General features: G+C 38.3%; 2 protein-coding genes and 2 long non-coding RNA genes across 7 annotated transcripts in view; 2 read left to right on the top strand and 2 right to left on the bottom strand.

Moving 5' to 3' along the window:
- Window positions 1-12,084, top strand: part of PPFIBP2 (PPFIA binding protein 2) — a 173,754-nt gene extending 161,670 nt beyond the window's left edge. Inside the window, 9 exon segments of the mRNA XM_074275431.1 lie at window positions 1,543-1,684; window positions 3,972-4,100; window positions 4,615-4,765; window positions 6,020-6,131; window positions 6,547-6,635; window positions 7,878-8,000; window positions 8,973-9,098; window positions 10,579-10,767; window positions 11,499-12,084. Coding sequence (XP_074131532.1) covers window positions 1,543-1,684; window positions 3,972-4,100; window positions 4,615-4,765; window positions 6,020-6,131; window positions 6,547-6,635; window positions 7,878-8,000; window positions 8,973-9,098; window positions 10,579-10,767; window positions 11,499-11,699 — 1,262 coding nt within the window. The 3' untranslated portion in view covers window positions 11,700-12,084.
- A 13,493-nt stretch (window positions 12,085-25,577) lies between these two features.
- CYB5R2 (cytochrome b5 reductase 2) lies at window positions 25,578-39,794 on the bottom strand. Of its 2 annotated transcripts, XM_074273276.1 has the most exons (9): window positions 39,446-39,794; window positions 38,187-38,333; window positions 36,840-36,912; window positions 33,481-33,587; window positions 31,877-32,006; window positions 31,364-31,447; window positions 30,844-30,929; window positions 27,011-27,110; window positions 25,578-26,125 (listed from the first exon to the last, which is right to left on the bottom strand). In XM_074273276.1, the coding sequence occupies exons 1-9, from the start codon at window positions 39,464-39,466 to the stop codon at window positions 25,953-25,955; spliced, it is 921 nt and encodes a 306-aa protein (XP_074129377.1). In that variant the 5' UTR covers window positions 39,467-39,794; the 3' UTR covers window positions 25,578-25,952. The 2 variants fall into 2 exon arrangements, with proteins under 2 accessions (XP_074129377.1, XP_074129376.1); XM_074273275.1 differs by lacking the exon at window positions 31,364-31,447 and having other exon boundaries at window positions 30,844-30,954; window positions 31,797-32,006; window positions 39,446-39,779.
- A 252-nt stretch (window positions 39,795-40,046) lies between these two features.
- Window positions 40,047-46,463, top strand: LOC141545905 (uncharacterized). The gene is made up of 3 exons (XR_012483173.1): window positions 40,047-40,644; window positions 41,568-41,819; window positions 46,024-46,463. It is a non-coding gene; the product is annotated as an uncharacterized LOC141545905 (long non-coding RNA).
- Window positions 46,464-52,167: 5,704 nt separating this feature from the next.
- On the bottom strand, window positions 52,168-71,529 carry LOC141545475 (uncharacterized). Of its 3 annotated transcripts, XR_012483025.1 has the most exons (5): window positions 71,459-71,529; window positions 68,650-68,998; window positions 67,330-67,398; window positions 61,093-61,219; window positions 52,168-54,134 (listed from the first exon to the last, which is right to left on the bottom strand). It is a non-coding gene; the product is annotated as an uncharacterized LOC141545475 (long non-coding RNA). The 3 variants fall into 3 exon arrangements; XR_012483024.1 differs by lacking the exon at window positions 71,459-71,529 and having other exon boundaries at window positions 68,650-71,251; XR_012483026.1 differs by lacking the exons at window positions 67,330-67,398; window positions 68,650-68,998 and having other exon boundaries at window positions 61,093-61,235; window positions 71,459-71,520.
- Window positions 71,530-72,089: the final 560 nt, after the last annotated feature.

Raw genomic sequence — 72,089 nt, 5'->3', positions numbered from 1 at the left:
ACTCAGAAAGAGGGACTTAAGAATGAAAAGATCCAAGTAAATGTTTCTTGCTCTGACTACTACTATTTCTATATATTTCTACTAGTAGTAATGATGATGATGCTGTAGTGATTAACTTTAATATTAGTTTGCAACATCTTTTATATGTATTCACATTTGTTCTTTTGAGACTCCCAGTAGAATTTGTTGCACTTCTCACCCTCCAACTTTTCAGCTTTTTTCTGTAATCTTTTTTCCAGTCCCATATTGGGCTGCTCATAATACTCGTGGTATAGATGTGAGATATATTCCTTTTTTCCTTTCCCCCCATACAACGCATCTACTTTCAATCCATCACTTCTTTCCTTTTACTGACCCTACTGATGGAACAGGCCAGCCAGGCAGGTATGTTAAAATCTCCTTAGGAAAAACAGCATCAGAAACATGGAAAACTGCCCAGAAAAATGAGTAATATTACCCACAGTGCTTTTTCTTTGCCTTCCAATACAAGTAATGACTGGTATGGTGCCGTAGCACCACATGAGCCACCGGCCCAAATCCTCCACCACAGTTTTGTTTCTCTCCCTCTCTCTGTTTTGTTTTTCTCTCTTGCTCTGTGACACTGTTGTTCATTTCTTTGCTTCCTCAAAACTCTGTTGGGCTGGCCTGGGGTCTCTCTTGCTCCTTCATGTGGCTTTTCTGCTTCTTGGATGGTTGGAGCTCGTGGCCGGAGTGTCAGTGCACCGATATTAGGTACTGTGATCCTTCCCCTGGCAACTTGCACTTTCTCCATTCCCAGTCACTCTATTTCAGCTTTTCTTGCAATAAAGACCTTGTCCTCCTGAGAGGGGTGGGGGTCCCATCCTCACAGGGCTGTTCCTAAACCCTTAAGAGAAGAATGGACACTAGAGGTGAGCTCTCCACAAAGTTAAAACCCAGACTAAGCCTTGGGACTTTTCACATCCATTTGCAAAATTCGATGTGCAAAGCCATGGTTCTGTGAGATACTTCCTCCCAGGGCTGAGCAAGGCGGTTTGCCTGTGATCCCTGCTAATGGGGATGCTGAGATTAGTTCCCTTGGAGTTCTGAGCTTTAGTGGACTAAGCTGATTGGGTTCTCCACTATGTCTAATACTGATATGGTGAGCCTCCAAGAGCCACCAAGGGGGCTAGAAAGTCGGGGTTGGAAATAGTAAGTCAAAGCTCACATGCCAATCAATAGCGAGGTAAAATCCGTAAGTAGTCACTGAATTTCTTTTCAGCTTCAGTGAAATAAATGCCTTTTTTTTTTTCTCCTCCTGAGGCATTTGGGATAAGTGACTTGCCCAGGGTCACCCAGCCAGGAATTGTTAAGTGTCTGAGACCGGATTTTAATTCAGGCCTGGCATTCTAACCACTGCCCCATCTGGCTGCCCCATGCCTAATTTTTAAATATAGATACATATATGTATGTCTGTGTATAAATAGACCTATACATATGTATGTATATGTCATTGAGCCATGACATGAATGAGCAGCTTCCAAAATAGCATTTAAGAAAATATTTTCCCTTTTCTTTCCTCAGGAGAGACTGAGAGCAGTTTGGATAATACTGTCACATCAAATGACCTTTCACCTACTTCTTCTGGAACTGATTCTGGACCCCAGTCCCCACTGACTCCAGAAATGAAGCGGAGTCCTAAAGGAATCAGGAAATTCTGGGGAAAGTAAGTTTGTTGGAGCAGAGGGAATTTTTAATACAGACCAAATAGGCTCATGTTTAAATGCCATTTAGTTTTTTATATCCTATTCAATTCTTATTAATTATATATACACATACTTGCATGCATGCAGGAGTGCAAATTTGTGATACAGCAACAAAAACCAAGTTTGTAAAACTAAGTGATAGAAGCACTATAACTGACAGTAATTGTCATTGATGTTGCATATCTTTAGATGGCTCTCAGACCAAGTAGACTAATTTTAAATGACTTAGTTTTTTATATCCTATCCAAGTCTTATTAATTATACGCATACTTGTATGCACGCAAGAGTGCAAGCTTGCGATACGGCAAAAAAAACCAAATTTGTAAAACTAAATGATAGAAGCACCATAATTGACAGTAATTGTCATTGATGTTCCATATCTGTAGATGGTTTTCAGCAGAATGGACCTAGATTCCTATCTGAGTTCTTTAGTGATGTCTTCATTTACATTTTAGTTATCACTATTAATATTGTTTTCCTGGTTCTGTATCAATTCATACTTGAAAATTCTTCAGCCAGTGATTAGATACTGCCTCATCTTAGAGACTTCCAAGTTCCCAGCTTGGGGATAGTTGTAGTTGTTGGAAAGTTTTATTTTTTTTTCAGATATCAAAAAGTACTGCTGTATACCAGGTATGATGATCGGCCCTAGGAGAGATCCAGGGATGAATTAGACATGTCTTCTATCATAATATCCCAGGCCTCCCCAAAGCCTTGGGTCCCTTCCAGGTTTCCTCTTAAACTAGATCAGGAGAGACTCAAAACCCAGACTGCACATATGCTATACAAAACAGAATCTGGTCTCCCAGTCTTTTCAACCTATATGTGTTGTTACCCTCATTCAAATGTGAGCACTTTGGAAGTAGAGACTATCTTACTTTTCTTATTGTGTCTGTCACATTTATATCTAAGTAGTGCTTGGTAAATGACTTTTCATTCATTTACCATCACTTGCATAGCTTGGGGACAAGGACAACCAAGTTGCAGATTGACTTCTACTTCCTTTCTCAAACCTAACTGTAAAAGTTCACTTAGACTCCCAACTCTGGACTTGCCATCACCCATGTACTCTGGTACCAATCCAACATATACCCACTGAAACTACTCCAACTCCAAACTCTCGGAGGATAGTCTCACTCATAAACAGCCCCAGAGTGTTTCTACATAACCCCACAAAATTGCAGATTCTCATTACACTCCCTTGTTTATCTCTCTTTTCTCCTCTATCTCCATTTCATCCCAAAGAAGCTTATCCTCAAATCCAGGGCTTCTTAAACTTTTTCCACTCATAATCCTTTTTAAATTTTTAAGTGATTTCAAGAATATAGATATACAAAATAAATATGCAAATAAATATTTATTGATAGTAAGTTATAATTTTGTAATGCCCACATCCAGTTATGAGACCCCACAATTTAAGAAACTTTGCTATAATGCAGGAGTTCTCAACCCTTTTTTAGACCTTCTAGTGAAACTGAATTCTATTTTTAAATTCATTGAATAAAATGCCAAGTATTGCAAAGGAAACAATTTCTACGGAAATACATCTGTCCACTTTTCTTTTTTTTTTAAAGTAAGCTCACAGATTCTCAAGTTAGAAACTCACATTCTGTGATTATACGTATATAAACTTTATTGGATTGTTTACTGTCTTGCAGAAGGAGGGAGAAAATTTTGGAGCTCAAAATCTTACGGAAATGATTGTTGAAAACTATCTTTACATGAATTAGAAAAATAAAACAAAATACTATTAAGTACTCAAAAATAAATCTCATTTTCTGAGGGACTATCTATGCATATACAATGGGAAAATTGAGACCTTTATCACTCAACTGTTTCTTTGTTCTGGTCTCACTCTCCAGTTTCAAGATGGAGCACAAAAAAAGAACATGTGACTTGGGCATGGGATGCTTCCCCTTGCCCTGCAGGTTTAGCAACCCCAACTCCAGCAGGATTGTTAGCAAACCTTGTCATCAATCAACCAGCCATGGCTTCCTTCCAAACCTGTTAGAATCTGCACCTGCTTCAGAGCAGGCCACAGGAAGCAAAATTATGTTGGGGGGAATCCTGAGGCATGTGCCTCATGGGAGAAGTGATTTACAGGGCTTGGGCCTTTTTGTGTATCCTATTTGTCAAAAAAGACAGATACAGAGAGAGAGGAGAATGTGTGTTTTGAATGGGAAGGGGCTTAAATCCATTCACACAGAAATGTCTTCTCATGGTCTCTGTATTTTTCTATTTACACAGAATAAGAAGGACTCAATCAGGAAATTTCAACACAGATGCAATAGGAATAGCAGAATTCCGCCGAGGTGGGCTCCGGGCAACTGCAGGACCGAGGCTATCCAGAACCAGAGACCCCAAAGCTCAGAAAAGGTAACATCCTTCTCAGAATTTAATTAGTGTCCACACTTATGGAAAGGGGAAGACTTATGTGCCCCAGAGTCTTAGAAGTAATCATGATAGGAACCAGAAAAATGAGCCCATGGGACATTTTAAAGAAGAAAATAGAATTTAGGATGTCTCCTTCATTTAATCCATTAAATGATAAAAGTAAAGTACAAAGTGATTCTTCTAGTCTTAAAAAAAAATTCCTTAAGATATTTGGGTATTTTAAAATAGTGAATTAAGAAGACAGTAGTTGTGTTTCAGAATTTTAAGGGCCATTAGAGGGAATAAGGGTTAGATTTTTTTTTCCTGTTTGGTCCCAATGCAGGCAAAAGGCAAGTTGCAAAGGGACATAATTTTACAATTCCAGTAGCGCTTATTTTTTGTCTGTGACATCTGTCAGGAGCTTGCGGATCTTTGTTAGGCTTTGACAAGAATCTGTTCCAGGCTCCCTTTGCAATCCAGCACCAGCTCTGACCGTCATGTGCTTGCTGTCTTTCAGTGATTCCAACGCTCCTTTTGCTCAGTGGAACACAGAGCAAGTGTGTTCGTGGCTGGAGGACTTTGGTCTGGGTCAGTATGTGATCTTTGCCAGGCAGTGGGTGAGCTCCGGACACACGCTCCTGACTGCTACCCCTCAGGACATGGAAAAGGTAAGGGCAGACCTGGAGCTTGGCCAGCCTTCGTCTGCATGACAGTAGCTGACCTTTTTCTTCATGCTATGATCTCAGCTGTCTTCCACATCCCTGGGGCCCTGGCAGGGAGGGAAACCAGGCATCTGGGTGGCAGTATCTGTTGGAAAAAGAGAAATGGAGCCCAGGCTTGCATTTTCATGCCTGGGGCAAACTTCAAAAATGTCCAAAAGGAAGGTCACAAAGTACCCTCATCAACTTTTATTTTTAAATAGATTTTCATTTATTGTCTTACTTCCTCATGACATATACATTCATTTTTCAAAATTTTGAATTCCAAATTATCTCCCTTCCCCTCCTTGAAAACACAAACAATAGGATGTTGATTATTCATGGGAAGTCATACAAAATATTTCCATATTAGCCATCTTGCAATCAAAAACACAGCTGCTGCATGTTACTATAAATAGAGCACCAGTCCTGGAGTCAAGAACTTCTGAGTTCAAATCCAGCCTTCAACACTTACTAGTTGTGTGACCCTGGGCAATGCATTTAACCCCTATTTACCTCGGTTCCTTATCTGTAAAATAGTGACACTCTAGAGAAGGAATGCAAACCATTCTAGTTATCTTTAAAAAAAACCATGAACAAAGTCCATGAGATCACATTAGAGTCAGACTCAACTGAGCTTTAGCTGCAAAAAAAATTTATATATATATGTATGTATGTATGTATGTATGTAAAAAAGTCTGATTTAATCTGCACTTAGGATTCACCAGTTTTTTCTCTGGAGAAAAATAGCTTTTTCCATCATCAGTCCTTTGGGATTGTACTTGGATCACTGTCCTGGTCAGAATAGCTATGTCTTTCATGGATGTTCTAGTCCTGCTTAATTCATCTTGCAGCATGTTCATAACAGCTATCCAGACCAAATCAACCTTTAAAGCCAGTCTCACAACTGAGACTCACTGCACTTTCTCTATACCATTTGCTATTCTCATTTAAGCCAGTTATTTTTATGTTAAATAAAGGAATGGTTCTTGGTGCTTTCTAAATTTCATTCCTCTGGACAAAATCCAGGTTACAGCCTTGATTGGACAAAAAAAAAAAAAACATCAGCAGCAAATGACTTATCCCTCCAGGTCCTACTTAGCAGTGGCTTGAGTCAAATTTGTACACAATGAGCCATCCTATCATGAAATAACCACTAAGAATGACTTAAGGTGAACCACCTACCCAGAACGCAGCAGCTGATTTCCCACTTGTCTGTTTCAGGAAATGGGAATTAAGCATCCCCTGCACAGAAAAAAATTAGTTTTAGCCGTGAAATCAATTAACACAAAGCAGGAAGAGAAGTCTGCACAACTAGACCACATTTGGGTAACCCGTAAGTATAGACCAACACAACTTCTCCCTTTTTGAGTTAGCTGAGAAGGAAACAGCATGCTTTTTCTGTCTTTTTAAGACCCGCCTTCTTAAACTGATTTATTATCAGTAAATATTTGATTTGTATGTCTATTTTCTATATCTATAAATTTCTCGGGTTTAAAAGGGGTCGCAAATGAAGAAATTTAAGAATTTAAGAATTAAGATTTAGGAGAAAAACTTTTTGCGCTATCTCTACAGGAGAAGTAGGGGAAAAAAATACTTGTTCTAGAATCTTTGATTAAGTATTCTGATTATTCAAGCTGTAATTCTCAAAATTTGGTCTTATTTTTTACTTTTCCTTTCTACCATTCCTCCAATTATTTTTAACGGCTATAACATAGTTTTGAAATGTCCCCTTTTTTTCCACTTTCTAGGGTGGCTTGATGATATTGGCTTGCCTCAATACAAAGACCAGTTTCACGAATCCAGGGTTGATGGCCGGATGCTTCAGTACCTAACTGTGGTAAGAGATTTGTGTCTGATCGGTTCAACTAAACCAACATAATAAGTAATATCCATGTCTAAAGCCCTGGGGATACAAAGATTAAAACAAAATATTCCCTGCCTTCGAGGCGCTTGCATGTAATGATGGACTGAGGGGATGAGAAGGCTTGGTTGCTATATGAACCCAGAAAGTAAATCCAGAATAAAGAAGGAGGAAACCCTACCAGATCAGGCAGTGGGACATACCTCTCTCTCATTGGAGGCATCTCCTGAGCCATGCTTTGAAGGATTCTGAGGATACTTAGAGGCTGAGGTGTGGAGGGAAGATTTTCAGAAATATAAGGCTTTAGAACAGAAACTACCAACTGCTAGGGGCAAAAGGGAGGAGGAATCACTTAGCAACTTCTGTGCCAAAGGTACTTCTGGCTTACTGGGTTTGTCTACATCATTGAATTTTATCATTTTGTCTACTCTAATTCCTTTAATTTACAGATAAGGAAACTAAGGTTAAATGATTTTCTCCAAATAATAATCCGTATTGATAAAGTACATTAAGGTTTGCAGATAAATGTTGCCTAGTGAGTAGAGACAGTTAGCCTCAGAATTAAGAAAATCTGGGTTGTCTGTCTTGGGGCACTGCTGGCTCTGTGACCTTGAGCAGATTATGTGACCTTAAGGAGAGCTCTGAGTTTTCTGAAAATCCTTAAAAGACCAAGGATTGACTTGAGCTCTCTAAGCTTGATTGGGGAAAAAAATTAAATCTTTTTTTCCCTGCTCTCTAGCTCAATTCTGGCAAACTTGACCCACATGCCTTAACCCAGCTCAGAATGTAAGAACCCTTCTTTTTTGCACCCAGCCTGTACAGAAGCAGGAGATATGTGAGCCATAGTTGCCAGTCCCTACTCTATCTAAAGTTAGCATTCTCTTCAATTATTTATAAACATGATTCTGAGAAAGGGTCTAAAGACCACATTAGGGAATATATAGATGGTACAGTGGATAGATCCCCAGCCCTGGAGTTGGGAAGACTAATGAAATCACAAAGTTAACAATATTAATTATAATTATAATATATAGTTATATATAATTAATCATAACAGTAATCTCAAAGCAGAATTGTCTAGACTGTATGTGAGCATACAGCATCTGAACTGGGAGGCCCAGTGTGGAAGAGGGAAGAGCATCAAGGGAACAGTATGTCTGTTTGCAGAAGTCCTTCTGATGCTGGATGATCCCTTAATCAATGACCTTCCTCTTCCAGAATGACCTTCTCTTCCTAAAAGTCACCAGCCAGCTGCATCATCTCAGCATCAAATGTGCCATCCATGTGCTACATGTCAACAAATTCAATCCTCACTGCCTACACAGGAGACCTGCGGATGAGGTAAGGACAGGAAGAGCCTTCTTTCCACCTCACAGGTGCTGGGGAGGTACAATGACTATAAGATCAAAGCCCCCTCCTTCTTGCTTAAGCAAGAAAGTACTTTTCTTTCCCTTTTTTGGGAAGGAAAGCGGGGTGGTCCTGCTAACCACTTGACACTCACCACTGCTTCTGGACTCCACGGACTTCCCCCACCCTTGGCCAGGTTTCTCTGACCTGGTTTCTCTTTCCTTATTCCACTTTTCATTCCCTCCTTTTACTTTTCATTACCTTATTTCAATACTGTATTTATTTCTCTGAGTCCCCGACTATAACACAATTTAGATTTGCTCACCATACTCTCCTCAGTTCAGAATTATGTTGTGAATCCAGAGAGGCTGGGGTAGAGTACTGGTGTTGCTAGGTCAAATATACAGTCTAGTTACTTGAGCATCATAGTTCTAAAGTAATTAATCAGACTTTAATCTTAAAATGCTTTCCTGGCCTTCCTTAAGCACAAACTTGTACTTTTGTGTAGTTGTTTTTTTTAATTGAAGTTTTTAATAATTTTTCAACATTGACCCTTGCAAAACCTTGTGTCTAATTTCCCCCCCTTCCTCCCACCTTCTCGCCTAGATGGCAACTAATCCAATATATTAAGCATGGAAAAAATATATTAAACTTGCCCTTTTGAGGTCTTAAAATGTGCTGTTGTTCATAAGGCTGGGAAGAGATACCCAAAAGAGTGACTGTGAGACTTGGGGATTGATTGTGGCCAAAAAACACTTAAACTTCACCCTCCAGCACACAAACCTATGAAAAGTGGTACTCTCCATCCAGCAAGAATCAGTATTTCCCATCTTCTCCCAGAAGAGTCATGGTTTGGGAGCACTGTTTTAGAGGCAGCTGGTGTACAGATCCCTGAGTCTGGAACCAATGAGACATGCTTCTGACTTTGGCAGTGATGAGATCTCTGCTCTTCTCTTGTCTTCACAGAGTAACGTTTCTCCTTCTGAAGTGGTACAATGGTCCAACCACCGAGTGATGGAATGGCTGAGGTCAGTGGACCTGGCTGAATACGCTCCAAATCTCCGAGGAAGCGGCGTTCACGGTGGTCTCATTGTGAGTAGCTGCTCATGGATCTGACCTACTGTTCGGTCATATATCTAACATACATATAATGCTTCCAATTAGAGAATCGGCATTTAGCATTGGAAATCATCTAATCTGACTCCCTTTGTTTTATAAGTGGGGAAAATAAGTCCCTGAAAGTGCACAGGACTTGCTCCAATCACAAATGATGGTCTGGGATTCTATGTCCTTTGCCTATGGTTGCACAGCTAGTAAATGTCAGAGACCAGATTCAAAAGCAGTCCACTGTGCTCATTCTGTCTCTGGCCCAGAAAGAAAGGTCAGTGTCTGTTCCCACTGATGTGTACCTTAGGGATGCAGCCCTGTAAGAAAGGAAGGGGAAGGATAGGGCTATCACAGCTCGAAACACTGGATGCGTCGACAGCCTCCGTAAGAAGGGACTGCTCTTGATGAGATGCTGCTTTTGTGTTCCCAGCCTACCATTTCTGCACTAGACTTAGGAACCTCCCCTCCTGAAGGATGGGAGAAGGGGGCTGGGTTTCCAAGGAATGAATTATTCATTTAGCACCATGGAACTGAGTTTGAGTCCCTGAGTGGACTCACCAATCAGGGCTATCTGTGAAACACTTGATTAGATCAATGAAACTGATACCCAATCACGTAAGGATGACAACACAAAATGTTGTTAAAACACCAGTTACACAGTATAGAGACATGCAGGTCCAATCCAGTAAGTATTATACTTATATAGTATAATATTAGTACATTATTAAGCATGTAGTATATACAGGACACTAGGGGATACATAAATAATAACCTTGTCTTCAAGGACATTGCATTCTACAGGACACAATCTTCCCGCTACCTCCCTATCATTTGGCACACTAGGGGATGTACCCCTCAGGCAGGGAAATTTCTCCTAAACAGTTCAGCTACTTCACACCCAAGGCCTTCTCACTCCCAGGAGCTGGGTGATTTCTTAGCATCCTCTTTTAAAAATCCCTTTCAGGAATACAGGTAGGTTCACTTTGCTATGAATAATGAATCTTCTGGAATTATGCAAATTTACATTGTATATTTTCATTGAGTTGGAACCAATTACCATATTTTACATAATCATAACTTTGAATAGTGTGGATTGAAATTCAAGGGATTCATTCTTCACACTTACCTGGACCTTGCTATAGATTTATAGAAAAGGATTATAAAAGAAGTGATGGTATAGTTCCAAATCCCATCTCCGTCATTTACTAGCTGTGTGGCTCTGAACCTTTAATGTCTCAAGATCTCAAAGACCCCTCCCCCTTTTTTTGTATAAATTGTCTATAAATTATAGGAGACATGCTTAGTCAAAGTTCTGTCCGACTGCAAAATTGTAGGAGAAATCAGAAAATGTCTGCTAAGTCAAAGTTCTGCTGTCCAGCTGCAAAATCTTCCTACAACAAACTCCGAGACTTGCTTGTGGGAACTGCTGAGCCCAGTGACCCAACACTTATGGTCTTTCCCACAGATCCTGGAGCCCCGGTTCAGCGGGGACACACTAGCCATGCTTCTGAACATTCCTCCTCAGAAGACGCTCCTCCGACGCCATTTAACCACAAACTTCAATGTCCTCGTCGGCCCAGTGGCCCAGCAAGAAAAGAGAGACATAATGACATCCACAGCCTACACACCCCTGACCACTACTGCTAAAGTCCGGGTAGGTCCCCCGGCCTGGGTGGGGGCCCCAAGCATGGGGTACAGCTTCATTCGTTCTTACTCTAGAGATGTCATAGCCCATCAACCCAGAGACAAGTCTTCTGTTCATAAAATGATTACTTGTCTGTGTCTAGCTTCTGGGGACCAACATTAGAATTGTTTGGGCTCCTTCATGCCCAGCCCATTTGTACAGAAAGATACAAAGGCCCAAGGTGTTATAGAAACAAGAAATATTATAGGCCTCCAAGGAACTCTTCTGGTTGGGAAACTGCCAAAATACTCATAAATCAATAGTGAGTTTCCAATAAAACTGGAAGCATTAAGTTATTTGGCCCTGTTACCTATAGATTATATGTTATATTATGAAATTCTAGTGCTATGAGAGTTCAAAGGAGAGTTTTCAGTCCTCAGTGAGGACCTCGGGAGATATAGACCAGAAAAGCATTTTCTGTATAGATTAGTTATATATCATTCATTCAAATTTTATCAAAAGTTTTCTTGACCCTTCCATAGCATGAGACCAACTAAAAGCCAGCTCTGTGATGGTATTGGGTATTATGGGATCTGAGTTTTGTTTTTCCCCCAAGTATACTACACATTGTAGATGCTGAATCAATTTTTATTGAATGAATGGATGGATGGATGGATAAATAAATACTAGTATTCTTAAATATGACTTTCTTAGATCTACAAATAAAATTGCTTTTCTCTTTCATTGGTCTTGTTTTTTAGCCAAAGAAACTAGGATTTTCACACTTTGGAAATATAAGAAAAAAGAAGTTTGATGAATCTACAGACTACATATGTCCCACAGAGCCAAGTGAAAGTGTGAATGGCAATCACAAGGCTTATGGTGGCCACAGCCACCGAGGCCTCAGCCCCAGTCCCGGGGAGGAACTGGACAAACTGGATCAGGTGGGATACGTCAACTGATGTCATTATCATCTCAGCATCTCCATTCCAATCCCAGAGCTTGCAAATAACACCGTGTTACCTACCGCATAACCTCCCGGCCTCGTATGCATGAACTCACCAAGAAAAATCAGGCTTTAGAAACCCAGAAGCATTTTATCTTGGCACAAATATGTTAAGTCAATACTTCTCCTGTCTCAGCCTCTCTGTGCATCAGTGCCTTTCCCGAGAACAGGCTGTTCAGACTGTTACTAGAGGCTAAGGATGGAAGGAAAATGGTTTTTTAAATGATTCTTAATGCCCATACCCTGCAGAGTCTGCACAAATATAAACACTATTTTCATTTTAAGATGTATTTAAGTACTATGAACATAAATATAAATAAATGTATACGATTTTGTTCTAATTAATTTGTACAGAGGATTGGGGATAAATACACACACACAAACACATGCATTTTTTAACAGAATGATTTTTGTCTTTATTCTAAGAAATAGCTATAACACAGTGATCTTCCCCACTACTTTTAGACTTGTTTTGTGATACAAAACCAACAGAAGTCTCCTATAGTAGACTTTTCGGCTTACTTGTTGTTCAGTCATGTCTAACTCTTTGTAACTGTACAAACAATACTGTCCGTGGGGTTTCTTGGCAAAAATACTGATGTAGTTTCAGTGGATTAAGGCAAAAGTTAAGTGATTTGCCCAGGTTCACGTAGCTAATAGATGTCTGGGGCCAGATTTGAATTTAGGACGTCCTGAATCCAGGCCCAGCATTGTATCACTCATCTTTTATGTACATATACATTCATGTTTTCTGCTGTGCACAGCAGGATTATAAACACATTTAACGTTCTAAAATTCTGATTGCTAAGGTAATTCAGAGAGAGTCTGTGTGTACTGCTAGCAGAAAACATAATGAGAAGGAAGGTTTCTACCCTTCTAGTGGTTTGTTTATTTTAATGTGGAGGGCAGTAAAATAAATAATTAATGTTCCACTGAAAAGCAAAGCACTTGACATAGAACTTATCCCTGTAATGAGGCTGGAGAAGTGACACAGATGGTGTTCTAACCACTATGCAAATGGAAAAATGGAACCTCCAGAGTGCTGGCCTTGTGCACAGTAAGCTGAGCATTTGGGGATCGGATGAGCGAAGAACAGAGTCAAGATTTTAGTGGCCAGGTGCAGAATGCTCATTCCTCCATGTTCCTCAGCCATTTTGCTTTGCCATGGAGTCCTGGGGCCCTGCCTCTCTGCCCCCTGAGACCCCACATCCACATCCTGGCTCCTGGTGGCACTTGGATGTCCTGGAGCTTTGGTGAGCTTCAGCAGCAAGGAGTGGGACAAGTTGTCCCGAGTTTTCCACAGTTTCCATTTTCAGAAGAGAAAAGTGAGCAGTCAATGCTTTTGTTCACATGCCTTGCTGCAGCTTACACCCCTCCTGGTAGCATTTCCTTCCTTGTAAATGGTGTGTCTGTGTTTGGAGCTTCATAAAACCCCTAGATGTCTGTCCATATGTTTGGGGGTTATGGGGAAGGCTTGATGTGCTCTGCTAACTTGGGCTCCTGAACAAAACCGTTTGTATTCATGTTCCTCCCAAGAGATGGGACTTTGAGCTGATCTTTTAAGCGCTTAGTTTTCTCATTTCTAGAACGGGGAAAACAAGTATCCCATAAGTACACACCTAAATACCTCTCAAGGTAGCTTCCATCTCCCTGTTCCTAAGTTACCCAGGAACTCCAGAGGAGTCCAAGTATCAAACACTGAGTTTCTCTCTTGTGCTGTGTATGCTTAGAAGCAGCCAAGTCTTTGTAAGGAAACCTTTCTTTTTTTTTTTTTTTTTTTTTTTTTTTTTTTATTCATTTTTCCAAATTATCCCCTCCCTCCCTCCACTCCCTCCCCCCATGACAGATAATCCCATACATTTTGCATGTGTTACAATATAACCTAGATACAATATATGTGTAAATACCATTTTCTTGTTGCACATTAATTATTAGCTTCCGAAGGTATAAGTAACCTGGGTAGATAGACAGTAGTGCTAACAATTTACATTCACTTCCCAGTGAGGAAACCTTTCTTTTTAAGCCACATGGACTCTGTCCTAGTCAGTTCTCTCTGGAGCTGTTTTGGGAATGCTTTACAGCTGAATAGAATTCGCCTGCATTTGGAAACTTGCAGCAATGGGCAACTTGTTTCCTCCTGGAGCAGCCCCTTCTTCTTGAGAAGAGCTCTAATTGCAAAATTAGATTGCCAAAATTTTCCTTTATGCAACTTCTCCCCATCATCGGATTCTCTAAGCCAAGCAAGCCCAATCTTATAGCCAGGCTGTCTTGGAATGTCCTGTATGTACAGCCTCTGTTCTTCCTTAAGTATAAAATAAATTGTAAAAATTACTCTAGGCTTGAAGTCAGGTTTGAAGCGTTGGCTTGAATCCTGGCTCTGACACTAGCTGCAAAACCACCGACAAGTTATTTGACCTCTATGATTTAGTTGTCTTCCTCCTCAGTAAATCAGAAATAATCCTGGCAAATTATGACCTCAAGGGTAGCTGTGAGAAAAGTACCTTAAAAATAAGAGAAATGACTGTTTTTCAACTGGTCAGTTTCAAAGTCCTCCGCGTGCTGGCTGCCCTCAATTTGCCAGGTTGCCCTCATGTGGCACTCACAACTGAACACAATTCTCCAGCTATGGTCCGGCACAGTAGCCTGGACATCATGTTTCTCTTAATGTTGCGTTAACATACTTGGGTCACATGTCACCTTTTTTGTGTATGAGTTTGTCATTCATGTGAACTGTCCATTGGACTAACCCAGCTCCCCTTCCATCTCCCGTGATCCCATTGCAAAGTCCTATTTTTCTTATATCAATTACTCTTGACTTTTTGAGCTCACGCTGTGTCCAAGTGTGGGCCAATGCTTCCCTCTAGAGGAGAAACCAGAGAAGGACACAGTTCCCAGGAATACGGCTGGCTTGGATCTTCTCCTTTGGAATATTCAGTCTGCAGACTTTTCTATAATCTGAGCAGCTTCCTTTACTTTAGTAGCAATACTCCCTCTCCAATGCTACCTGGAGGACAAACACGTTTCCCTTTTCCTATGGTCAGTATAGAGGGAGGAAGTATCTCAGGACGGGCAACACATGGAGAGTGATCATCGTTGGGGTTTGCATGTTGCCCTTCCTTTGGGAAGGACACTGTGTGATTCTGACGCTGCTGTGTGGTATTCAAAAGCTGGCATGTCTACACGGGGCACGAGACACGGCTGGCTCCATTGCATGCTGCTTCTTGAGTTCCCCTCCATACTCTGGGCTGGGAGTGCCCGTGGTCCAGACTCATAGATTGCCATTCAGCCTCTCTAATGGCAGAAGTCTAGCCAGGTCCGTACAGCAAGCTAGCCAGCATGCCAGACCAATGCAATCTTCCATCTTTAAGAAACACAAAGCTTTAAAATTATAGAATAAAGCAACAGTTCTGGCAATGCTGCCCCTACCTACCTGACCACTGCCAGTGGCAGGGAGAACTTCCTCTGAGTCTTTCCTCTGCCTTTGGGTCTGTCTGGTGGACCACAGGCCAGCACGGCTCAGTATCGACATGACACATTACCAGAGGCAATCTCTGTACTTGGGTCTTGCAAACTGGCTTAAAAAAAAAAAAGCTATCCTTTGAGAATAATCATCTACTGGAGTTCTCCCAGAAGACTCTACCCTGCAGAGGGCTGGAATCAGGGAACTGGACCCTGTCCGTGAGACCCAGAAGCATGCCTTGTGCAGCCTGAGGTGAAGGGCCCCTTTGCCTCTCTGATGACGCTGCTGAATCATTTTACAGATGGAGCCCTCGGAAGGTACAGTCCTGCAGATAGGGGTCATCTCCCAAGGCATTCATAACCTCACGGTAGGTATTAGCCTGGTCCCTCCCCTTCCTCCTCTAAACCAAAGTACAGACTCGATGGGCCTGGCCACAGTCTGCTCTTGGGGCACCCGACCAGAGGCCACACCCTGAGATGGCACCTAGCCCTGGGGACTGCCACTTTGCCCTTTGACTCTGTTCAGTTTAGCAAGCGTTAATTTAGAAGCCTACTATGTGCAAGCAGTGAGCTGGACAATAGAGAGATAAAAATTAATTCCTGCCTTCATCTTTGTGCATGACGGCTTTCTAAGACTGGACATGGTGCAATGGGACGGGCACTGAGTTTGAAATCAAGTGATTTAGAGGATTTGAGTTCAAATGTAACTATAAAATGAAAAAATTTGATCAGATTTCTCCTATCTTCAAATTTATGATCCTACCATAGGATCATTACTTGGGAAGACCCTTGAACTCCAGAGGGGTAGAGCAGGAGAAGATGAAAAACACCCATCTGTGCTTTGTAGCCAGGGCTGGTTTTTTTTTTGTTTGTTTGTTCATGGGGCAAACCAGAGCAAAGGAGGGGAAAAATAATGTTAATTAACTCCAGGTCACCTACCATATCAACTAGAAGGCCAAAATAAGAAGAAACAAATCCCTCTGGGTCTTCACCTTAGCCATGCCTTTCTGCAGGCTCTATTTCCATTTTTTTTTTTCAAATGAGTCCATCTGGTTCCGATAATTCTCCCAAAGAGCTCCAAGGCATCCTGCAGCAGTTGGCTTGTAAGTGAGTATATAGTATAGGATATTCACATTATAGAAGAAGACAGTCTGTGTCAGTATATTAATTAAAGCATCTGTCATCAAATTCAACACAAGCAATAATCTTCCCAAATTTATACCTTATGGTTGTGATCAGCCTACAGAATTCCCATCACTTATCTATATGAGACCAGCATCAGAGGCATGATATTATTTAGCTGATAAGCTTGGATTTCCATGACCAGGTCATCTCATTTTATAGAATTACTAAGACTTTTAAAGAAGCTTGTACCTATCTCCTCCTCTGGAAAGCTGGTTGCTAGAGAAAGAAAGAACAGCTGAGAATTATAGGTGAGATGTGTTCCATCTGTGCTTGGTTTACAGAAATGGACAAGAGCTACCAAAAAAAAAAATAAATAAATAAATCTTAATTCTATTGGGTTTTTTGGTGTTTGGTTTTTGTATTGTAGTTTTCTCACTTGCAACCTGTTTTGTTGCTAGGTTTGGGGGTTGTCTGAGTTTTTTTTTAACCCCATCACTTTAATAACCAGGTTAATTTACCTCCAATAAATGTTATTTATAACATTTTGTTCATCTAATTCCAAAAGGTAAAGTCATTAATAAAATTACCAATAATGTTGTATAAGGCAGCTATGTAGTACAGTGCATAAAATATAGGATTTAGAATCAAGAAGACATAAGTTTAAATTCTGAATCGGGAAATCTATAGATAGGTGAATCTACAGGGAACTAATAGATGCTGCTGGTGGTACAGAAGATAAAGTACTAGGGTTGGAGACAGGTAGACCTGAGTTCAAAATTGGCCCCAAATTGGCTGTGTGATGCTGTGCAAATTATTTAACTTCTATCTCTCTACCTCTTTTCTTATCTGTAAAATGGGAATAATAATAGTACTGAAGTCCCAATATTGTTGCAAAAAACAAATGAATTAATATTTGTAGAAAGTGCTTCACAAAGTGCCTGTCACATGGTAAGTGCTAATTATTCCTTTCCGTTCCCCCTTTGTGAGAATAAAATGAGGGGATGTTTGTAAAGCCCAATGCAAATATTAAAGCACAATGTAAATGCTAGCTAGTGTAATTATTACTATTATTGTCATTCTTACTGTTATTTTGTGTTTATTTGAATCAGAAATTTTCTGAAAATAGCTGTCAATAGTTTTTGTACTTCAATGACATTAATGTCAAATATGTCATTTAAATATTTATTTTTTAAGTTGCCATCTGTTGTATACTTTCAGACTGTGCTGAACCAAGATGGGCTACTAAAATGAAACTCCCTCATCTTCTAATGTCCTTGACTAGAAGATCAGAAATGTTTAGTCACCCAAGCCAGGAGTGCTAACTACAGCCAAACGCCTCCGAGTACTGCCAAAGAAAAGGCTAAGGCGAGCTGAATCAGAGTGCAGTCTGAAAGTTTTTTCATCCTGGTATGTGTCCCAGCTTACATAGCCTAGGGTGATTGAAAGATGCCATTGTTTACTAACAATTGATCAAAATGGTACAAAATGTTTTCTGATAAATTCTGATACAATTTAGTTGCCTGGATGAACAAGAGTCAAAATGTTTCTATTATATTTTTTGCAGTGTTTGCTATTGACCAAAACTTTAATATATTTGTATTTTTGCAATGGGACTAGAGCCTCTAACTTTATTATTAAAATTCTTCTGCTCTATGCAGATGAAAAGAACTAGAGTGTGATTTACCAAAATACTTTAAAGCTAGTCTGCCCAGTTTCTGCCACATATATTCAAAGTCTTTCATGCTATCCTTGGTGATCAAGGTTGGATTGAATGATAGGTAAACTTGAAACTGATTAACAGATCAGATCCAGAGATTGTTGCTTATCAGTATCAACTTTGAGAGCCTTAGATTCAAATTCCCCAACTCTGTCCTTGATCTTTTTCTATTCAATATTTTGTCAACGACTTGGAAGAGCCTGCTTCTTCAATTTTTGGATACCTAAATCTGAATGCAATAGCTAATGTGCCAGATGATAGTACCTAGGTCCAAAAGGATTTCTGTATGTTAAGTCAATGTGATAAATCAAGCAGATGAAAATGTAAAGTGGTATGGGTTCCTCTCTCTCTCTCCCTGCTCCTCCTTCCCCCATTAATAAAAAATTATTTTCTCTACATTTCCCCTCACCCATTGCGGGGGGGGGGGGGGAGGAAGATTGCAAACAATATACATAGTTGAATAAAAACAAATTTCTGCATTGGTTATGTCCAAAAAAAAGTATTCTCCCCACCTTAGTCCATTACCTCTCTGTCAGGAGGTGGGGAGCATCATTATGGATCCCGGAGTTGTGGTTGGTCATTGTGAAGTCATCTATCTCAGTTTTTAACAATTGACTGTACAAGTAGGATGAGGAGGATGTAGGGAAACAAATATTAAAAAGACGTAGGGATTTTAATGGATTACAAGTTCATTGTGTGTTCATTATGTGTGATGGGACTGCCAAATAATTAATGCAACCCTAAGGTAAATGAGTAGAAATGTTATATGGGATAAAAGCGATGGAAAGTAGCCCAGCATTTTGCCCCACTGACATCACATCTATACTGTATTCCATTCTGCAACTACCCTTTAGATAGACATTGACAAAATAGGATACTCAGAAAAGGGGGGGAACCAAGGTGGTAGGAGAGGTAAAACTGTACATGAAGGGATTAGTTGAAAGAACATGGAAAGTTTAGCCTAGAAGGAAATTGGGGTGGGGAAGTGGAGAGGTGGGAATATGATAGCTCTCTTCAAGTACTTGAAATGCTGTGGAAAAGGGATTAAATGTATTTTGTTTAGTCATGGAGGGCAGGACTAGGACCAAATGGTTAGAAGTCAGTGTTCTGCTTGTGTAGAGAACACTTGATAAAATATTGTTGAATTCAATTGAAGTTATAGTCAGATTTTGGCACAATGAAGGAAAATTTCCTCACAATTCAAAAAAGGAATGGGCTATCAGGAATCTCTGGAAATTTTCTGGGGAAACCTGAATGACTACTTGTCATTCCAGAGAGGGTCCTTGCTCAGGTATGAGATGGATGAGCCAGCCTCAGAAGTTCCCTGCAACTCAGATTTAATCGTGTAAAAGTCAAATTTATGGTATAGTTATATCTCACAGCTAAATGGCATTTGAGAAAGCAAAGAGTTTGGCCATTCTCAAAATTCCTCAGAGATCAAGGGACTAGATTTTGTGAGAAAGAGCAACCTATTATCCTTCCTTCCTTCCTTCCTTCCTTCCTTCCTTCCTTCCTTCCTTCCTTTCTTCCTTTCTTTCTTCCTTTCTTTCTTTCTTTTTTTTTTTTTTTAAGAAAAAGCTTGATTTTCCTGTCTTAAACAAGTAATAGATGTAAGGGCAGTTGAGCACTTATATATATGTGTGTATATATATATATATATATATGTATGTATGTTGTGACTATCAATAGACAGGTCTGGTTTGACAAGGCACATATTCATTTATATTTCATTTCTCTTATTCTGGGTCATTCATGGGCAGCTGTCACATTATGGCTTTTTATGCATCAGATCACATCATAACTACAACTTCCTGATTTAACAGCAAAGCTGCATGCTGCAATCCCCACCTTGCCATGCTCTCAGTGCATCTAATTTAGACCTACCCTAGCTGGGACTGCCATCACCTGGAGGAGTTAAAGGCAGGGTCCCCACATATTTGCTGGCAGGCAATGTCACCATCTGTGGGCTTGAACAATCATACCAATCTTATCTTATAGTATACCACAGGCACTAGACAGGGTGAGGGGGAGGATGCTGAATTTAAAATTAGAGTAAAACATGTTATTTCTAGGATGAAAAAAATCCTTAGAAAAGGAAGAATACCAGCCTGGAAGGAACAAGGGGGAATTAGCTGACAACTTTGACAAGCTATGAAATAATAATGCAATTTACAATCATTGATAATTTGAGTAGAATTACTTGGTGGACCTCCAGTGATATCATTAGGTTTCCCTAGTGGACCTCAGACATTGGTTCAGTAGCCTGACTCCATCCAATTTACTCAGCAAGATCCAGAGGACCTTTGCCTGATAGACCTCAGAGAGTAAAATTGCTTCAAGGCTAATTGGTATTGAGACCGTGAGACTAGGAGTTTTAACAGAAAGAAGAGAAAATTTTCCTGCCATAGTGTACCAATCAGTACGAGATGAGCTTTCCACAGTAAAAGAGAGTTCTGAAATTTCTCTAGAGCCAAAAACGGAAATGAAATCCCAGTTTCCCCAGTGGAGAGAGGTTTGTGAGAGAAGATAAATTACTTTTATTACATGGAAACTTTAAAAAAAAGTGTTCCATTTAACAAGAGGCCTAAAGTGATCATTCAGCGGAACTGCTTGTCTGTCTATTTGGCTGAGGCTGATCATCTTGGAAATAGACTTTCAAGACCAGTCCTCCCTTGTTGACATTCTTCAAACTATCCTGGAAAGAATAGAGCCCAAAACCAACCAGTGAATTGGAACACTAATGTATTATTGGTGGAATTATGAATTGATCCAAACATCCTGGAGAATAATTTGAAGCTAATTAAAGGGCTATAAAACTGTGCTTATCCTTTGACCCAGTAATACTGGGTGTCTACTAAGTGTCACTCTTAAAGAGATCAAAGGAAAAGGAGAAGGACCTATATGTATAAAAATGTTTGTGGATGGTGAAGAATTGGAAGTAGAAGGAATGTCCATTATTTTGGAATAGTTGAATAAGTTGTGGTATATGGTTGTGAATAGATACTATTATGCTATAAGAAATGGCAAGAGGGATGGTTTCAGAAACACCTAGGAGAATTTATATGAACTGAGGCAACATGAAATGAGCAAATAGCAATAGAGTAAGGATGATCCACTGTGAATGACAATTACTTTGATCAATGTAATGATCCAAGACAATTCCAATGCTTTTTCTTTTTGCAACATGGCAATATGGAAATATGTTTTCCATAATTTCACATGTATGATTGCTATCACATTTTTTGTCTTCTCAATGGATAGAGGTGAGGCAGGAGGGAAGCAGGAAATTTGCAACCCAAAAATTTTTAATAAACGCTTAAAAATAAATAAATTTGAGATGTAAAAAAAAAAAAAAAAAAAAAAAAACCAAAACCCTAGTGACAGCTATGGATGATTGCAGATATGACATATATTGAGATCACCATTAATAGTGAGAACATACTTGTATGTCCCACCATCCAATGAGTGTTGTGTTCATTTTTCAAGTTTGCTATCGCCCAAGCACCAACATTTCTATGTGCCTTCTCAAAAGGAACTGAAAAACCCAAATTAGAAACTGAAAACTAATTTAAAATTTTGACCAAGAATCAAACAAGCCAGCTTCCATTGCATTTTCTGCCCCTAGTTTTTTGAATGACCCTAGAGAAGTCATTTGTCTGGAACTCATCTTCCTCATCTATTAAATGAAAGCAATTTGAACTAGGTTCCTTCTCCAAGGAGTTTAAGTTTTTCAAACTTTATTTTTTTACTTTTCAACATTTACTCTTATAAGATTTTGATTTCCATTTTTTTCTCTCTCCTTTCCTCCTCAAGATGGCAGTCTGATCTGTTATCCATGTATTAAACATATTTCCACATTAGTCAAGTTGTGAAAAAATAATCAGAAAAGGAAAAACCATGAGAAAGAAAAAACAAAGCAAAACAAAAAGTGAAAATGTTTCCATCTGCATTCAGATTCTAGTTCTTTCTCTAGATGTGGATAGTATTTTCTATCATGAGTCTTTTTGGAATTGTCTTGAATCACTGATTGCTGAAAAGAGCTAAGTCTGCCTCTGATTTTGTTACTCATCTGTCCATGTCAGATCCACTCCCTCTCCCTCTTCTTGATCTCCCAATAGAGAAGACATACCTCTCAGGAGAAATTGAGCCTTGGATACTCTTTGAATGAGATAGGGCTTAATGCCTAACAAGTTGCTCTGGCACATCTGCTTGAAGAAAAGTATTTCTTGGAAAAAGCATTTCCTAATACTTTTGGTTAAATATATCACTTTTTTTTAAACCTACTAAATAAACAAAAGCTCTTTAGGAAGGTGCATGGTGGGTGGAATTTAGTGATAGTCTCCTCTAAGATCTGGCCCTGGACAAAATTCTTTTTAACAGGGAGAAAGGTGGGAACTAGAGACTATTTTGTTGAGCATCAAAGAATCAGTGACATGTCCTGAAGAAAGAGAAGACCACTCATTTCAATATTCCTTTCACCCTTTAGAAATAAAGCCATGAAATAAGGTAATGCTGAAATGCCCTGTTGCCACTGGGAATTGAGTGTAAACTGTTTGTACTATTTTCTTTCTACCCAGGTTATTTTTACCTTCTGAATCCAATTCTTACCATGCAACAAGAAATTCGGTTTTACACACATATATTGTATCTAGGATATACTGTAACACATGTAACATGTCATCTAGGGGAGGGGGTAGAGGGAGGGAGGGGAAAATTCAGAAAAGTGAGAAGGGATAATGCCGTTAAAAAAAAAAATTACCCATGCATATGTACTGTCAAAAAAATTATAATTATAAAATTTAAAAAAAATGCCCTGTTGCCCTTATATCAAAATACACTGTCAGCTCAAGAAGTTCCCTATATGTCTTTTGATTTTGAGGGAAGTCCGACTGATATCTGAGTAAATGAATACCTCCTGTTAACACTAGAGCAGGGGACAGTTATGATCAAATAGGAAAGACTCAGCTTAAAACAACATTGCCAGGAGCCCATGGATCTAGATTGGGGCTTCTTAGTCATTTCTGTCTCATGGATACCTTTGGCACTCTAATGAAGTCTGTGGACCCTTTCTTATAATGTTTTTAAATGCATAAAATAAGAGATATAGGAAGATAAAGAAAACATTGTGATGAAATAGTTTATATATAATTATATAAATAGCAGTCAGTAGTAAATTCATAGATCCTAGGTTAAGAAGAACCAATAGCAGAGCATTTATGAGGAAAGCAACAAAGGAGCACATCTCATTGTAAGAGACACAAGTATCTGTTCTAATAATTTACTTGGGACATATGTCTGATCTCATAGCAAATGAGACTCCTTACATATGTGTATTCTTAGTTGTAGTATGACTGATGCTGTTGTCTCAGAGATGGAACATTCATATTTATCTTTGTTCAAAGCTCTGTTAGGATCCCAATCCAATCCATAGTCACACTAAGGTAAGCTACATAAGGTTTCTATCTTCCTTCTTAGAATTTATAATCTGAGAACGAAAAACCAATGAAGGTCAGTGCAAATCCTGCTCCCCGGGGGAAAACTTGTGTGGTTAGTGTTCAGCAGGAATGGGGGGAAAGGAAATTAATTTGGAGGAGAAATTTAATTAAAACAATTAATGAAAGAATGGAATATTACCGTGAAGGCCCAAGCCTATTCAATTTCACTTTGATCATGTCATTTATTAACAAGTTACCCCCAGTGTAGGGTAATCTATTCAAAGAATTTATCTGCACCCAAACCTGAGTAGAGCACAAAGGCTTCCCTGCCTGGGTCGGTCTGAACAAAAATGCTAAGAAAGTTAGTGCAATCTCAGTATCAGTAATGTTCTTCAAAAGACTGAGCTTTTGAAATCAGGACTTTGAAAAAGGGAAGAGCTCTGAATATCCCCAAATCCTTGGTTATTATTGATAATCATTTCTTTCAAATTTATCTTCTATTTAGTGCTATACATCCACATTTTAAGGTGGAGAGTATTCACAGAAGGGCAACCAGGATCCGAGACCATGTAAGAGATTTGATTGAATAAACTGGAGGTGTTTAACTTGAAGAAGAGAAGGTTTGAAGGGCAGTCATGTGAAAGAGGGATTATTAGTATTCCATAAGAGTTTGATAGAGCAGTCATTGCCATTGAATTTGCTGTGTGACAATCATCAAAGTATTTCATTTCTGCAACTCAATTTCCTCAGCTGTAAGTGGAGAAAACACTACCTATACTGTCTCCCTTTCCCCCAAATGCTTTGCACTTTATAACAAATTATAATTACATAACTTATATTAATTATAGTTGGAGTTAACCTCTTAGGACCATTTGAGAGATTCTACTAGCAACTAGAGGGAGGGAGATTAGGAAAGGCTTTGTGTGGATGGAACCTGAGTTTTGAAGGAAACAGGATTCTGAGAATCAGGTTGAGAAAGGAGTGCATTCAAGACAAAGGAGAAAGCTGTAGTAAAGACAGAGATGAGAAAGGCAGTGCCTTGTGAGGAACAGCAGTCAGGTCACTTTGCCGAGATCACAGACAGTGTGAAGGAGAGGAAAGGATTATTAGCACAAAGAAACAAGTTGGAGCCAAGCTATGAAGGGCTTTAAATTTCAAATGTAGGAGTTGATGTTTGATCCTAGAAGTAATAGGGAGTCATCTGAGTTTATTGAGAACTCTGACATAGACAAGCTTGTGTTTGGGGAAAATCCCTTCAAGAATTACTTGTTTCAGGCTTTGCAAAGGTGAATGTTGAAAACTATCTTTGTGTATTTGGAAAAATATTAATAAAAATTTAAAAATTATATATTCTCTCCCCCTGGGGGGAAAAAAAAAAGGAATTACCTGTTTCTTTAGATGTTTATAATGGAAATTTTTTCTCCAATGTTAGTCTCTATTACAGATTAAAAACTAACAAAAACATGTAACTTGGTACAACTATTTTGGAAAACAATTTAGAATTAAGCAAAAAGTGACTAAAATGTAATCCTTTGTTCCAAAGAGGTCATTGACAGGAATAAAGGCCCCATATACATCATAGTGGCATTTGTTGTGGTAGCAAAGAATTGGAAATAAAATAGATGACCACTGAATGGAGAATGGCTAAACAAATTGTGAGACTTCATCTAGACAGCAACCTCTTTCGCTGCTGCTAACTGCAGTGGGTTCCTATAAAACTGACATCAGTAGCTAAAGGGAGGGAGATGCCCCATCATTCATTATTGTCAGGTGTTCACTCACTTTTAGTTGCTTTCCTTCCTGCCTACCTTCCCCATCTCCACCCCTACTCCAAAATGCCTTTGGAAAACTTGGATTTTAATATTTCTATAAAAGGAAGTCCATTTTATTTTTCCGGAAATTAATTTTTGTTCTATTTTGTATGAAATCTCTAAGAATTCTCTGCCTGTCTATAGTTCTCTTAAAGACTAGGATAGGAAAATAAATACTAATAAAAGCTTAATTGCTTTTTAGCATCCAAAGTTCTTGATAATGAACTATTTCTTGGATTGTGGGTCAAAGATTTACATGCATCTGCAATACACACAAGACTTTTAAGTTTTATTTTACACAAATTTTATTTCATTAAAGTATTGAGCCAAGTGCTGTTTTACAAATCTATTGCAATCCCTTATCATTTGGATCCAACATGAATACTGAATCCCTTGGGCGTACCTTCTCAGGCTGTGGTCCCTGACCAGGACACATGAAGAGCATACGTAAATCTCAGACCAGATAACAAGCAGGTGCAAAAAGTTTTGTATATGTTTTAAAATTCTGTAACTCATTCTGAGAGAAGACCATTTTGAAAACTATTTATTTTAACATTTTAAAAACCATACTATTTTAGCAAAGGCTAAGTCATTTGAACGACAGTTTGAAATTCAATACAAAAAAATACCAAGATACATTTGCTAGCTGTAATAGTCATTTGTCAGTATGCAAAAGTCTTATCTTGAGCATAGCCCAGTTTTTCCAGGTTGGGTTGACAGGCAAACTGGATCATTGGAGGAGGACCACACATCAAAATGATGGTATCATCTCCTGGTGGTGGTAGATGATCCTTGATCATGTCTGCATTGATAAACCCGGAGCTATACTTCCAATCTGAAATGGCATTAGAGGAAACAGTGGTGAGTTTAACTAGAAATTATCTTAAAAACCTGAAGCTATCAAAGGAGCGCAAATCCTTTCTGGAGAGTTGGATCAGAGAGGAAGTATCCTCCAGCCAATAATTTGAGACCTTGGTGCTACTAACAACTGCTTGCTAATAATGCACATCACTGACTATTCTTCTAAAGAGATTTCACTAAAGCTTTTGCCAAATCTATCTTTAATGTAGAGCTAATTGGCAAGAGCTTAGATTGAGCCTACATTACTACTATCCAAATAGCTGGAAGGCATGTGTCCATCAAAAAGCTTGGAAAAATACTCAAGAAGGAACCTTGGACCAAGCAGTTAAGAACCTTGGGCCAGTAAAGGCTGTTTGCATTTTGGATCAGGCTTGAGCTTCAGCAGAATGGCACTGATCACAAAAGTGTTGATGAACTAGCCTTTCCAGTCTTTTGAACTACTTTTCCTACCTTCCCTTATGAAGTATTCCCATTTCACCCTGGCAAGGTTTATGACACCAGACATAAGAAGAGATAATGAATTAAAGACTGAACTTGTTACATCCTGCTAAATGACCCGAAGTATTATTCTTTGTCACTGAGCCAAAGCTCCCCAATGTAGGTGAAAAGCCAGTTCTGACCTGGGCCTTGGGAAAGTACAAACAGTGACTATGGTGAGAAGAAAGACCGAAGTTAAAGGATCATGGCAATTTAGAGGTGAAAGGGACTTCAACAATCACTGAATCCACAACATTCATTTTACAGATAAGAAAAGTGGTATCAGAGTCTCGAGGAACCCAAGCCCTCATATCTGCCATCTGGGAAGAGTGCCATGGTGCCATGATCCCTAGTCTAGCTGAGGGAAGCAAACAAGGATTACCATTAGGAGGCCTGTCCAGAGTGTACCACAGTTTAAACTGGTTCGGATGACTCTTCACCACTTCCTCTAGTTCTGTTCTCAGTAGGATATCTTCCTCAGTCTAGAAGATAAAAAAGAGACATAATGAAGAATTATGCCAAGGATTCTTCCTGGGCTCTTTTCTTGATTGATCAGGCAGGAATAGAGACGTCTAAGAGTAAGAATATCAGCTGATAAGTGTCAAATCAGCTCTGTTGCTCTGCCCAGGTTCAGATCCAGTCACAGTCCCAGAGCAAGGAGCATTAGCACACCAGAGCTTTGGGGCACAGTGGAGTGGGTCTCCTCAAGTTCTAGGGCAGAAAGAGAGTGCTAGTGGTCCCTCACAGACCAGAGCCCAGGCCAGAAGAGCAGGAAACACAAATCTCCCTAGATCATACTATCATGAAAACTTACAAACCCCCAGAACTCTAAAAACAGCTACACAAAATTTGGGAAAGCTACTCTAGCATGGAATTAAAAGTCAAGAAACAGGCTGGGAAAATAAGAAAACAGCAGGAAAAAAGAAAGAACAGCTTGGTAAAGGAACCCCAGAAAGATCCTGAAGAAAATAACATTAAAAAAACAAGAGGTCATGTATGTGCAAGAATGTTTGTGGCAGCCCTTTTTGTAGTGGCCAGAAACTGGAAATTGAGTGGTAGCCCATCAGTTGGAGAATGGCTGAATAAATTGTGGTATATGAATATTATGGAATATTATTGTTCTGTAAGAAATGACCAGCAGGATGATTTCAGAAAGGCCTGGAGAGACTGACATGAACTGATGCTGAGTGAAATGAGCAGGACCAGGAGATCGCTGTATACTGCAACAATAATACTGTAATGATAATCAATTCTGATGGACCTGGCCATCTCCAACAATGAGATGAACCAAATCAGTTCCAATTGAGCAGTAATGAACTGAACCAGCTACACCCAGCAAAAGAACTCTGGGAGATGACTATGAACCACTACATAGAATTCTCAATCCCTCTAATTTTGTCCGCCTGCATTTTTGATTTCCCTCACAGGCTAATTGTATACTATTTCAAAGTCCGATTCTTTTTGTAAAACAACTGTTTGGACATGTATACATATATTATATTTAATTTATACTTTAACATATTTAGCATGTATTGATCGACCTGCCATCAGGAGGAAGGGGTGGCGGGAAGGAGGGGAAAAGTTGGAACAAAAGGTTTTGCAATTGTCGATGCTGAAAAATTACCTATGCATATATCTTGTAAATAAAAAGCAATAATAATTTTTAAAAACAAGTCAAATGATAAAAGAGTTATAAAAATCCAGTGAGGAGAAGAATGCCTTAAAAAGCAAAACTGGATAAATGGAAAAAGATTTATAAAAATTCACCTAAGAGAAGAACTCCTTAAAAAGCAGAATTAATCAAATGGGAAAAAGTACAAAAATTCATTGAAGAAAAGAACTCCTTGGCCAAATGAAAAGGAAATACAAAAGCTTGCTGAAAATAATTCCTTGAAAATCAGAATTGGACAAATGGAAGTTAATGACTATGAGAAATCAAGAAATAATAAAATCAAAAGAATGGAAAAAAATAGAAGAAAATGTGAAATATTTCATTTTTAAAAAATGCCCTGGAAAAGAGATCCAGGAGAAATAATTTCAAAATTATTAAACTACCTTAAAACTATGATTTTAAAAAAAAAAGAGAGAGAAACTCTAGATTTCATTTTTCAAGAAATAATCAAGGAAACTGTCCTGATATTCTAGAACTGGGGAATAAACTAGAAGTTGAAAGAATCCACAGATTACCTTATGAAAGAGATCCCAAAATGAAAACTCTCAAGAACATTATAGCCAAATTCCAATATCCACAAGTCAAGAAGGAAATATGGCAGGCAACCAGAAAGAGTTAAGAATGAGCTAGCCTTCGGTTACCAGGAAAGGGAGGGATCAAGTTTTAACAAATATTCTCCTGCATCACCCAATATGTTATAACATAAGCCCTCTGAACTGAACTAAAGAACTGAAAGACCTTTGTCACAATAGAAATACCTCTAAAACATCTCTAATAATTGTAGTCATGGTATTAGGAGATCTCCAAAAATGTTTCCAGAGGAAATGCTTGATCTCACTTGAATTTATTTTCTATCTCATTTTAAAATGCAAATTTGAATGTAAATTTCCCTTTCTTCCTGTATTGGCAAGGAAAAGGATATAGTTGGCAAAACACCAATAGTAAAACAAAATCAAATATTGACTAAAGGCAATCCAACATAGAAACAGACACATTATCATTACCTATACAGTAAGATCAAGTGATTCACAAAGATCCATATTTCAAAGGAGAAAAATCAAGTGAAGTTTTAGCAGATACTGTGAAAAGCTTTGGAGGCTTGAAAGAATAAAGAATAGAAGGTAATGTGACAAAGCCAATGTGGGGAAAAGGTAGGCAAGTTGGGAGAAGAGAAACTGAGTCAACTATAGAAGCTGGAACACAATTTGAAAAATAGAAATAAAATCAGATGGGCTCAGTCATATCCCTCGTGACTTAGAGAAGGGTACAGTAGGGGAAGGGGAGGAAGAGTCATACGTGGGTATTATTTTTAAGTTCTTTAATATTCAATGAATCAACAAGCATTTCTTGAAAACTACTATATACCAGGCCCTAGTAAATGCTAGGAATATAAAGAAAGGCAGAGTAAAGGGTGAAGAAGATTAGAAAGTTAGGAAGGGACCAGTTGGAAGCTAAATAGAGGATTTTAGAGCTGATCCTGGATAGAATGGCGAACTGCTGGAATTCATTAGCATGGTCATATTTGTTACTTGGGAAGATGATTTTAGCAGCTGAATGAAAAATGTGAGTGAAATATGAAGAAATTTAAAACAGGGAAACCAATTAATAGTTTAAGCCAGAGGTGATCTGAACCTAAGCCGGGGCGGTAAATGCATGACTGGACAGAAGAGGATGTGGGGCAAGTACAGAGTCAAGAATGACCCTGAGATTGTGCATCTGGGGGACCAGAAACACTAGAAAATACCTGCAATTGTAAAAGGGCAGTAAAGGTTGATCAGGCAGGATCAGGGAGTAAAGGTGATAAGTTGTACTTGGGAGATGTCGAGTTTGAGATGCCTTTAAGACATCTACTTCAATGTGTACAAGAAGCAGGTGATAATGTATTTAAAGAGAGAGGTTAGGGCTAAATGTATGATCTGAGAAACACCTGCATGAATTACCAGAGAGGAGGACCCACAACAGAGACTCAGAGGATATCTCGTCTTAATGAGTGTGACCAGAGTGAAGAAGTAGCAATATCCGGTCAATAAGAAGCAATCAAACTGGAGGAGCAAGAGAAAAGGTTACAAAAAACTTAAGAGGAAAGAGAACTCAAAAGAAGGTAGTTAACAGTGTCAAAAGCAGCAAAGAAGTGAAGGATGAAAACTGAAAAAAAAAAAAAAAAGCCAATCTAGACATTTCAAGATCATTGCTGATTTTTGAAAAGAAAATTTTTTTGCCATTGAAAGATTAGGTTGAGAAATCAGTGTGCAGAGGACTTAGAATTAAGGGAGTCAGGAGGAGGTTGTAGGCAGTTGTATTTTATGTATTTTGCACAAAAAGCTAATAGTACCTTTCTCCCATCTGATGCCATCTCCCTCAAAATAGCTCCTCTTTCGAAGTTTGTTAAATGAGTGAATATATCCCCAAACTAAAATATTTTCAAACAGAAATTCCAAAGCACAGAGTCTGTTAAAGAAAGAAGAATCCTGCCCTACTTAAAGCTTAATGTTCATGATTTCCAAGGGCAGAGAGAGTGGGCAGAGAATAAACTGTTACCTAACCTGATTAGCAAAGATAAGGGAGCACTTGGTACCATCTTTAGGATCCTTGGTAATGTGCCGAATCAGCTGTAGCATCGGTGTTATTCCTAGAACATATCCAAAAATATATTTCTTGATTAAGTGAAATCAAATATGAGGAAATTTGGTTCCATTGCTTCTCGGTATATTATCTATTAACCTTCATTTACATCTCTCCAAAGTTAGAGGGGTAAAGAATCTACTCATTGCAGTACTGATGCAAAGAACAATCCCGAATCTTTTCCTTTTCTTGGGTACAATTCCAGGTACCACAATGTTACATGGGTGGGCCCTCTGAATAACTAGTGACTTATCTTAGGACTTATCACTTAAACTTAAATCCTGAACTCCAAGTCTAGGTAAAACTCAAAGATTTAGGGAACAACCCTAAAATCCGCATATCCTATGAGATGAGATCTCCAGGCAGATTTATGCACATTTCAAAATATTGAGTTTAAAAAATGCTCTCCAAAGCACTGTGCCACCTCATGTACAGTTTTACCTGTCCCACCAGCAATCATTCCCAAATTCTTGGCAAACTTCATCTTTGGTTCACTCTTCTTATCCGGTCTGATGGCCAGCTTACCTGCAAAAAAGGTAATATAACACAGCTTTCCCAACTTCCCTCAGAGTATCTTATAAAATACTTCCTTTTCCCACTGCCCTAGAAGGGTAAACCAGCAGAGATGGATTATTCCCAATTAAATCCCCAACTTCTCACTTGCCCACATTAGGGAGCATGGCAGTGCAGGAGCAGTTAACATGAAGGCCTTCTCTGACAACAACATACACATCACAAACAGGAAGGACCAAGCACAGAATCAGTCATGCATTTAGCAGGTACACACAATTCAAATTTAAATTATTTCAATCTTCTGAAAAGTATATTTTTAGAATGATGAAAATCTCTTAATACATGTTCCTTTCCCCCCCACCCCCGTTAAAAAAAAAAAAAAAAAAAAAAAAAAGACCTTGGAAAACAAAAGAACTTTTTTGGGGGCATTAGCAGGAGTACCTGATCCATTATAAACCAGGAGCCCGTTTGGTCCTCTGAAATCAATGGTATCCCCTATCTTCATGTTATCCAGGTATTGAGACATCTTCCCCCCCTCAGGAAACTTAGGGTGCACATTTTTGTAGTAAATCTGGGAAAAAAAGGTTTTAATGTTTTAATGTCTCCAAGCAATGGTCATAGCAGCTATTATAACTTTTCCATATTTACTCATAGAAATACTGCCCAGACAAGTTAGTCTATTAAAGGTTTTAGTATATGCCACTGTACTTTTATAAGCCAATTTATGATCATTTTATTGTTAGATAAGACTCAACTATGAAAAGAGCAACAATTCGTGGCCAAATAAGGGATAGAGAAAATTTAAGAAGATAAAATGGAGCAAATTTTATTACATAAATTAAAAAGTTTTTGCATAAATAAAACTAGCTTAAAACTAGATGCTAAGAAAATAAAGCTGGGCAAAAATTATGAAGCAAGTTTTATGTGAAAATGGTCTCATACACCCAAGAAATATAAGATTTTATAAGAATAATATCAATTCTCCAGGAGATAAATAATCCAAGGATATAAACAGGTAGTTTTCAAAAGAAAAAAGTTAAGGTTACTAACAATTATAAGAAAAAAGGCTTTAAATAGCTAACCATTAGTGAAAAACAAATTAAAACAACTCAATGATTCTATTTTACACCCATGAGATTGGCAAAGATGTCAAAAATAAGAAATGACAACTGTTTTCTGGGAAACAGGCAAATTAATGCTCTGCTAGTGGAGCTATTAAGTGGTCCTATCACTGTGAAAAGCAATATGGAATTATGCCCAAAGTCTCTAAATTGTGCATATTTATTGCACAATTGGATCAATTGTAAAAACAAATTCCTATATTGGCCACTTTCAAAAATTATGTCTCATTCGGCAGGCCTGAGTCCATCACCTCAACTGTCAAGCAACAGATAACCTGTTTCATCATTGACCCTCTGAAATTATGGCTGATCATTGTACTGATCAACATTTTTAAGTCTTCACTGAAGCATTTTCCAAAAAATATACAGAAGATGAGCACAAAATAAGCAGAACAGTTTGGGAAATTATATTTTGAATTTAAATTGTAAAAGAAAAGAAATTTTATTTTTCTTTTTTTCTTTTTTTGGAGACATTGGGGATTAAGTGACCTGCTAGGATCTCAAAGCTAATAAGTATCTATATAAGGTCAAATTTGAACGTGGGTCCTCCCAACTCAATGGCCAGTGCTCTATATCCACTGTACCACCTACATGCTACAAAAAAAAAAAAAAAAAAAAAAAAGCAATTTTAAGGCCCATTTTATTTTCATGTGTACATTCAGAATATATGTTTACATTGTTTTACATATGCATATACGTATATACGATGAGTTCTAGCAGATTCTGAATGACAGCATGCTTCCGCTATTAGATTATTACATCCTCAGACTGGGTTCCTGTATATTTCATTTAGATACTCACAGTTTGTATGACTCAGGTGAATAATGTCACAGTTGTACATCCTTGTCAAAGTCACCAAAATATAACATTTCAAACTTCTCATGCCTTTTCACACCTAGGCTGAAATGTAACTCTTGCATTTACCTTAACAACAAGATCCACATAGCCTTTTACTTCATCACTAGAAACAGGAGTATAAGCCCGGATCACTAGATTGCCATTGACTTTGGCAGAGAGATAAACATGTTGACCTGAAGAGAAAAATAATAAAAAGTGAGTTTTATGGCGATCATCCTTATTTTTTCCTTTTTAAAATTAACATGAACTCCATTAACAGCAAAAACTCCAAAGAAACATCTGTTCCAAAATTGATGGAAAGGTTAAAAAAAACATATCAAAGAATGTCAGCTTTGGAAGAGAGATCAGGGGACATCTTTCCCAATGATTTTTTTCATTTGTTGCTTTTGGAATTGCTCAGGGTCCCACAGCTCATAAGTATCAAGAGCCTGGGATCCTATTTGAATTTAGAGCCTCACTCCAGGACCAATGCTCTATCCACTATACCACCAAACCAACCCCAATTATAGTTTTTAACAAGGATTGCACCTATAACATTTCCAGCAAATGGTCAACTAGGTTTTTCTTGAAGAGCTCTAGGGAGAGGAAGCCCACTCCTTCCTAAGGCATCCCATTCCACTGATGATTAGGCAGTTTTTCTTTGCAGCAAGCCACAATCTGTCTTTTTGCAAATTCTGTCCCAATATTCTTAGTTCTCCCCTCCAGGGTCAAGGAGAAATAGTCTTATCTATAACTTCTAACAATTTCTCTGTTAAAAAGATAAAACTCTTCCAACAACTGAAGGTTGCTATTTGTTTGAAAAGACTTGGGTTCCTGCTGTACTATTCACCAGTTGTGTGACCTTAAGCAAGTGCTTCCCCTATCAAAGCCTCAGTTTCCTTCTCTATATTTCCTTCTCTATCTCTACAAGGCTCCTGTCAGGTCTGTGCCTTTGTTTAAGCAGACACATACAAGATACTAAAGCCTAGTGGATCAGTGAAAGCATCACTGTCCTGGAACTCAGAAGATCCCCAAGGTTCAACTCTAGCTCTGCCCTTTGATAGTCATATCAGAACAAATCAAACTTATCTCAGTCAAATCAATTCAACTCAATGAACAACAGTTTCCTCACCTGTGAAATGGAAATCATTATCCCCATCCAGTCCTATCTGGGATATTTCAAGAATAAGATATAGATATGAAAATTCACATTAAGCACCTGCCATGTGCAAGATCATTTTAACTTCAACGTATTGTTCAAAAGTTAGGTTTTAATTAGTTATCATAGCCAATGCTGAGCTGGAGAATATGGGATATATGTTTGTACCATCCACAGCCATTACAGAACTTGCAACCTTGTCTATATTGGGGACATCCATGTATTCTGGGGGTTGCTATCACAGAATATATGACCCAGCATTTGAACTCACTAACTTCATCCTCAAAATATTCTTGCAATTTGATTTACGATTTCATAACAAGTTTCCTGACTCCCCTTTCCCATTAAGTCTCTGTAGTTTGAATAGTTATTAGCATCAACCTGTAGTAACTAGTCAAAAAGTAAACTGGATTTTCCTCAGCCCCAACCAAACAACCTCATACAGAGGATCCTTGTAGTTCTGCAACTGCACTACAAAAAGCTCTCAGAATCCTTGGCTTTGGGCCCTCCTAATCTGTGGGAGCTGAGGGGAGGGAAATGATTAGGAATCTGGCCAGTGTCAGGATGTAATCCATCTCCCAACCTAAGGTTGAGGTCTTTCCCTGCCCACATTACAAAACAAAGTTGATGTAAATTAGAACTGAGACTTGCCAGCTGTATGAACAGCTTGCATAACCACTTATCTGTGTCTCTGAGGGCTTGGAGTCCTGGCTGTCCTTTTCCTAGTGCCCAACCTACATGTTAAATACAAAAATGTAGGTTTTTTGTTTTTTTAAAAACCCAATTCTTAATTATTCTGATGATTACATAAGCTTTCCACATGCTTTCTGCTTCTCTGCTAGTCTTGCTTCTGGACATTTTAGTGCCCCTTAGTTCCACTACCAAAAGAGGACAAAATACTTGACATCTTTTTGTTCCTGGAAGGTAGTAGTTCTAAGATTTGAGGATAGAGAGGAAGTGGAACCACAGAGTGGAATAAATCCCAGGGAGTATTTTTGGATTAAATTAGTCAATGAAACCTTTTCATTCAATTCACTGAATTAATGGATGAATCTCAATTCAAATGTCATCCAAAAAAGCTATGATCAAATAAAGTACCTTTCTACTCTCTTTCTGGCTTTTCCTTACCCCCATTCACACTCATATTCTTTCTCTATCTCAACCAAATAAGCTTAAAAAAAAAAAAAAAACCCAGTAATCATCATCTATTTAGATGATGCTTTGCTATTTACAAAGCACTTCACATCTATTGCTTTATTTGATACTCAAGACTGAGAGGCGAACAGGAAAACATAATTCCATTTTACATGTAAGGAAACTCAAGTCCAGAGAAAGCAAGTACTTTGCCTCCTATCACATGACTATGAAGTGACAACTAGGACTAGACCCTAGGCTGTCAGGTACCAAGGCAACCTATGATTGTAGAGAGGGATGAGGAAGATCTAAATCCTTCCTCTGATAATCACTGGCAACAAGGGCAATCACTTAAACTTTCTGAGCCTACTTTAACATATGAAAAATGAGGGTAATAAAACTTGTATCTACTTCAGGTTGGAAATAAGGCTCTTATGAAAATGAGTCAAGCACTTCAGAAACTTTAAAGTGCTATATAAATATCAGTTATTGAAAGCACTATTCTGCTCTGCTTCTAATGAAACATTTTTGGATGAACAACTGATGAACAAAAATTTGAAATGCCAAGTGATAGGGTCTTATGGTAGACTACAAGACAGGAGAAGTAGGTTTGGTGATCACTGTGCCAGCGATTCACTGGTGTGACCCTGGGAAAAGCATTTCTTAAACTGTACTTCTGTCCATCTCATCTGTAAAACAAAGGGATATGAAAGGAAATTTGCAGAAAAAACAACACTCATATATCCCACTGAAAATTAAATACAAATGACGTGGATAAACCTCAGTTTTAGAATATCTGAGCTACCACACTTCCTTGTCCCCTAGAGCTAACATCTGCTATTTATGTAGTCTTTCCATCTCAGAGGTGCTATGAGACCCACATTAAATCAAACCCTTGAAAGCACTGGGCTGGATGGTGGAGGACCCAGATCAGAATTCTGACTCTGCTATTAACTTGCCGTGTAATCTTGGACAAGCACTAATCTTTCTGAGTCTTAGTTTTCTTCTCTGAAAAGAAAAGAGCTGAACTGGATAATTCTTAAGGTTCCTTTTGGCTATAATCCTTGCTTTGACAAATAAAGCACTACAGATAGTATCTAGAGTTTTGCATAGAAGACTCAATAAATGCTGAATTATAGGAGTAAGTTATTACCTATAGGGAGCCCTAAAACGTGGTCTGATGTAGGAAGTCCAAACCGGAACATCTTGGTGTCATGGCTAATTTCCTAATAAAATAGAAAACACAAGAACACTCAATCATTCTCAGGGTTATAGTGCCCTATTTGCCAGTACAGTGTATGGTACTGGGTATAAACAAACACTAAAGAAAAGTTCCAATGGCCTCAGTTTCCTTTTCTACATATATATGGGGAAAGTTACCTGGCAGGAAGCCATGTCAAAGGATCGACTTTCTTCCTACCCAAGCAAAGAAGAAAATCTGGCCTCGAAGTTCCTGCATCTTCAGAATGCTTAGCTGAGTATTTTAAATGAGTTCATTACAATGAATACACTAGTACAGGTGATTTGAGACTGTGATTATAAGTATTTCTAAGAGTATTATATCCTAAAGATTGCTGAAACCGAGGAGAGAAATCATTGTTGAGGCCAGGGAGAGCAATCATGTTTGCTACCTCATTCCACATGCAATTCAATCCTTCTGGCAGACATTATTAGGGAGAAATTAAGTAGACACAAACCTTAGAACACCCATGGCCTAGAGCCAAAAGGAAGTAAGAATCTTCATAAGAAGCAAAAATCCAGTCTCCAGCTCTGTTCTCATATAATCTTGAGACTTAGAGTAGGGAGGGAAATTCTGTTATTTTTCATAGGTAGCAAAAGCTCCTTATGTTAAGTGAACAAAAATTCACAGGGTTCTACTAACATGTGCTAGACCAGAGGTTTTTACGCTTTTGTTTATCAGGAAGCCCTTTGCCAATCTGGTGAAACCAATGGATGAACCTCTGCATTATTCATAGAATTACAAAGGAAATCAATTATACTGAAATTATCAAAATATTTTTAAAAGCCCACATTTCAGGGCACCAGGTTAATAAACCCAATTCTCTAAATTCAAATCTCCTTTTCCGAGCTTTAAACTATGCTGTCTCCTCCAAATACAGAGTGTCCTTGATCTTGGGATGAGGAGGGGGCAGAATTGCAGAAGTTTTGATGATTACAGGATAGATTCAAAGAGGTTCCACACTCCCAGGGAAACACCAGAAAGCATTTTCAATCACAGACTCCCCTTCCTCAGTGGAAGGCCTCTCCTTCCAAGCAACAACAATCAGAAACTTTAAGAGTGGGAAATGACCATAGTTTAATTTATACACACACATCCAAAAAAACAAAACAAACAAACAAACAAAAAAAAAAAACCCTCTGTAACAAATGTTCTCTTATTTCCAGAGCTCCCATGAATTAATCAAAAAGAACAGTCCTCTATTTCCAAATGTCCTAGCAGAGGGAACATTTGGTGAACTTCAAGGACACAGAAAGTTACCTGTTTTTCAATCAGGGGCAGTGAATATTTGGTATTTGGATCCAATAACGTGACAAGGTCTTTCTTCTTTGGAGATCCCATGTTCCTTAAAGACAGTAGTAATATTGATGCACCAACTAACAAGACCGCAATCAAGAGGGAAGCATCCTAGTAAATACAACAACGGCAGATCAGAGATATACCGAGCAGTCTCCAAATCTAAGCTATAAAAGTTTGTCCACTCTAGGCACAACATTCTGAATAAATGTCAAATGGTACCAAATACGTGCTACGGAAATACTTTCATATAAAATTATAATTCTGACTATAACATATTTAACACATATAGAACTGCCTGCCATCTAGGGAGGGGGGTGGAGGGAGGGAGGGGAAAAATTCAGAACAGAAGTGAGTGCAAGGGATAATGTTGTAAAAAATTACCCATGCATATGTACTGTCCAAAAAAGTTATAATTATAAAATTAATTTTTAAAAATATATAATTCTGGTAACATTGATTAGGGAGTTTACAGGTAAAATCAGAATTAGGATTACAAGTAGGATTAGCAGGGTTCCTCAGTATTACTTGCTATGGGGGGGAGGGTGAAAGGAGGGAGAAAAACAATTTAGAATACACAGTTTTGCAAGGGTGAATATTGAAAACTATTATGCACATGTTGTGAAAATAAAAAAGCTTTAAAAAAATTAAAAAGTTAAAAAAAAAAAAAAAGAAAAGAAAACGTGTTCCACAATTCCCAAGTTCCACCAAGCACGCACTGAAGGGCACTTTAACATTTCTTCCATAAATGCACATTTTAAATGGAAAAAAAAGATCCAATGCACGGGCTACTGGCATTTATTTTGCATACCATGCCATCCAGGTATTAATGCATGCAAGCCTCGTATATGGCACACAACGTTCTTCTTAATGGGATACCAGTGCTGAATGAATAATTCTTCCCGAACTACTAGAGGGCTCTAGTCCTCTGAGGGCACCCTCAGCTACCTGGACAGCTTTGCCCAAAGACTAAGGTAGCAGGAAGGCAGAAGGCAAAGAGCAGAGGGCAAAGGGCACAGACTAAAGCTTGGGGGTGGGGTGCCGACGCCAATACCCCTCTCGGGAGAAGGCTCCCTTTATCCCCGGCGGCCCGGACGGGGGGAGCGAAGGTGGGGCTCCGGCTGCAGCCCCGGACCCGAGCGCCTGCCGAGAAGTCTACTGGGGGATGGAGGCGTGGGGTCCGTGGGGAGGGGGGTGGGAGGCCCGGGGGCAGTAAATTTTACCAGGCCTGACGACGAGTCCATGACGGCAGCGGTTCGGGACACAGCGACAGATCAACAAAGGACAGGCGGACAAACCGAGGAGCGACAGAGCGCCGAGAACCACCTCTCGAGTAGCCGCCGACCTCGACCCCGCCTCCTAGGCCCTCAGACTCTGCCTCTGCAACCGAGGCTTCACGCCCCGCCCCTCAAACCTCGACCCCGCCCCTTAGCTATCTAATGGCGTGACCCCGTCCCACCCTTCCCAGTCCTCGGACTCCGCCACTTCCCCTTCTTCTCTTAGAGGAGGGCCTCCTGGGCCCGCCCCTCAAGCGCTCGGACCACGCGACCCTTCCCCCTCTCCGACTTCCAACCCCTTCCCTTGCTCCCGTTTACAGACACGCCCCAAAGCCCCGCCCCCCCCACTCTCAGGCGCCCATACAGCCCCTCTCGTCCCGCCCCTTACTGTCGGACTACCCCAATCTCACCCTCCATTCTCAGGCACGCCCTCCTCTCTTCTCACTGCTCCTCGCTCTCAGACACGCCCCTTTTGACCCATGTGGGCTGTTCTGCCAGTCTGTAGTCTCGCGGCGGAGAAGACCCCCCGGCCCTACCCATCCTGTGACGGAGGAGCGGACCGGGGCAGGCTCGAGCCCGAGGCAGTAAAGAGCGAGCTCCGGGCCGGGAGAGGCCGCCTAGAAGTGGGCCTCTCCCTCGTGCTTACACCGCACCGTGGCAGGGTCTCCGAGGCCCTTCCGATCGGGAAGAGTTCCCGTTTTGTTGGGGAAACGTCCAATACTCAAACTGGGGCCCCGGAGGGTCTAGACCCCCAGAATCTCCCAAGTGCCGGCTTTCCTGCCACGCCCCACCTGTCCGACCTTGGGCTGTGATCATAACTGGCATTTATGGGACACTAAATGGTTTACAAGTATTATTATTCCACTTTATTCTTAGAATTACCTGGGAGATAAATGCTATTATTAATCCTCATTTTGCAGTTGAGGAAACCGAGGTAGATAGAGGTTAAGAATTATCGAGCTAGGAAGTATCTGAAGCTGCACACCGCCCCCTATCAAATTTTTCTGATCTCTGAACCTCAGTTTTCCCATCTGTAAAAAGGACGGACTATTTTTCTCAGTAAGTTTTTATTGATGACTTTGACACATTACCGGAATTTCTCTTGGTAGCCTTTCTGCTCCCCTTGAGAGGCATCTCATCAAAAGGTATGGATGTTTAAGAAAAGACAATTGCTAAGGTCACTTCCAGCCCTGTAAGAACGTATGACGTTGGATTGTCAGGCTGAGGATCAATAGAGCAATTTCTGGCCTTCCAAGTTGGAACCGAACTGTATGTGAATCCATGAACTTCTGATATTTACAAGTTGGTTTTTTAAAGGGCACATTAAATGTAACAAATTTCCACTGAGACATAATGGTTTATGTTATATGGATACATTGTTATAGGAAGAAAGAAGTGTTTCCTCTGCTTAAATAATCAACGTTGCGGTTGGGAGACTGCAGAAATATTGGGGTTCTGGACTGGTTAGAAGAGGTGAATCAAAAGAATTTGTAGGCTTGACCATTTCCAAATCAAGAGACTTAAGATTTTATGATGCCTCAGGGCTAAATTCTCTTGTAGAACCAACAATTTACAAGAGGAAAGACAGAACTTTTTATAGGAAAGGACTCAAGGTAAGGTATGTTAACTATGTTAATTGTTTGCCTTGTGAAGTCAACTGGTTATTAAGTAATGTCTATACAAAATAACTTTGGGGATTGACATCTATAGGGACTGACCTCCCAATTGTATACAGTAATTGTGAACGTCAGTTCAAGATAGCTCTAGTTGTACATAATAGTACTGTCAATGCAAGAAATTCAAGAAGGACCAGGTAAGGACAAGATAATCCCTTCCCCTGGGGTTGGCCTAGACAGTGGGTGACTACCAGGGGGTCTTTTACTGGGGTCTGTTCACCCCATCATCACAAGGGCTCTTTGCTTTTCCTTGCAATTTTTCTAAGATTTTGTTCTAACAGAAGAAATACTCCTTACCTTTCCATCATTTCTGATGGGATTATTGCTGTATATTTATGCTAATAATAGTAACAATAATACAAAAGCTCATTTCTGTTTCTCTCTTCCTGCAGATCAATATGTTTCTTTCTGCCCAAGTCAGTGATAATCTGATGATTCAATGATGAGGAGAAAGGTTGTGCAAATGATAAGTGCAGGCAAGCAGGAAACACAGGGGCAAAACAAGTTCAACATGATATATTTTGGTGAACCTGACAGCATAAACAAGACATTCTCTATCTGTGGACACAAGCTGTTGGTGCTTTGCTGGGATGCCTGGGCTGGAGGAAGAAGCCTAGATGCTACTGAATGAATAAGAAACCCAGGTAAGTATCCCACCACAGCATTAACAACTAATCCTGTAAGGGATTTGCATATGACAGTAGTTCCCATAAAATCAGCAAGAGTATCCTAGCCAAAGAACTACATAGTTTGCAGCCATATATTGAATTAAATTGAGTAGAATATCACTTCACAGAGGAAAGGCACACTGGTAAAAAAAATAATAATAATAATCATACTCTAGAAACACTCCATTGTATCAGCACCCTAGCAAGATGTCATTTTTTGAATGTTATCCTATTAAATTTAAAGGTTTAAGATGTATTTCCATATTTATTCTGAAGGAAAACTTGAAGTTGGGGAGGGGCTTTGCATTTGAGGCAGGATTACTTTCAAATTTTTGAAAGGTTGTTAAATGAAAGAGAGTTGTGATTTATTCTGTTTGGCCACAGGCAGCAGAAATAGAACCAAGGAGTGAAAATTTCAAGGAAGAAAATCTAGTTTGATTCCAGTAAAATCTTCCTACTAATTAAAGACATCCCAAACTGCTGCCTCAGGAGGTGGTAAGCTCCCTATGTGGCAGGTCTTCAAAGAAGTGTTCTTGTTTACTACATTATCTTGGTGAGTCCTTTTAGGTATAAGACTGGACAGCCACAGAAATCTCTTTCAACTTTTGAATTCTGTAGTTCCATCTACATTTGCTTTCAAACAGAATCTTTCATAAGTTGAATTTACCAGTAAAGTTATTTATCATGGGTTTTAAGAACCATACTGGCTGACACCACAGAATTTTGAAAGGATAAGATTTTCTGAGGAGTTTTCTACTAACAAATATCAAGTTAGATGAGGAAACTACTTGAAATTCTAACCTGGCATTTGCTGTTTGGTAGAAAACTCTTCTTACATTCATCTGAATGACAAAGTTGACAAAAAAGGGAAATGACATATTAAAAGGATTTCAGGAAAAGAGGCACATTGATACATTGATGTGAATCAGCCACAAATTACAGGGTCTTTCCACATTAAAAGCCTTTGGTTTAGTAATGGAAAGAGCAAGACATCAGGCAAGACATGGGAGGCTGGACAGCTAATCCTTTGCTTCCTCACTCTATCAGTTATCATACAGATATCTTGGCAGGGCAAAAAAAAAAATCTTAGTAGGAAAACAAATTCAGAGAGATTGGAAAGACCAGTTCACATTTGATGATCAGTGCCAGTCTGCTTCAGAGCAGATACTGGAATATACGAAGAGCCCCACCCCTCACGGAGGTCTGATGTTTGTGTCTGGGCTTTTCCCATACTTAACTCATGGACAAACTAAGTAATAGAATCCATTTGGGGCTACAGGTTTAGAATCCATTTGGGGCTACAGGTTTTCACCAATAAATTTCTTAGAGTAACAATTGGTAATCATTATTTCCTGGGATGGGATTACTATTAGTTCTGAATCCAATCCCCTACCTTTATCCTTGGCAATTTCAATATTCACACTGATGATCAGCTTTTATAACCTCTGTTTCTATGAAACTTCAATCACTCCTGGGGAATATGATAGAGAAATATCTCATCACTGGACAAAAAAAAAAAAAAACTCTTGGACTACTAACCCATACATAAAAAGAATCTGCACTATAGCAAGTGGGCATGCAACAAAGCCATAGACAGGCACATATTCCTCTTAGTCCGACTCTATAGGTTAGGAGAATTGATATCTCTTTGCGATTTTATGGATTATTTTTAGCTAATTTGACTGCTATTTCATTTTGGAAATTTAACTCGAGATTTATTGATATAGACACGATCAATAAGCACCTTCTCTTACTAGAGAATGTCCCTGAGCCACCTTTCCCCACAATGACTCAGTTTATAATTTTAGCTTTGAAAAGTTGGGCCATCTTCAAGGAGGTGTTTGTCTACTAACACATTTCTGTTCATATTGCCAAATATATTTTGGCATCTTTTGAATTGAATCTGAGAGTGCTTTCTTCAAATGATTTAGCCTACTATACAATAGAAAGTGTACTTGATATTGAGTCAAAAAGACATATATTCAAATCCAAGCTCTACTTCTTATTGCCTTGAGTGACTATAGGCAAATCATTTCACTTTTCTGGGCTTCACTATTTTTGTCTAAAAATGGGAAGACATCAATTTAGGTATCACCAAAGGATAAAAAGTTGCCAGTTACATCATTCCCCACTACAATCCTCTACTCACCCTTTCCACTCTGCCCTCTGAATATCCATCCACTCAATTGTTAAACCAACTCCCATTTATCTCCAAGCACTTCCTCTTTACAAGCCTTTCATCTTCTAGTATTAATTGAAGCCTAATTTTTTCCTAATGGGACTATATTCCAGGCCACCTTTTCTAAAACCATCTGTTCCTTTTTTCAGTCATTTCTCATACATAAAGTGAGGAAGGGTTATCAGACTTCCTACTCCTCACTGTCACACCATGTTCTATTCCTATATCAACCTCACTCAGTATCCCCTTCTCATATGAAAGTTACACTAACTAATTCTATCTCACAGGTCAGATCTTTTTGTTGTCAACTTCTATAAAGATTCTATAGGTCATCCATTTTCCTTCCTCAGCAATCTCAGACTCTGGCTTGCAGTTTTCTGCATCCAAACCCCTGCCTTTGTCCTTGGCAATTTCAGTATTCACACTGATGATCCAGTAATCACTTCCCAATTCATCAACCCTTAGAATCTCTATTTCTATAAACTTCAGCTACTCCTGGGGAATATTACATAGAAATATCTTACCATTATTTAAAAAAAAAAACTGTTGGACTACAAACCCATACATGAGAGGAACAAAGTTGTCCTGTCCCCTTGCAGTCTTCTCCAGGCTTATCAGTATCCTTCTTGAACCTTGGTGTCCAGAACTGCTGAACACAATATACTAGATGTACCTTTTCTTATTTGCATCACAATCATTTCAACACCAATCCCCTTCAGACTGTACCACCCACTGAAATAAAAACATTAAGGCCTGATACAGTAACTACATTTAACAGTGCATATATAACAATCTGTTCCAGAGGTCCTTCACTTTCCCTACCTTAAAGAAAAAATATAACATTATTTTTTGGAACTTTCATTGTTTTTCCATTATTCAATCTTTATCTTCTTTTCAGTATTCTCATTTACATTGTTATAGTCATTGTGTATACTATTTTCTTGTCAACAGATTAAATTTGTATGCACATATAAAGCACAACTTCAAAAAGAAATGAATGTACTTGAAAACCACTTTTCCATAACCTTCAAAGAAACACTCCCCCTAGTGGTAGTAAATGTTTGACAGATGGTTTCTGGGGGGAAGCAAGGGAAATGTATGCATACACTCTTTTCAGTTAATTAGGACTCTTTTTAGTCTAAACAATCAACAAAATAATAAATATAACTTGGATTTAAAGTCATCATTGATTTCTGAGGTACAAGCATTTACAAGGAATATTGAATAATCAGCTCTTGTAAGCTTGTTGGATATGGCTCTAGCACATCCCTTAGTAAGGAATACTGCCTTCACTGCCTAGGGTATTTCTAACCTTCAGGCTTCCATTTAATTCTGGAGTCAAACTGAAATTACTTATAGTTATAGAAAGTGTGGATCAATGAAGTTAAAATACTTGTCCCAGGGTCACACAGCTAATATCAGAGATAGGATTCATCCCCATTCTCAGGTACCTCTACCTGAGTGCTTTTTTATTTTCTTTGAAATTTATTTAAAAAAAAAAAAAGACATCTATTGATGTCTTTTATGCTGTTTTTCACATCAATCATTTCCCTGCTTTGTTCTGCAGGGCCATCTCTAGTCATTCTGATCTGTATCTGATCACTTGATCCCATTGGCTCTGCAGAGGAAAAGTGAAGCGGGTGATCTTGAACAACCTTCCTCCCTGAAATCCATTGTATAATCCAATGTATCATCTCCCTGATGCTATAGTCTTCTTCGAGAATAAAGGACAAATAACTAGCACAGAAGAGTGAAATTCCAAGATAATCTATGTGATTCTGTACTAGGGTAATTAATTTACTCATCCCAGCTCAAATATCAATCAACTTTGGAGAAGTTCCTAGTGAGAAGATTGAAAAGGACTTCTTGCAAACATCACTATGTGTGAATGTGGTTCAGATTCTCACACACAAAATATATACCCCAAAAAACTAAGTTTGAAGCAACCCTGAGATTATAAACTAGTCTTCACCCACCCACTCCCTTTTTTTTTTTTTAAAGCTATGGACACTTTTGTTGGAAAAGGAGCAATCAAGCTGTAATTCATCAGCATTGTATTAACCCAAGCAACCTAGCAGAAAAGTAGCAGATGAAACTTGGCTACAAAAGCACCTAACAGAAGACATCAGTATATCTGAAGAAAGCAACCTAATAAATGGCATCATCAAAATTGCTGGAATGCAATGATAGCTTTGGAGATGAGGAGGTGGTATAGCACCTGGGATGCACCCCTGGAAACTTGATTTGTCTGAGCTTTGCATATTCCTATTTAGGAGTCTGTGAGTGTGTGTGTATATGTGTGTGTGTGTGTGTGTGTGTGTGTGTGTGTGTGTGTGAATGGTGATAAGGAGGGTTTCCTTTTTAGTTACCTTGCTATTCTGTCTAGTTAAATGCTTTTTGTGTTAATGCTTTCTCTGATAAAATGAAAAAAAAAAGAAAAACATTGGCTAGGAGCTTGTGGTGTTGACGTAAATGACTTTCAGTGTTTCAAATCTCCAACTCACATTCAGAATAATTAATATGAAAGCAGTTTTGATAAATGAGAGCATAAAGTCTTTCATTATTTTCTGTGCAGAGATTATACTCCATTCCACTAGTCTTTAGGAAAACTGGCAAAAAAAAAAAAAAAAAATATATATATATATATATATATATATATATATATATATATATATATATATATATATATAGTTTTAGAAGGGATTAAAAACCTAAGCAGGTCAAAAAGTAGTTTCTAGAAAAATGAAGTAGATTTTCTTTTTTTAAAAAAAGCACATTTTATTGATAGCTTTTGCTTTTACATCACAATCATTTCCCACACTCTCCCTGCAGACTGAACCCTTGTGAAAAAGGAAAAAAAAAAAAAAAAAAAAAGTAAAACCATCTAATAGAGAGGTTGTTTTCTAGACTACTTGTTTATTATTCTCCTTCACATTAATCTGTTCCAGCCAAAACTGATCTATTTGTTCTTTCACAGAGCTCAACATAACTTTGCATAGAATGATGCAAAAAATCCCTCATATTTGGATGCTATCCTACCTCACCTTTGCCTCAATCACTAATTTTCTTCAAGGCCAGCTTCTACATAAGACTTCCTCTTAGTTGTTAATGTCTTTCTCCTCCTGCAAATTATATGTATTTATCTCCCCATATATCAGTGGTTTGTTAAGATTCTTAAGGGTAAAAATTAATTTTTTTGCCTTTGTATCCCCTGCATCTTAACACAGTCCTTTAGACAAAAGTAGACAATTAAATGTTCTTTAAGTTCCATTGAATTAAATCCTGGTAATTACTACCAAGTGACTGAGGGTTCTTCATGAAGTTCTGTGTTGTCCCTCCTAAGGCAAATTCTAGGAATCTGCAATTTAGTTCCTAGCTGAGTACCAGGTTTTCCTTCAAGTCTTCCTGCATTTCCTGCTTTTCTCAATCTCATAGCCTAGTTTTCCAAGTTGAGGAGATGACAGGATTGTGGGGACAGGATTTGGCTTACTGTGCATTGTCTACTTTTGATTGATGATTCCATGGGTAGCATTGATAAAATGCTACCCATGTTCTGACAGGAATGATAGACTAACATAGAGATTAAAAATAGTCATCCTTTGATATGAGAATCTGGCTTGCTTAATTATGCATATTTTTAAAAATTTTTTTTTTTATTCATTTTTCCAAATTATCCCCTCCCTCCCTCCACTCCCTCCCCCCGGATGGCAGGTAATCCCATACATTTTACATGTGTTACAATATAACCTAGATACAATATATGTGTGTAAATACCTTTTTCTTATTGCACATTAATTATTAGCTTCCGAAGGTATAAGTAACCTGGGTAGATAGACAGTAGTGCTAACAATTTACATTCACTTCCCAGTGTCCTTCTCTGGGTGTAGTTATTTCTGTCCATCATTGATCAACTGGAAGTGAGTTGCATCTTCTTTATGTTGAAGATTTCCACTTCCATCAGAATACATCTTCATACATATTGTTGTTGAAGTGTACAGCGATCTTCTGGTTCTGTTCATTTCACTCAGCATTAGTTCAATGCATAATTTTTTTAAAAGACATTTTGCTTTGTTTTGTTTTCCATTTGGGAAGGGGAAAAGATGGAAAGGAGGAAAAAAAATTCTTGAAAGCTGAAATGTTTAAAAAAAATTTTTTTTAAAGCTTTTACCACATAGTAACAGCAACATTATACAATGATCAGTAATGATAAACTTAGCACTTCTCAGCAATATAATGATCCAAGACAACTCCAAAAGACTCATGATGGAAAACATTAACCACATCCAAATAAAGAACTATGTATAGCATCTGAATGCACATCAAAGCATACTATTTTCACTTTTTTTGCTTTTTGTGGCTTTTCCTTTTCATTCTGATTCCTCTTTCACAACATGTCTAATGTGGAAATATCTTTAACATGATTGTACATGTATAATCAAAACAGACTGCTTGCTGTCTTGGGGAGAAAAGAGGAAAGGGAGGAATGGAGAAAAATTTGGAAGTAAATCTTAAAAAATGAATGTTGAAAACTATCTTTACATGTGATTGAAAAAATTAAAAACCACTAAATGCAAAAAAGGAAAAAGGAAAAATCATAAATATGTTAACTTTTGAAGGAAAAAAGAAATACATAGGGATTCTCCTCCCAAAAAATTTTAATCAAAAATTAAATACTTTTGTGAATGATACAGAGTGAAATATACAGAACCAGGAGAACAATTTATACAAGGGCAACAGCATTTTAAAGACAACTTTGAAGGACTTAAAACACGATTAACAAAATATAATTTCAGAGAATTGATGGAGTGTACTACCTACCTCCCAACAGAAAGGTAAAGTACTCAAGATGAAGAATGATATATCTGGAGATGACCAGGAATTTGTTTTGCTTGACTATAATATTCTTAAGAGTTTTTTTCCCCTTTCTTCAACCAGAAAGAGGTATTAGATAGGGAAAAAAAAATAACTGCCTATTAATTGGAAGGAGGAAAAAAGCCATCCCACAATGAATGAAAATCAAGCAACCTTTACAATACCTGTCTCTGCACTACTATCGTGTTACTTTCCCCATTATTCCCTGGATGGTAGTCAAGTTTTCTGAGTGCAAGAGATCAACATGTTCCACATCCAGAGTTTCTTGTAGAGCTTAACTGGTTCTTGTTCTCAGGGAGCTAAGGATTCTTGAAACTGAACCAACTGAATTACAATATTTAGTATATGCAATTTTTGTTTCAGTGTGCAGGCTGGCTCCAGTGTTTTGAGGTTGTAACTGGCATGAATAATAATCACATGGTGGGCCCTCTCTAGGTCAGAGTTTCTTAAACATTTTTCATTCACAACCATTTTTTCTCCAAGAAATTTTTACATAACCTGGCTATATAGGCATATAAAATAGATATGCATTTACTGATAAGTCATAATTTCATAATCCCCACATTTAGTTATATGACCCCATATGGGGTTGCAACCCACAGTTTTAGCTTTACTCTAAATAATGGTACTAAGCCTTGAATGCCAGTATTAAATAGCCTCTTTTACATTTGTGTATATGTGTATATGTATGTGGGAGTCCTATACAAATCAATGAAACAGGATAGATTTGTGATTCATCTAGGAGAAAATTACTTCTGCTACAAATTAGAAAATATCTGTTTTCACAATAAATGGTTGGTGAAGATTGGAGTATCTGAAGATGGAGGTACATATGTGTAAATGTGTTTCTTAATGATGTTTTTGGCCATGGAAGACTTTTGGATTTTATAACAGTTTAGTGAAGAACTCTCTCTCAAGAACAATTCAGATATGAAGTGGTAGTAGTACACAACTTCTGTATGATGTCCACTTTGCGTGGCCCCATCCTTACTCTGCTGGCTCATAAAGTACCCCAGGAATTTCATATCCTGGTTGAACTAGCATTTTCCAGATTCACATAAAGCTGGTATTTGTGGATACAGGCCAGTATACTGCAGGCTAGCTGGTTGTGCTGGTTGTGTTCCTGGAAGCATACCAGGATGTCATCCAGGTCAGCCATAACCCCAAAGCCCAGCAGTCGTTGAAAAATGATATTTTTAAATATCACCAGGATGTTACATGGTTTGAATGGCATGAAAGTGTACTCTAGCTACTCATATGGAATTTGGAAAGTATTGTTGTTTTTTCATTCATTAGCTTCTCATGTACACATCAGAGTATAATAAACGGCACTGTCCAGAATAATTAATCCAGGACTAACAGGAGATGGTATTAGTTCTAGACAGTGAGGGCAAAAGAACATATTCTTCACAAAGCATCAGAGCCTCTCTTGGATAAGCGGACTGCTGAACTCTACACATTTATCTCCAAAGATTCCTAAAGGACAGGGATTTCTGATTCTTTCAGGAAGTACAGGGAGGGTAGCAATGAACCTTTGTATCACTTAATACAGTGATGGATTCTCCATATTTGCTAAGTGCTCCAAAGTAGTGGAGTTGTTTAGATATAATTCTGGGTACATAAGTAGGAGTCAGTGACGATCTTTAGTGGATTCCATGTGAGTAGGTACATATATGGCACCATCTAAAATATACCTACAACATCTCACTCCCAACCTTCTGCTTTTAGGAAGTACACATGGGTGATATTCAGTATTAAAAGTTCATTATGATTCTCCAACCAGGTTTCAAAAGACAAGTCTCATGGAAAACAAGACCCGAGAAGAATGAACGCCAATCCATGATTTATGTCACCACTAGTATGATTTGGAGGTATAACAGAACTTCTTTTTAGCCAGGATTTTAGCCATCAAGTTTCTAGATGCCTTTGACTTAATGAAAAACCTATCACTGGAGCACCTAAAAGCTGTAGAATTCAAGGTTTAGTTACAACTACCTTAAAGGACAGATTTCGGGGGACAGAAACTTAGCAAGAGGCATTTTCACTGGTTTTCTACCTATCTGACAAATACAAATAAAGGCCTTCTTTTTGTAATCCTAAATGCTATGCATTTACTGGGGACAGTTAGTAAACTGGTAGATGCTGAACTTCCTGGTATTAAAGGATCATATATTCAGAGATAGGAAGTATCAATAATCATCAAATCCATTCTCCTTGTTTAATAATTAAGATAAAAAGATTACTGATGCCCAGAGAGATTATGTGATTTGCCCAAGATTACACAGCTAATAATCATCTGATGTGGGACTTGAACCTAGAATTTCATAACTCCAAGTGCTGTATTCACTATAACTTACCACCCTGGGGAACAGGCTCAGTGAGAAGGAAGATGAAAGAAAAGGGGGCACTTTGGGCACAAATGGATCTGACAAAAGGTGAGTAAAGCTTCAGGAACAACCACTAAACTCTATGAAAATCCAGAAAGCAGTGAGTTCACAAGAGAATGAAGGACTGGATATGGAATATGGATATGGAATGTGACCTATGATACAGATCATGACTGGTGCTATATGCAAAAGAAACAAACTTGATCTGGTATGTATTGATATCTCTTGCATGTTTTCTCCTTTACTTTTTCTTAGTGAAAAGGACAGCTGTCAACTGTGGGGAAAATCTATGCATATACCCTCTTATTTAAGCCTTACAATAACTCTGAGTGAAACAATGCAAGTCTTTTTCTCCTTGCTTTACAGATGGGGAAACAGGCTCAAAGGAGATAAATGGTCCATGGTCAGTGGTGGGGATTGAACTCAGGACTGTCTGACTAAAAGTCAATTACCATATCTACTATGGCAAATAGTTATGCCAATGAAATGATTTCTAGATGCTGTGTTTGAATCAAATTCTCCATGCATATCAATAATTTTGTTGAGTTCTGTATTTTGATTTTCAACAACAAAAAACCCTATCCTGAGCTAAAAAAGTTGTGTACTGTAGTGATCAATAAATATATCTTATATTTTCAAAGTAATATATGTGATAGTTATTGGGAACAATTTATCAACATTTAGGGAGCAACCTTAAGATTGTAGTATTTCCTGGGGGGATGTGAGGTTTGTTTATACTTCTTCCAATGTCTGTATGCATTGCAATGAGTTTAATGAAATTAGCCATAACTTCCATTTGCACAAACTCCTCCCAATTAAGTGGTATTGAAATAGTGGGATCTAATAGCAGAGGAATCTCTCAGTACTCAAATGCAAAAAAAGATAATTTTAAGGGAATAAATGCCATACCCACCAGGTCAGGCCACTTTATTTCAGAGGCAAGCTAGCAGTAGCAATCATGAATTAATTTGATACAGTTGTTCCAACTCATTCCAAAATAAATCTTGTTTCTAAAATTGAAACATTCTGGCACATCCGTTCATTGACTCCCTATCATGCTATAATTGCCTTATATTTCAGTAAACCCACTAGGTCTAAGGGTTTTTGCTTTTGTTTTACCTTAAAAAGCCAGGTCTATGTAGAAATGGGGAGCCATATGCATTTATCCAGCATCAGCACAGCAATAATTACCTGCTGAGCTGCTAGCAATTAAAAATAACTTTTCATTGCATGAAGAAAGTGTGAACTAAAAGCAGAGTCAGACAAACCTTAGCATCAGTAAGAAAGCCAGGAGTCAAAAATGGAACTTTAGAAAAAAGTGTTATCAGTTCAGAACAAGTTAGATACAAAGACTCAAGAAAAGACAAACCAGAAAAAGAAATAAGGAAAAAATATCAAGATAACCACAGTAAAATCTAGTTAGGAACAGAATGACAGTTTGGAGTCTTCAGCTTGTTTTTGACACTAGATCAGCTTTTCTAGTCCTTGTTTTTGTGCTATAAAATCGATCCACCTACAGCTGAAAACTGTTAAACTCCAACATCTTATAATCTCCAGTATGAATTCTCTGATGCCGAATAAGGTCTGAGCTTCAGCTGAAGGTTTTCTCATATTCATGACATTTAAAGGGCTTTTCTCCAGTATGTATCATCTGGTGTTTAGTAAGGGATGTTCTTATCACTGAATGCCTTCCCATATTCATGACACTCATAGGGTATCTCATCAGTATGAATTCTCTGATGTCGAACAAGGGCTGGACTCTGACTGAAGGCTTTTTCACATTTGTTACATAGGGTTTCTCTCCAATATGAACTCTCTTGTGTTGAACAAGATTTGTACTCAATCTGAAGGCTTTCCCACATTGATTACATTCATAGGGCTTTTCTCCAGTATGAATTCTCTGATGTTTAGTGAGGATTTCACTTTTCCTGAAACTCTTCCCACAAATATTACATTTGCAGGGATTCTCTCCACTATGAATTCTTTGATGTTCACTAAGATTTGTATTTCTGCTAAAGACCTTCCCACATTCCTTCCATACATAAGGTTTCTCTCCAGCATGAGTTCTCTGATGCTGAATAAGGTTTGCACACTGGATGAAAACTCTCCCACATTCATTACATTCATAGGGATTCTCTCCAGTATGAATTCTCTGATGTTGAATAAGAATTGTATTCAGTCTGAAGGCTTTCCCACATTCATTACATTCATAACATTTCTCTCCTGTATGGATTCTCTGATGTTGTGTTTGCCAAACAAAGGATATCCCACAATCATTGCATTCATAAGGTTTTTCTCTACTATGAACTCTCTCATGTTTGATAAGGTATGAATGCTTATTGAAAACTTTTTCACATTTATGACATTTATAGGGTTTCTCACCAGTATGGATTCTCTGATGTTCACTAAGATGTATATTTCTACTGAAGTCTTTCCCATATTCATTGCATTCATGAAACTTTTTCTTTAAAAACAGTCTTTCATTTTTAATTAGTTTGGAATCATGTTTGGTCATTTCTCCATATTTAGCTGCTTTATTGGACTGGTTTCCTATCAGACCATTCTGCTGCTTAATAAGGTCTGAGTTCAGTCTAAAGAATATCCCAAGTTCATTACATTCAAGATTTCTCTTCCCTGTGAGGGTGTTTTTACACCTGATGAGTATTTCCTTCAGATATTTTTCTTGGATTCTTGGATACACCAAGTGGCCATCACATTCTCTGGCTTTTCCTAACTTGAAGTATAAGAGTCCACTCTTTATAAATATTTCCATTTCTGCTTTCTCTGACAATGGTTCCTCAGAAATAGTTTCCTGTGGAGATGGCATCTGGCTTTTCTTTATACTCTCCAAGCCTGAAAGAAATAAAAATTGCAATGTCTCCTCTTCCATGTTGAAAGAAAGGAAGGGGTTATGATGGAGAAGCAAGAATTAAATTGATAATAAGTACAACTTGTTCATTTGCTAATGTCATTTGAACAAAGAGTAGAAAAGGAGTGAAGATATAGTCAGAAAGGGCCATAAGAACTTCTAGTGGAGAGGGGAGGGAGAAAGTTGGCTGATCTAGCAGGCAAGTTGAGAACATAAAACCTTGTTGGGTTAACAAGAACAACGGAAGGTTAAGAAAAATAATTACACACATTAGATAAGTTCAGGGAATATGGCTAAGGGAAGAGCATTGAATTTGGAATTTAAGGCCTTGAGGTCTGACTTTCAACTATGTTACTTACTAGCTGTGTGATTTTGGTTGTCACTTTTTCCTTATCCCATAAAAATGAAAAAGTTGGTCCAGATTAAGGCATATTTACCTGAGATCTGAGAATTTGTTTGTTTGTTTGTTTTTTTAATATTCTGAGGACAGAGACTAAACATTGAATATTAAGATATAGTTATGTAAAAAAATCTTAGGAAGCAGGGGGATTAGCATGAGGAAAACATCCAAGTGAAGTCATCTATTTATATACTATAGACTATCTGGAAATAGATGATAAGGAGTTTGAAAAACAAACACCATGTCAGCCCCCAGGATTTCATATAATAGTGGTGGATTTTATCCAGACTTCTGCTAGAGATTTCTATCAAAAAGTAGAGCAAGTAGCAGAAATTTCTCAAATTGCCTTAATAATCTCATTATTCAAAGCATTGCCAATGATATAACTTCTGTCCAAGAATTGATTCTTATCAGTAAGGATAAAGTGGTAACTGAAATGAAAAGGATGTAAAGGCTGAGAATAAATGGCTACTTCATTACAGGATTTAAAAGAGAAGAGGAAAAAACTGAGCAAAATCTAAAATGCACCCTAGATTTTGGAAGAATCAATTTTTTTTTTTTTCCTGAGGTTGGGTTAAGTGACTTGCCCAGGGTCACATAGCTAGGAAGTGTTAAGTGTCTGAGACCAGATTTGAACTCAGGTCCTCCTGAAATTCAAGGTTGGTGCTCTACCCACTGTGCCACCTAGCTGCCCCAGGAAGAATCAATTTCAAGAATGATTTAGGGGAAGGACTGGTAGGATCCCATGACCTAAAACTGTTACAGGGGTTAGTCACCTGAGGAGAGATGGAATCTCAAGAATGAAATCCTTAGGCAACAAAGAGAAACCATTTTAATGAAAAAAAAAAAAAAAAAGAGGAGTTGATTAAAGAGACTGATAGGGATGCATAAGGAATTCATTCACCCTCTTAGATTTTAAAAAGACATGTACAAAAGACAGAACTGAAGGCAATTAAAAGAGTGGATTTAAAAGTATGACAGAATCCTGAAATAGTATCAAGAGTGCTTAAACTCAGCATTAGCTCAGCTTGCCAAAAAAAGAAAAAAGCTCATCAAAAAAGTTTTGGTTTATTTTTATAACAATATTGGGGAAAAGAGAAGCTCAAAGAAGGGATAGAGCAGCTGCTTGGATAGATGGGTTTATAGTAAGCAACAGAAAGAAGGCAGGCTTGCTTAGCTTTCATTTTGCTTTTTTCTGTCAAAGAGAACAATTTTGAATTGAAAAAAAAAATAGTTACTAGGGACTTGGTTATAAATTCCTTACAATAAGAAATAGCAAGAGACAAACTAAATCCTTGGTGGATACATGGCTAGCTATGGCTATTCATCTTTAAAAAAAAATCTTTTAAAAAGTCACTGTCATAGATTACAAGTCTGATATTGTTGTGCCACAGTTCCCTTTTAAAGTCCTGACCCAGTTTCCCTAATTGTCCTATTCAGTTACTCTGCCTCAGGTTATAACCATTCCCTCTTAATGTTAGGATAAAGGTTTTATATCTTAGACCTTAGGCTATAATCATTCCCTCTTAATGTTTGATGGGATAAAGGTCTTTACCCATTTTAGACATCATTAGATTTATCAGGAGCCTCTCCAGTAACTCCCTCCATTATATCTCCCTCCATTATATCTCCCTCCATTATGTCATCCTCATCCTAGGTTCCTCCCCCCATTAGGTCATCCCCACCCATCCAGGTACCTCCCCCATTATGTCATTGCTCTTGTTACCCTATAAAAGAATCTTGTAGCCGACATTCACTGCTGGATTCTTTGAGACAATAGTCTCAATCAGCCCTGGGACCAAACCATGGATCCATTTGGTCTCAGTATATCTCTCCATTTGATAAAATATTAAATGATCTCTAATCTCTATCTTGCTCAGTTTCTCCAGCATTACAATATATCTGACAAAAAAGTAATATATTTGCAAACAGCATTTAGGAGCATAGTGTCCAAGACTACAAAGATAATATAAAGTACTACAATGTTCTGCCTTAGTCAGAAGTCTAAAGTACTGTATTCAGTTCTGGGTGCCACATAATAGGAAAGACACTGATAAACTTGAGTTTCCAGTGCAGGGTTATCACTCAGAACAGTGAAGTACCTCAAGACCATTCCATTTGAAGATCATTTGAAGGAAATAGAAATATTTACCTTTGGAAAAGAAGACTTGGAAGAGCAGGAGGAACATGAGAAAGAAGGAAATGTGGTATCTATGTTCAAAGAGAACATAGATTAGAAGAGAGATTAGATTTGTCCCCAGAAAAATGGAACCATGAGAATAGAGATGTGGATTTTGACTTGATGTAAAAGGAAAATTCCAAACAGTTAAATCTGTCCCAAAGTGGGACTGTTGCCAAATGAGATTAGTGGATTCCATTCTTAATATACATCAAGCATAAACTAGTTAACCATTTGATGGGTATGTAGTAGAGGGAAATTCTCCACAGATACAGGTTAAACTAAATATCCTTTGGGATCTCTCTCCAAAGTGTTAGATTCCATGATTGATTTATTAATTTTTTAAATCAACATCAATTAAGTTTTTGATAATTATTGCTTAATTGTATATCATCTGACCATTCAAGTTCCTTTTCAAGTTCCTCTTTAAGGGGAAGAACAGAGAGGACATTATTCCTGCTAAATTCTACCAAAGTATATTATACTCATTTCTGAATCCATGCCTTTGTTCATGATGTTTTTCTTGTCTGGAATTCTCTTCTGTTTCATGTCCTAGTTTCCCACACATGTCTTTTCTTGAACTTCCTGGCCCGTATTGGTCACAGAAAAATCACAGAATTTTAGAGACAGAGCCTTAGAAATTGTATTTCTTTACATCTGAGGAAAGTAAAAAGATTCATCTCAAGTCATACATTATACTTTCCTTTCATTAACTTTCAATTTATATATTTATTTATGTAAATATCTAATCTACCCTATGAGAGAATAAGCTCCAGGATGACAGAGAAGGTGTCTTATTCTTGGTTGTATTCCCCATAGTATACATTTTGTCCTTTAATCATTTATTTAAAGGTTCATAGGTTGAACAGAATTCAAAGGGACCTGAAAAGCTATCAAGTCCACACCTTCCTTACATTTTAGAAAAGAGGAAAACTGCAGTGAAAAGGGTTTAAGAGATTTGAGCCTATTTCCAGACTCAAGTCCAGTGCCCTATCTACTATACTTTTATCGTTACCTTGAATTGTTCCTTAAATGTATTTTTGTCTTAAAATATGGTATAATAATATTTCACAAATCTGTCTTGTATTTTTAATTAGATGTTGACCTATTGAAGAGAAATGTGATTTCTATAAATTTTATATCCTCTTTAGAAGGTACTTGGAATTCAACAAATTCCAGACAAATTTAAAAAGGGAATTTTCTTTTTTATTGATGCCAGAATAATCAACTCAATAATTTCCTGAATGCTAATATTGTCCTTGCCACTGGAGATAACATGGGAAATATAAGAAAATAATAATGAAAATACCATCCATTTTTACAGAGCTTTAAAGTTTGCAGAATGTTTTCCTCACAACAGTTCTAAGAGATTAGAAATGCTAAGAGATTAGAAAAACAGGTTAAGTGATTTGCCAGTGATCACACAGCTAGTGTCTGAAATAGAACTTAAAGCCAGGTCTTCAGACTCCAAATTCAGTGCTCATTGTAGTGCTCCAAATTCAGCACTACATCATGGTGCCCTTCCCTTCAGTATCTCAGAATCTAGGTAAGGAGACAAAATGAACACACATGAAATAATAAAAGAAAAATAAAAGTGGAAAAAAGAGCATATATTCAAGCAATACATTATGTTTAGCCATTAAATGGTCTTGAAGCTCAAGGAAGAAAAAGATTAAAAGAAACTGGAAAATCCAAAGAAGGTCTCAAAGAGAAGGCAGAATCTGAAATACCTTAAAGACCCAGCAGTATCTGGAAGAGGATGAAGGGATGCAATACTAGTATGATACAGAATATGTAGAAGGACAGATTTGGAGGAAAAAATATGGAGTAGATGGAGCATGGAGTCTAAGTGGAGGAGAAGCCCTATTTAGGTATAATTCAGCAGAATACAGTTTTTGAAGATGGTCAAGGTTTTTCCCAATTCATTACCTCCACTAGAATATCCTTTTTTTCTCAAGTACAAAAAGCCAGAGGGCTTTTTACATATTTCACTAAGTTTCGGCACAAGGTTCAGAGACCAGAAATCTCTTTAGGCCAAAGATCTAGGTGTTTTCACCTCTTCTTTTTTACATGAAAAGTCTTTATTTGTACAACTGAAAATCATTTTTCCCTAGTCAATTCCTTTAAGTACACAGTAATAAATAAGATAGATTGGAGCTAAGAAGAAGCCACTCATTACAAAGAACAATTATCAATTATAGTGATATGAACTTGACCAGAATTATGGCAGAAGAAATGAAGAGACAGGAAAGAATCCTAGAATTATTTTAGATGAAGAACAATAGGACATGGTGATAGATTGGACAAAGAAAATGAAGGAAATGATATGTTAATATGTTAATGTGATCCCATGGTTTCTGGACTGGGAAAGTAGAATAATAGAGTCATCACTGATAGAAATAGATAAGTTAGGAAGGAAAACTGGATTGGTGAGATAGATTCAGTTTTTCACATACTGAATTTTAAGCAACACTGGTGCATCCCAAATAGAGGTACAAACACGTGAGACACCTGGGCTGGAGAGGTGGAGGTGGGAGTCATCTGCAAAGAAGGTATATTTTTGAGTTTTTGCAATGAATTATTAGAAAAAGAAGAAAAGAGGAAGGCAGGTACAGCTCTTAGGGATATTTGCGTTAGGAAAATGGAAAGAGAATCTGGTGAAACAGATGGAAAAAAAGACCAGAACAGAGAAGTGTCATAAAAGCAATGGGAGGCAAGATTTACATGAAGAGGTGTTCAACAGAATCAAATATATGGAAGTTTAGGTAGAAAGAAAAAAATTTGATGGTTTGCTTGGTAGAGGTTCTGTTAGAGAAAGCAGAGTAATATTCAAGAGGGACATGCTAGTAAAGAGTATGTGCAACAGAAATGAAATGGTAAAAAATGAGGCAAAAAACAGATGAAATAGGTAGTAGGACTCAACCATGAAGAGCTCAACAATGAAAGTGATGGGAAAAAAAAAATGGGGCAACAAATAAAATAAATAAATAAAACAAATAAAATAATAAAACATAATTTTTTAAAATTCTGTTTTGTTTTTTAATAGAGGAGGCCTATTTGTGTTTGGATGGATAAAGAAAGGAATGTGTGGATAGGAAGAGATTGAAGACGTTACAGAAGGAAGAAATAATTATAAGATTATTATATTCATTATAATTCCAGAAAAGAAGAAATAAAAGGGATCTAGGATTTAGGAAATAGCCTGGTTGAGGATGAGAAACATCTATTTCACCAAAACTGGAAATGTGAAAATAGACAAATGGACAAAATTTGAGACATAGTATTTCCTAGGCATTGCTTAAGAAGAAAGAATATACGGCTAGCAGGTAGAAATTATAGAAACCAAATTTCACCTCAATCTAAATGAAGAACTCTCAGAGAAGAAGGGCAGACCTAAACGGAACAGACTAGCTCACAGAGCAGCTAGGTCTTGATCACTATCAGTTTTTAAGCAAAAGCCAGTTGGCCATCTCCTGGATATATTACAAAGGAGATTCCCTGTAATGGATGGGAAATTGGATTAGAGTCTATGATATGTTAAGGTAGGAAAAGTAAGATCAACATGAGATTTTTTGCAAGTTAACCTTATCCTTCTCTATAGCCCAAGGATTTCTGAGAACTATCCAACAAAATTTCCAATTCTCTACTCAAGTAATCAACAAGCATTTCCTAGATGATTATTTTGTGCCAGGAATTGTGCCATTACTTCCTTTTCACTCTTATTCCCAGTAAAGCCCTTTCTATCTAGTTTTCACTCACACAGGCAGATGTCTCTTGAAAGTTTTCTCTCCACCTTGCAGGGTTTTTTCCCTTTCTCCAACTAAGAGATCATATCTGGTTTAGAGACTTGATTCCCTGCTCATAAGGAGAGACACAGAACTTGGAGATTTGTTCTGGGGACAAAGAGTCGTTGCAGAATTCAATTATGGTCCCACATGCTTTTTAAGATGTTTTGAACTAAAAAGAGTAACATCATAAAACCACAAAAATTCTGCTCATTTTCAGCTACACAGAGGGTAGATACTTCACCTAGAAAGAAGCATGATCACTCCACATCTATTTCCCAAAAAGGGTTAAGCCTATTCAAAAACAAGCATAGGAAGATGGAAAGCATACTGGACTTAGAATTCTATGTCCTCTATCTGAATCCTTGGACTATCACTGAATTCTATGGACTATTTGATATTGACTTCTTAGAGCCCTACTTTCTTCATCTGAAAAATGGGAATAATGCTGGAATTAAATTCCTCATAGAATTATGAAAAGAGAAGTTTGTAAAATGCAAAGTTTGAATTTTTTTTTAAATGCCTGCAAAAACAGTGGCACTTCAGTGGGTAAACTGAATCATAGAAGTCATCCTTACCCAATGAGACCAGGTTTCCATAATTCTCTAGCATCATGTCCCTCTACAGAATCCTCTGAGCAGGATCCAGCTGCCTCTTTTCCTCCTGGGTGAAGTCCACAGCCACATCCTTGAATGTCAATGATCTCTGAAATGACACCACACTTCTTTTAAATCAGAAACCATTCCTTTATATGACCTTTGGACCTTGGGCAAGAAGAGGTGAAAAGGATTTAAGGGAAGTGTTTCTGATAGTGTTCTGGGCTGCAAATAACCGATATCAAGTATTCATTTATTTCTCACATGTTTAGCAGTATACTAAATTCTATGTAATATGAAATGATACGGAAAATGATATATGCATTTAAACAGTAGTTTTGCTCAGGAGGAAAACAAACATTAATAATTAGTGAACAAAAAAAAAAAAGGAATAATTAGTGTACAATGTAAGGCATTTCTTCAAATTCTCCTAAAACTTAGAGTATAGCTTATACTGTGTCTGGTATTTCCTTAATAAATTTTAAGATGACCTGGCCTGTTACTTCCAAGAACTGCTTATTTTTATTTAGGCAACTAGTTTTTCCATTATGGTCAGCATTACGTGCAAAATGGCAGCTCCCTTCATCACTACCTACACCTGTTGACAGAAAGCAAAACAATTCTGAGCCATATGTTCTCCACCATGCTTGTCTCCTCTAGTTTGTGGATTTCTACACAGATGTATATTTTGATATATAATGCTAACTCGTCACATCCATCCAATTTCCCTTTGAGTCAAAAATAGCCTTCCATCATTATATTCCAATGCTATATTAAGTCTCAGTGATACCAGTGGTTACATATATTTCTTTCCTGAAAGAACTTGGAGACTTATCTTGCTTATTATTTGTATTCTGCGAATTTGCATTTTGCAATTGGAAGATGTGATTTTCATTACCACCCTGTTCCTGCATACTATATCAAGGTATAACAAGGTTTCTGAATAATTCCACTGCTACTTTTAGACTACAGCAGCTAGAATTGGAAGGGAGCTTGGGTATCATAGGAATACTGACAGAAAGTCAGAAGACTATATAGTTCAACACCACCTTTTTTTTTTTTTTAATAATAGCTTTTTATTTTTTTAAAATACATGCAAAGATAATTTTCAATATTCACCCTTGAAAAACCTTGTGTTCCAAATTTTTCTCTCTTCCTTCTCATTTTTCCCTTCCCCTAGACAGCAAGTAATCCAATATAGGTTAAACATGTACAATTCTTCTAAACATATTCCCACCTTTATCATGCTGCACAAGAAAAATCAGATCAATAGCAGGATGATTTCAGAGAGTCCTAAAGAGACTTACATGAACTGATGCTAAGTGAAGTGATTAAAATCAGAAGAACACAGCAACATCAAGATTATACAATGATCAATTTTGACAGATGTGGCTCTTTTCCCCAGCAAAGTGATTCAGGCCAGTTTCAATGGTCTTGTGATGAAGAGAGCTATCTGCACGAAGACAGAGGGCCTGTGGGGACTGAATATGGATTACAACATCGTATTTTCACTATTTTTGTTATTATTTGCTTGCATTTTGTTTTCTTGCTCTTTTTTTCCCTTTTTGATCTGCTTTTTCTTGTGCAACATGATAATTGTGGAAATATATATAGAAGAATTGCACATGTTTAAGATGTACTAGATTACTTGTCATCTAGGACTCCTGTGGGGGGAAAGAAGAAAAAAAAAAATTGGAACGCAAAGTATTGCAAGGGTGAATGTTGAAAATTATCTATGCATATGTTTTTTATTAAAGCTTTTTATTTTTCAAAACATATGTATGGACAATTCTTTAACATTAGCTCTTGCAAAATCTTGTGTTCCAATTTTTCCTCCCTTCCCCCATGCCCTCCCCTAGATGGCAAGTAGTCCAATATATGTTAAACATGGTAAAAATATATATTATATTATATCTAATGTATGCATACATATTATACAATTGTTATACATATGTTTTGAAAATAAAAAACTTTAATAAAAAAATCAGATCAAAAGAAGAAAAAATGAGAAAGAAAAAAACAAGCAAACAGGCCAAAAAATTGGCCTGAATCACTTCATTGTTGAAGAGAGCCAAGTCCATTACAGTTGATTATCACATAATCTTGTTGTTTCTGCCAACACTATCTTTTCATAAATAAAGAAACCAAGGTCTTCTTCTGATTCAATTAGAGCACAGATCTATTAATGTATGATGACCCATTTTCTTCAGTAATGACAGCAATCATCAAGTTTGACTCTATGAACTCAGTGCTTGATGAACTATTTGAAGAAATAGCCATGGGTCTTAAAAGAACAGAGAACTCAAGACTTGCCTGAAGCAGTAGGTGGCAGAGCTTGGATTTGGAGCCCTGTCCTTTGATCTCTACACTACACCAAAATGCCTGCCAAAGATGTACACACTGTTTATTCCCTGTAACACCATGCTTAGTAGACATCAATAGGGATTTTCTCCTTCCTCTACTTTCAATTTAAGTCCCTCTTACTGGACCTGCAAATTTCCAAGCAAACATATTCTACACTATATTTTTTTAGATACTTTCTATTCTTGACCCTGGTCTAGAAATCCAAATTTCATTTGGCATTTATTATACTTGAAACAATTAAAAAACAAATATCTCAATTCCAATCAGGCCCTGAATTAGATTCATCTGTCTAAGGATGTAGACCCTGATTTGGGAAATAGGGGAAATTTGAAGGCACTTTTCTCCCTGGGGAAGAGATGAGAATAGGCAGAGAAAAGCAGAGGATGCCAATTATTGTGGTTAGGAAGTACTTTGAGCCATAGGAATGCTACTCTGTGGCCTTATGGAGATCCTACTTTGTATCCAAGGAAGAAACTGATTTGAATAAATAGTCCATGAAGCAGGTAGGCTTAAAAGCCACACAGGAATTAGGAATGTTGCTAACCAAGAATCTTACCATATAGGTGATTAGAATAGAAAATTTTCTTTATTTCATGTGTAAATAAATGCTTTGGTCTGGTGATGTGATCACTGGCGTTTTTGTAGGGCACTGACCTTATAAAAAATACCACAAAGAAGATTTCCACTTTCTCAGGTCTACAGAATGTATAGAAGTTGTCCATCAGTGTGTGTGTGTGTGTGTGTGTGTGTGTGTGTGTGTGTGTGTGTGAGAGTCAGAGAAGAAAGCAGAGAGACAAACGGAAAAAGACAGACAAGGAAAGATATAGAGAGACAAAGAGAGACAGAGCAAGAAATAGACATACAGTAAAAAAAGAGAGACAGACATAGAGAAGGAAGCAGAGAGACAGAGAAAGATATAAACAGAGACAGAGATAGAGCAAGAAACAAACATACTGTAAAAGAGAAAGAGGAAAGAGACAGTTAAAATTGTCAAAGTGGACCTAGAGTTGAGTTGAACAAGAGAACAGTGGACGGGACTGCCTTCAATAAAGTGTACAACTCCTTTAAAGACCCCAAGTTTCTCATGAAAGTAAATGGTCATTTTTATTATCAATATTCTACCAGTATTTCTATATGGCAGTTACACACGCAATACAATAGACTCTAACGAAGTTAAAATGGTTATCATGCAGTGAGCAATGGAGAGGTACATAGTAGGTGTAAACAGGTTGTGTCACAACCAATGACAAATTTTGGATAAGAAAAATAATTTAAAAAACAGTGTCAAGGAATAGGGTGAAGAGAAGACAGGCTGCTCATTTGACAAAAGTGAAGGATGACCACTGTTACTTTCCCAATGTCAAAAAAACCAAACAAAAAAAAAGCAAGAGAGATTTCCCAGGGCACTGATGAAACACCCTCTGGCAAGGGGAGAAGACAGGAAAAAGTCAGCCCAGTTGAAGAGGCAAGAATGGGTTGTGAGTTGAATCACTGACAGGAACTTCTGATTCAATGAAAGCATAGATCCATTGAAGTGTAATGACCAATTTTCATCAATGATAGCAATCATCAAGTTTGACTATATAAACTCATTAGCTGATGAACTAGTTGAAGGAATAGCAATGTATAAGACCTGACTAAATGCATTCTGAAATACACACACACACACACACACACACACACACACACACACACACACACACACACACACACGGCAAAACAATTAGAAAAAAACAATTAAGCTATCTCAAAGAAAAAGTTACAAAAGGATGAAAAACATTACATATAGGATCTCCAAAGGAAACTATTCTTCAGCTTGCCATCTGAAGGAGTAACTTGGGGCCCTGATTCATTAAGTGCTCAGGATGAGCCAACTGGTATATGCATAGAATCGGGTCTGGAACCAGGGCTAATCACTGTACAGCACTGACTCTAATCATATAGGACATCTTTCAAAAAATGACTGAAAAGTCATTAACAACTACTAAAACATATATCTGCTTTCTCATTTTATAAGATCTATCTGAGAATGATCTAAAGGAGGCTGAAGAATAAGCCTGCTTTGGAAATATTTTTTAAAATTTCTTTCTTTTCTTTTCTTTTCTTTTTTTTTTTTTTTGGTGAGGCAATTAAGATTAAGTGACTTGCCTAGGATCACACAGTAAGTGTCAAGGGCTTGAGGCCAGACTTGAATTCAGGTTCTTCTGATTCCAGGACCAGTACTCTATTCACTGCACCATTTTGCTGCCCTCAGATGATTTTTTAACGCAAATCACAATTTTATGATGCCACATCTGAGAGGTGTAAAGAATACAAGATCCCATTGTGTCTCAGTGGATTTTTTAAATGTCTGATTCAGTAGAACAAAATGCAGCCTTGAAAGGTTTCCCTCAATGTGTCTAATATGCATATGTTAAATTATAAACATTTTTGGCAGAGATAATTTCGTTCAATGACCTGTTGATTACTGAAATTAAATAAGAAGCATAACATTTGGGGTGCTCACCATTATTATGGAAATCACCCTGCCTAAAACCCAAACAAAAGGATTCTAAACTGATGAAAAGGTCCTCCAAATGTTTTTATTTGTTGATGGCATTTTTTTTACTAACTGTATTGAGTCATGAAATACTACAAAGTCCCCTCAGTGAAATCCACAATGATACAAAATATCAATATAACCATCCACACTGGAGAAATGGATGAAAAATACAGATTGCACAAACTATAACATGTAGCTATATGGATAGCTTGTAAAATTGTTTCCATAGATTCATATTCACTTAAGTGTACATGAATGTATGTGTGTGTGTGTGTGTGTGTGTGTGTGTGTGTGTGTGTGTGTGTGTGTGTGTGTCTTGAATAGTTGCTGAAGTTGGAAGAGGAATTGGGTCCAAAATTAAATAGAAAGTTGTCACGTTGAATTACATTTGGGAAGCTATACAGCACTTTCCATGTTTACTTACACTAAAGTCCATCTCCTTAATGTTTATATAACATATCAACATTATATTTACATATACCATGATTTCAGACAATTAAAATTTCAAGTAATCCCAGAACATGATGGGCACAGGTAACGTACAGCCTATTTCAACCACAACTGAGAAGTTGATGATGATAAGTGATGCTCACCAAGAGCATGGATGACCAGAAAAGGAGGTAGATTGTCAGAAGAGACAAGAGATCATAAGATTTGGAGCTGGAAGAGGCCTTAGGTGTCGGAGGAAACTGAGGGTCAAGGAAGTAAACTTACCCAAATCCCATGAGTAGGAGGAAGCAGAGTCAGAATTCATCCTAGGTTTTCTGATCCTCAATCTAGTGGTGTTCCATTATAATAGAACCTAAGTGCTATATTGGTATCTCTGAGATGGTGAAATAACCAGAGGAAGGACTTCTGCACATTGGGTAGATTTTCTATGGATATTTATAGAAAGATGTACTTAAGAGATCCTAGGATGAGGAAGGCTGGAATCTGCACTAATGGAGGGAGTGTACACCAACATTATCATAGCTATTTCAAGATAAGTGGCTCTCTAATGGAACTGAGCTCTTTGATGTTACAAGGACTGTATCCTTTGTTTATAAGGCCTAATTCAGAATAGTTAGCATGCAGGAAGTCTAAATAACAAGTTGGATGAATTAGGGATGTAGGATGAAATCTGGGCAATATTCTCAGCAAGTCCTTTATAAACCATAAAAGGTTTTAGTCTTTTGAGGGAGAACAATTGGAACCCTGGACCTTGGGTGAGTTTTTGCCAGGCAGGGAAGCTCCTAGATAAGAGAAAAAACTATTTTGACTCAATGAAAGCCAAGATGGTTTTTCGGGAGAGATAAGAAGAAACTCCAACTCACCTGACACCTGGTCATCAGGATCCCAAAGCCCTTCTCCTCTGTTTCTCCCTCATGGGGAAGGGCAGAATCCTGCAAAGGCACAGATAGGAAGAAAAAAGGGCCATGACTTGTAAACCATCCATGGCCTTGAAATTCCCATATTCATCAAGTGCAAATTTCTTATTTTGTTGAGTATGACCAGCATACTCTTGCAAGAAGGACGTAAAAGGGAGTCCCAAGCCTCCCATTCAAGAGAACAGATCTATGGGTATGGCTGTCCAGGATTTTGACTTTGTCCAAGGAATCCTAGAAGTTTTCAGGAAACAGATTCCTAGTTTAGGAATCAGGAAATGAATCCTAAATTCATAGGTCAGACCCCATTATGTAGTGTGATTTTAAGTAGTGTCTGTTCCTTCTTATTTATTGAAGGAAAAAAAAAATCTCTATTTTCCTTCCTTGGCTCACAGCACATGTGAGTAATCTATTTGTTGTTATTCATAATCATAAAACATTAGCATACAACTAAAGTCTGCAGACTTCAATGATAGTCCAAATCCCACAGATTTGGACAGTTAGGCAGTATGTTAAAAAGAATGCTAGGCTTATAGTCAAAAAGACAAATTGTTCTCAGCCTCAGTTTCCTCATCTGTAAAATGGAGATCATATGAATACCTACTTTCCATGGTGAGAATCAAAATCCTTAGATATGTAAAGAATTTTGAAAAATTACTAGTCCATTTCTTCACTAAAATGCCCATCAATCAGGTTTGATTTTCACTTGTCAGGGGCATTCTCTTTTGCAAAGATATTTAAAGCATTCAATGTCTCTAAGGTTCAAATCGCTCAGTTTCCTTAATTGTAAACCAGAAACAATAACATAGATCCTAATAAGCTATAATGAGGTTCAAATAAGAAAAGTCTTGTGGCTCAAATAAGATAAGTAAAGCACTTTTTTGATTATCAAGAAAAACCACTGACCATCTATTTATTATTAGTCTAATCAGTAATTGATTATTAATTACCCAGAAACCATGTTTCTCAGGATTTTTCATTCATAACACAAGGGAGGATAGAGAGGAAGATAAGTGTGTTCTGCTAAGCCAGAAATGGCCACATGACCAGAACCACAGGAGCTGAGGCAGATGGGAGTGTGAAGAGAAACATTAAGAAGGTACTGGAGAGAAAGACAAAGCTTAGGATCATCATGTAAGGGTGTTGATCCCACCTAGACATCATTCTTCCACCTTAACATGTCCTCCTCCGAAGTGCCTTTTCCCATCATGCAGAGAATCCCCCAACCCCTTCTATCCCACACATCTGAATCCCTTTTTCTGAACTTACCTTTCTCTTCAAATATCTGGATCAAATCCTCCATGGCTATCTCCTCCTCAACTTTATCCTGTCCTGTTTCCAAAAGTGGGAAGGTCAGGAATTACTCTAAGACCAATAGTTCTAAGACCTGCTCCATCATGTCAGTATCCAGGCTCTGCCACAAAACCCTGGTCTCAAGTTGGTTGTCTTCCCTAATGGATTTCCACTGTTTAAGATGTTCTATCTTCACTAAGGCATGGAGGCCGAGGAACAAGTTTACATTAGCTGGAAACTCCACTCTGAAACTCAGACCTCTGTTTCCAAGTAGACCATTACTTTAACACTCCAGGATGGACCCCTGCAGACCTTACTCAGGATACTGGGAACAAAGATGGGTTAAAATTAGCAGAAGAGAAGCAGTAGCCTTATGTCCATGGTTTGAAATCACGAACTAGGCTCACATGTTGAGTTTCAATCATTTAATCAACAATTAATGAGGCAGTATGACTTAGAGAACTGAAGGTTGAATCATGTGATAATAAGGTTCAAATCGATCAGTTTCCTTAATTATAAACCAGAAACAATAATATAGGTCCTAATAAACTATGATGAGACTCAAATAAGAAAAGTAAAGCACTTAAAACATTTATAAATGGGCACCCAATTGTGCAAAGAGCTATATGGGATAGAAAACAGAAAAAGATATGGAAATATATTGATATAAGAAACTCTGGAGTGTGCTTGCCTTCTAGGGGAGGGGGTGGGGGGAAGGAGGGGAAAATCTGAAATACAAGGCTACATAAGGATCAATGTTGAAAAATTATCCGTGCATGTTTTGAAAATAAAAAGTTAAAACAAAAAGTTATTAAGATAGGCTTTTATCAAGTCAAAAAAGAAAAGAAAAAAAAACTGGAACTAAATGGATGTATACAGGTGGTCAGGACTCTACGCTAACTGAGAGACATCATTACCTAGGCCCCTAGCAGACACACATAACCAAGTCCTTCCTTAGCACATGTATGTACAGGCACCCAAGACTCTCGGGAGACACACGTAGACACAAGTGATGGGGAGAGGGACGATTCTTGATTGTCATCCTCAGACAGTTTTTGCCTTTGTGTGTCCAACATTTAGCCCAGTGCCTGAAAAGAAGTGCTAGCTGACTTAATTTGATCCACAAGACTTCTGGCTCACACTCATACATACTCATGCACTGCTTGTTGTCCTTTGTTTTTGAAGTGAACCAAAATGACATTATTGTTATTAGTCAAGTCACAGTGAATCCAGCTGTGGCTGATCAGACTAATATGAGCTTGGAGTGCTCTGCCACATGTCAGACACAAACATTTGGGGAAGCTTTTCTAATTTTGCACATCTCCTCGTTCCCTTGGCCTAATGCAATTCAGCTTTGCCCACAAAGCACTGCCCCTTCAATGATGAGGACATGCCACTGGGCCAGTCCTGGACCATACAATCAATTCTAAAATTCTGGAGATATTTTGAGTGTCTTTGTTTTGCCTTTTCTGACCAACTTGTAAGCATTCGCGTTGTGTGAGTTCTCCATAAAATAATTTTTTTTGGCAATTACAGAAATGGTAAAATAATATGATGATGTCTTTTGATCGTCGTGTAAGCTGGATTTAACTGAGGTAGAGCTGCACAAAGTTGTCAGCCTCTCTCCTCTAAAGCCACCATTGTCCAGCGGCCGGACATGCACAGGTACAGACACACAAATACTCAAGACTTCTGGCTTGCACAGACGCACACATGCATGGTTACCAGGGCTTCTGGCTCATGCACATGACACATACACATGGGAGTACTCGGGCTTCTGGCTCGCACAGACGCACACATGCATGGTTACCAGGGCTTCTGGCTCATGCACATGACACATACACATGGGAGTACTCGGGCTTCTGGCTCGCACAGACGCACACATGCATGGTTACCAGGGCTTCTGGCTCATGCACATGACACATACACATGGGAGTACTCGGGCTTCTGGCTCGCACAGACGCACACATGCATGGTTACCAGGGCTTCTGGCTCATGCACATGACACATACACATCCGAGTACTCGGGCTTCTGGCTCGCACAGATGCACACATGCATGGTTACCAGGGCTTCTGGCTCATGCACATGACACATACACATGGGAGTACTCGGGCTTCTGGCTCGCACAGACGCACACATGCATGGTTACCAGGGCTTCTGGCTCATGCACATGACACATACACATGGGAGTACTCGGGCTTCTGGCTCGCACAGACGCACACATGCATGGTTACCAGGGCTTCTGGCTCATGCACATGACACATACACATGGGAGTACTCGGGCTTCTGGCTCGCACAGACGCACACATGCATGGTTACCAGGGCTTCTGGCTCATGCACATGACACATACACATCCGAGTACTCGGGCTTCTGGCTCGCACAGATGCACACATGCATGGTTACCAGGGCTTCTGGCTCATGCACATGACACATACACATGGGAGTACTCGGGCTTCTGGCTCGCACAGACGCACACATGCATGGTTACCAGGGCTTCTGGCTCGCACGTGTACGAGGCTCCCCGCATGGTAGGAGACTCCCCGCATGGCTTGGAGCGCGGACTCCTAGTCAGGGCCGTCCGGACTGCCCACGTAGGGACGGCTTGGGATCATTGCCCCCACCACCACCACCTCGTCCCGGGCCGGAGGAACTTCAGATTCTCTCCGCCCCCATCCCCACCCCTTTTCGGCCTCCCCATTGAGGCCAAGTCAGGCCGCTGGTCCGCCGCGTGCGCAGGGAACAGGAGGGCCTGTCTAAGGCCTCATGCTTGGGTCGGTCAGTACCTGGAGACTGGTTCTGCGAGCTAACTACCAGCCGCGAAGCTACCACCATAACATCCCAAGCTGGGCAGGAGTGCGCCTGCGCCTAAGAGAATTCTAACTACAATTCCCAGAATGCGGCTGGCTGCTCTGTTTCTATTTTCCCGCGGTTCCACCATTCCTAATTGCCCCTCCAAATTTTTAATGGTTAGCATGGGTCTGGTCTATCCCTTCCAGGCACTAAGGAATCAACTAGTCCCACCCACAATGACGTCAATGCCTAAACAGATTCTGCCTGAGATGCCATGGATGTCTCCATGGCAACCCTGGAAGAGACAGTTCGGTTCTTTGCTCCTACTCAGATGTCACTGAGTGGGACAGGGAAGGATTATTTCCTTTTAAAATCCTGACGTAGACTTCAAATAAATCTAGGGACTCTTTCTCCCTAAGGAAGTATACAATGTAATGGAAAGAGCCCCGGAAGAAGCGAGCAAATGACATGTATATAAATATATCCGTCTCTACAATGATGCAAATGAAACTAGTAAAAGACAGCAGTCTCAGGTTATTTGCAATAAACAATCATGATTGTGGAGAACAATGGCATAGCATCCTGAATTCTAATTGGCCTCTGATACTTACTAGTAGTGATCCT

This window comes from Sminthopsis crassicaudata, chromosome 6, assembly GCF_048593235.1.
Source record: "Sminthopsis crassicaudata isolate SCR6 chromosome 6, ASM4859323v1, whole genome shotgun sequence".
Lineage (NCBI taxonomy): Eukaryota > Metazoa > Chordata > Mammalia > Dasyuromorphia > Dasyuridae > Sminthopsis > Sminthopsis crassicaudata.
Note: the sequence above shows the minus strand (reverse complement) of the source record. Positions and strands in the feature narration are given on the sequence as shown.

Coding starts and splice junctions, on each gene's coding strand:
- CYB5R2 (XM_074273275.1), bottom strand. CDS start 39,466: ATGGACTCGTCGTCAGGCCTG. Junction 33,588..36,839: donor CGTTTTAGGGCTCCCTATAG/GTAATAACTTAC, acceptor TTTTCTCTTCAG/GTCAACATGTTTATCTCTCT. Junction 32,007..33,480: donor ATGTGGATCTTGTTGTTAAG/GTAAATGCAAGA, acceptor TTTTTTTCCCAG/ATTTACTACAAAAATGTGCA.